At 42.2% G+C, this 71,358-nt stretch overlaps 2 protein-coding genes and 1 long non-coding RNA gene across 4 annotated transcripts; 2 read left to right on the top strand and 1 right to left on the bottom strand.

Moving 5' to 3' along the window:
* Nucleotides 1-13,297: 13,297 nt before the first annotated feature.
* CCSAP (centriole, cilia and spindle associated protein) lies at nucleotides 13,298-27,013 on the top strand. Its single transcript, XM_053938054.1, has 3 exons — nucleotides 13,298-13,606; nucleotides 20,828-21,111; nucleotides 22,961-27,013. Exons 1-3 carry the CDS (start codon nucleotides 13,309-13,311, stop codon nucleotides 23,132-23,134), a joined length of 756 nt encoding a protein of 251 aa, XP_053794029.1. The 5' UTR covers nucleotides 13,298-13,308; the 3' UTR covers nucleotides 23,135-27,013.
* Nucleotides 27,014-28,099: 1,086 nt separating this feature from the next.
* On the bottom strand, nucleotides 28,100-45,636 carry RAB4A (RAB4A, member RAS oncogene family). 2 transcript variants are annotated; one of them, XM_053938055.1, is made up of 8 exons: nucleotides 45,470-45,636; nucleotides 37,733-37,813; nucleotides 36,428-36,542; nucleotides 35,167-35,229; nucleotides 33,901-34,055; nucleotides 32,955-33,050; nucleotides 31,222-31,382; nucleotides 28,100-29,908 (listed from the first exon to the last, which is right to left on the bottom strand). In XM_053938055.1, exons 1-7 carry the CDS (start codon nucleotides 45,498-45,500, stop codon nucleotides 31,267-31,269), a joined length of 657 nt encoding a protein of 218 aa, XP_053794030.1. In that variant the 5' UTR covers nucleotides 45,501-45,636; the 3' UTR covers nucleotides 28,100-29,908; nucleotides 31,222-31,266. The 2 variants fall into 2 exon arrangements, with proteins under 2 accessions (XP_053794030.1, XP_053794031.1); XM_053938056.1 differs by lacking the exon at nucleotides 32,955-33,050.
* Nucleotides 45,637-66,534: 20,898 nt separating this feature from the next.
* Nucleotides 66,535-67,844, top strand: LOC128786006 (uncharacterized). Its single transcript, XR_008430141.1, has 2 exons — nucleotides 66,535-67,343; nucleotides 67,514-67,844. It is a non-coding gene; the product is annotated as an uncharacterized LOC128786006 (long non-coding RNA).
* Nucleotides 67,845-71,358: the final 3,514 nt, after the last annotated feature.

Here is a 71,358-nt window from a genome sequence, read left to right as displayed (position 1 = left end):
TGTGCTGAGGGAGCGGACAATGGCAGAACAGTCCTGCTCTTCCCAAACCTCCCTGTGGCTGCCTGCAGAGGAAAGGGAGGAGATCTGAAGCTGATAAACCCAAAAGAAGCCCACAAGGTTTCCCAGGGCAACTGTATCTGCTTCTATAAGGCTTTTTAATTCCCTTTAGCAACAATAATCACAAAAATTAGTTACAATAACAGAGGCATAAGAGTCTAAACCGGTTTGAGTTTGCTAGCATTGAACAATGCTGTCACTGGGCTACCTGCCTGCAGAGCACAACCAAAGGGCACCGTGGGGAGCCCTTCCTGTCCTGCACTACATTCTGTGCTGAAGATTAGGAGGTCCAGGTGCTAAAGCTGCCCACTTTCTTGCCACAAATTTTTCGGAGTGGTGTGGGGGGACTGAGGCACTTTTCCAAAGGCAGGGTATTTTCTCTATAGGGATTTCTTGTCCTGGAAGCCCTTATCCTCAACACTAGAAAAATTTTTAAACAAAAAAAAAAAAATCTACTAAGAGCTACCAGAAATTCCTTATCCCAATAATTTTGAAGTAGTGATGGTGTTATTCCTACTTAATCCCAGCAGCACTGCAGCAGGTGACAGGCCATGTTTCTGTGACTGCAGGAACCAAGCAGTTCACCTTGAAAAGCTGATTTTCTTTCTCTTTCTCCTTTCCCATACCAAGCCTCCATCACAGTTTTCCTCTGTGACCATGAGCAAGTCAACATTCATAGCTCTGTTTGTTGCCAGCGAAGTGGCCTTCCTATTTTCCATCTCAAAGGAAGATAAAGAAGAATAGCAAATGCCCATAAGGGGTTTTGAGATGTTGTCATAGAAGGTGTTTGGGGAATGTGAAATACCTGTGATCCTAAATTTAGCTCTGAAAGTCATGCAGCCTAGCTTCCTGGCACAAATACCAGAGAAAGTCTTGAAATCTGAACATTTTCCAATTGCAGCCACAAGCTGGAGGCTGCAGTAGCCACAGGTGGTTCTGGGAATCTCTGGCTGTGCCTCCTGCAAGTCCCTTGCCTTGCTGAGAGCCCAGACCTCCCACTTCTTCCCAAGCTGTTCCCACCAGCAACCCAAAACACCAGTAGTTTCTGTCCTTGTTCTGGGTGTGATGCCTTTATATTGGGCCTCCAAGAGCTCTTTGTAATAAGATTGCTTTTCAAATCTAATAGAAGTGACAAATTTAGGAGAATTACAGTGTTCAATCCAGTCTATTCAGGGAGAGTATGCAAAATCTTTCTTGGGATAAATCTTTTAGAAGAAACATGGTGATTGATTTTAGACCTTCTACTTTTAGATATATTCCTTCTTTCCTTAATTTTTGTTAGTCCACTGAAGACAGACCATCCTGGCCAAGACTGCATGCTCAAGCTATTACGATTCCTCTGTTCACACTTGATGGGTTAAATACCAGACCGGTTAATAAAGAAGATTGGTTCTGCTTAGACAGCAAAATATGGTATTAAGTGGAACTTGGAGCTAAATTCCAAAATGGGTGTAATTTAATCCTTGAAGTACTTAGCTTCTGCTGACATGTTGCTTTATCTTTTTTGAGTGTATGCTGCACAAGTGCCTGAGCAGAGAAGAAATTGTTTGACAGAAAGTTGATGTAACTCCTGTCACAAAATCTTGATCATAATCCAGAAACCAGGTGTGGCTCTGCCCAAACTGGAGGTGCTTGGTTTCTTCACCAGTTGCAGCTTCCCATGGCAAAGGCTGCAGCAGGACTGCGGGCAGCCCAGGGACTGCACCTGCTGAATGTGCATCACCGTTTAAAAATAAAAAGGGGAGAAAAAAGAATAATACAGAAAATACTGCAAGGTCAGCAGATGGCAGGGAAAGGATTCATGCCTGGGCAGGGGGGGTTGGGCAAAGACAGGACAAATACTGGGATGGAGGCATAGCCACGTAAAGAGAAGGTGAATGGGATGTTCTGCAACACAGCAGAATTTGAGAAGTCTCTGGGTGTTGTAGTGGCATTACACTGAGTATTAATTTCTACTATTTGTGCATGTTGTATTGGCTCCATTTCAGCATTGCAGCAAAGTTTCAGCCCGTGTACCTAGTCTCAGACACCCTCTGCTGCAATGCAAACCTGCTGGAGTTGATTCAGCCCCACTGAAGCTGAGGGGGACCAGCAGATTTGATGAATGTTTAAGCGCTTGACTGATCAGGTCCCAGATCAAGTTAAAAAGCCATAGCAATAAGAGCAATCAGAAGAGGAAGCAGAAAGGAGAAAGAAGGAATAATTAATTTTGCTACTGTATGTTCAAAACCTGGCATGGCTTGAGGCATGGAATATATAAGATGTATGTGTTGAATCACTTGCCTGTTCTGTAGAGATTTTATTGCTTATTTCATAATTCCCATCTATTTTTATCCATTTTCTGTGGAAGAATGTCTGAATTAAGGATCAGTTGAGCAAATGAGGGTATAGAAGAAAACTGAAGAGCAGTAAGATCCAAGTCTGGACCACAGGTATTCTGCAGGAATTGTAGTTTTGACGAATAAGTTACATGGGTGGAAAAAAAAAAAGCATTAAAAGAGAAAATGTTTTATGACATAATTGTTATGCCATTGACTTTGTGCTGGGGAAGAGTGCTGAGCTGCACTGGTGGAAGCAATGGCAGGCTCAAGCTCAAGGAGGTGTTTTCCTTTCTGACTCTGGTTTATCTCTGACCAGCACAAGAGTAAGTGGCTTTGGAATAGTTTTGGGAAAAGTAGCATAAATACACTGATTGCACATGGGAAGGGTGTTTTTATATGGGAGGTGTAACTGTAAGGAGGGTTTGGTATTGCTAAGTGAATATTTAAAACAAGCGTCTGATAAGTTCTTCACTGGCAGTTTGACTTGTGAGTCATGTTGCACAGCCCCCAGCCATGCTCCTCTCTATTTATAAAGTCATGCCTGGCTATATCTGACTCACCAAATAAGCCTTTCAAGCTGTGGAGGGGATTCTAGTGGCATAGTGTGGGAACCAGGGAATAATTCGGAGGAGTAAGCGAGGTTAGAAAAGACACAACAAATCATTGCATGCTGACTGCCCTCTGAAGACCAGATCAAATGTGCTGCTGGGCTTCTTCGCCATGAAAAAGTCCAGGATGCAAGGATGTATGGCTTCAGTCTGCTGGGCACAAGGTAGAGAAAGAAGAGTAGAGTGAAGGTTTGTCTGAGCCGAGCCCCTGCAGGTGTTCCAGGATGTGTGGAGGAGCAGGGGGAGGTTACCCCAGGGAAGCATGCCAACAAACCCAACAGCCAGTGGATTTCTCCCTGTGCCCAGTGCCTCCTATGGAGTGGAGTGGAGCCTCAGTGGGGGTCCCTGCCAGCATCTGCCCTGGCTCCTGCCATACATGGGAGCCCTTTCCGGGTCACTGCCCCTTGGCTGGCTGTGGCCGTGGGGTGCCTTGGTGCTGACAGGGCTTAGATGTGCACGACAGGAGGGACACAACTCCAGTGTTGCATCCCGGACCGACAGCAGAACGCTGCACTCCAGAGCTGCATCCTCCTGCCCTCCTGCCTCTCCTCCAGCTGGAGCTGCAATAAAGTATGTTTCCAAATGCTGATAACATAGTAGTTATCAAGTAGGTGCCGGACAGGGGAGATGAGGCAAAAGGACATGGGGAAATGCAGTGGAAATTGTACTGGGAAGGACAGCAGGGGTGTCAATAAAGGTGGAAGGAAGAGTCCTGGCCTGCTTTGTCCATCTTCTCTTCACAGACAACAGACAAGGTGGGACAAACACATGCAAATTACTTTTAAAGAGTGGTTTGGTTGAATGTTATTTCCCTGCCAGTTCTTTTTCCATAGTGGTCATCTGCAAATGACCGGTAAATGAGAGATGAGGCCTGAATGTGGGACACACGTACATCCTGAGCCTGCCTTTGCAGAAGCGGGGCCCCATCAAATGTAATGGTTACCTGGGGAGACAAATGCCATCACTCCAAATGTCCCCCCCTTCCTCCTTCTTCCTCCCACTTTCTATACTGACATGATATCATATGGTCTGGAGTATCACTTTGGTCAGCTGGGGCCACCTGTCCTGGCTGTGTCCCCTCCCAGACTCCCATTCTCCCCCAGCTTCCTCACCAGTGTGGCAGTACCAAAAGCAGAAAAGCCCTTGGGTCTGTGTAAGCCCTGCTCAGCAATAACAAAAGAATCTTGATATTATCAACCCCGTCCTCAGCACAAATCCAAAACATACCAGCCACTGTGAAGAAAATTAACTCAGCCAAATCCAGCACCTTGGAATGCAGATCGGTGGGGTTACAGCATCCCCTGTTTTCTGAGACTTTAGTGACTGAAGAAACTGGTTTTATTCCTGCTCACCTCTTTCTGTGTGCAGGAGCTAACTGCTTTCTGCTGGACATGGTTTTGCTCTGAAGGACTTCACAGGAAGCCAGTTTCTTTCCTATCCAGCTCAGCAAGGCAGCAGTGCCATAGTGTTCATTCACCTACCCTGAGTGCCTTTCTCTGAAGAGGTTTTGGAGCAGACATTGGGTCTGAGCACCCTGGGGACAGCATTTGGAAGCAGTCACATAGGGCTCTACACCTACAAATGAAGGAGTGTTTCATTCATTTGAGCCAGAGGAATATGTTTCTCTGGTCTTGGAGGTCATAGGGACCAGGATTATGGGGTTGACAAGGGTGCCCACACAGCTGCAGGAGTGTCAGGAGCACAGGCCAGAGCCCCAAACTCCCAGTCTCCTCTCTCAGGAGTAAAGCCAGCTGCCTCAGCAGCCACTGCTAGCAAAATGCCCTGCTCAGTAAGCTTCTCCTGTGAGCTTGGCTCAGTGAAGCTTTGTTAGTTCTGTATCCCCCATGTTTCTCACAGTGTCCATCATCTCTGACCCAGGGCAAGTGGGACAGCAGGTGAATGTTGGTGCTGGGGCAGGATCTGACAAGCTCCACAACCAGCTCCTTTTCTGCTCCAGAAACAGCCCTCTACACCACCCTTGCCCCCCTTTGGTGGCAAAATCGGAACGTAATTTTCCAGAAGCAGACTGGCTGATGCTTACAATGATGTTCCTGGTGATGGATGGCTCACTTTGTGTGAGGTGGCAGGGACAAAGGGGGTCAGGGCACCAGGGTGGATTTTGCAGGGAGAAGTCTGGTTCACAGGAGGCTCAGGATTCCCATCAGCAGGCTGGGGAGATGAAAGCCAGCCTAACGCTGGTCTCCAGAGCCAACAGGTTCCCCGTGCTGAGCAGATAATTCATGATAAACAATACATGCAGATGTCAGCACTCTCTGGGGGAGCAGTTCACAATTGGTGCACAGGTTCTTTTCAAGAGCATCCATTTGTCAAACCATTCTCAAGATAATTTCTGGTGCTTCAGAGGGATGCTGTGTTTCAAGCTGGGGCTTTTCCCACTGGGCACAGGTTTTGCTTGCTCCCCATCCTCTGACAACCGAAATCTGAGTGCTAAACCATGTGACAGCAGAACTGAGGTACCCTTCTTGTAGGGATGCTGCAGGATCCACAGCTGCTTTTTGATTGCAGCTGGCCTTTTTGGTGACTGTCCTTGTGAGGAGGCTGCTTTGCTGGAGTGGGTTTGGATGGAGAGCACTAGAGGGGAAAACCAGGTGCCTGGAGATAAATGTATTTAAGGTTTTATCTGAAGAGACCTTGGGGAAACGGTGGTAATGTTTGCTTTTCTGTATTTTAAATCAGTACTGAGTTTGCTGAACAGCTGGATTTCCTCCCAGGAAGTGATGAGGAAACCCTTAAGACACAATGGACGATTTTACAAAACGCTATGCCATGTGAGAGGTTGCAGATACACACCCTGCTCCCTGCCAAGGTAGGCTGGTGGTTCAACTACACAACTGGAGGAGGCTTGGGCTGGCGGGTGTGTCGCCTGCTGGCCATGCAGCAGGGGCCAGGGGGTGCAGGACAATGCCAGACCACAGGCTAGGATGGCTGACATGCAGATCTGACGGCTTCACAGTGGCGCTGACAGAAGGGCTGAGCCCCTGGCGCAGGGCTGTCCTGCCGCCGGCAGCCACCAGCGGGTCACCCTCCCCGGAGTGTCTTGCTTTTCCTTGCCTCAGGCAGAGCTGGGAGGATGCCGAGGTCATTTATCCACACCCAGAAAGTCCTTTTCCAAAAAGAAAACTGCAAAGCTGGTGAGCGGTTCGCAGTGCTTAGCACGTATGGAAGTGCTCAGGCTGCTGGCCGGGGTTGCTACCAAGGCAAAGGAAGGAAGGGGCACGATAAGACTTTAATCTCCCTCCTCACTGGGGGATAAACGAACCCTGACTGCGGTGGCCTTTCCCAGCCCGGTAGCCAAAAGGCTGATCACACGCCTCTCCCTAGCTGCCGAGAGCTGCTCTCAGGGGGTTTGCACATCTGCAGGCGCTAAGGGGTTAAAAATAGATCCCACCCCGCTGATGGCACATTTTATGTCCATTTAAACGTGTGCCATGCATTTCCATCCTCCGTGAGACCTGAGCAAATGCCTTCATGGTGCTTTCTCTTTCCTACGCCCACGGCTGCCCGGGCTGGCTCCCCACTCTGAGCGCTATTTTGGGGGGCTGCGTTTGCCCCCGGCTGCCCTGTTCTGAACGAGCAACTGCAGTGTGATCGCTGCCATGTCTGTGGCGCTCCTGCCGCAGTCCTGCCCCGACACACAGCCAGCAGATAATGGGTTTGTATTTCTGAGCAAGTCAGGGAGCTGCTCTCTAAACGAGTAAAATGTCTGGGGTGTTTTTTTTCTTTTTATTTTTTTTTTGTTTGTTTGTTTGTTTGTTTGTTTGGTACCAGCCTCTTGGGTGTCATCCCAAAAGAAGGAGAGAAAGATGTGCTGGGATTGAAAAAGGAACATGAGCAGAAACAACAGCAAAAGCAATCCTGTCCAGCGGCCAGATGGCTGCCTCAGAGCTCCAGAGGGAAGGGAGTATGAGCCAAGAGCAGCTTTGGGTGGCCATATGAGCTTGAGATAAGACTGAAGAAAAGTGTGTGGGTACAGATGCTTCTCCATTGCCTGTCTCTCCCTGAGTGGGTGCACTCGGGCTGCCTTCTGCCCTGACTCGTGGAGGTGGCACCATGCAGGTGTAACTGAGAACATGAACTCTGGAATGTCTTGCACACTGCAAGTGACTGTGTTGGAGTCTGACACTTGGAGCATGATGCAGGTCTGCCTTCATGACTTTTTTGGGAGCAAGATCCCACCACAGGGTGAACTGCCTCAATCCCTGTTTATCCTTTCTTTCAGGGTAATTTCATAAATGACACAAGTTATTCCTGACAGAATTCAAAACCCAGGCATTTTCAGATTGGGTTTCTTTGTTTTGAACCATCCCCTTTAAGCATGGTGAAAGAGAGGTGAATGCAGGTGCCCACTGTGGGCCCAAGACTTTAGCAGAGCCTTTAGTTTTGGAGGGAATATATGTGGATTTTTAGAGAGCAGCCAACTCTAGATTTACTCCCCATTCACTAGCCTCTTGGGAAAAAGAGATGTGGTGAGCAGTCCCCTCCACATGTGCCCACACCCCACTGCTTGTAAGAAGCTGTGGGAAACCCACATCCATCATGAGAAACACTCAGGCTGTAGCTGAGAGTTGGGTGTCCTGCACTGCCTGTGGAGCTGCACATATGGAAGCCAGCTCTTTGCCTTGGCCATGGGACAGGCAGCTGCTGAGCAGAGACCCAGGGGTCACCAGTGAGCCTGCTGCTCACTGGGGCTGCTCAAGCAGGAGATAAAAAGGGACAGGTGGGAAATGTCTCCCAATTCTCCTGCCTCTTACTCAGCTGGAATGTAAACTTGGACTTTTCTCAGACTGAGTAGGCAGCCTGCAAATATGTTGCTGGGGGCAGTGCCTTGACAAGCACCCTGTTAGTGCTGGCTGTAAGATCTGTTCCCTTACTAGGAACTGTTCAACTGACCAGTCAACAGTGGTGTGCAACCTTGCAACCTTAAGGGGCCAGAAAAAAAAAAAAAAAAAAAAAGGGAAAAAAGAGCTAATACCACTATGGACTTTATTCTTTGCACTGTGACAATTTAAAACTGGGAGCTGAGCTGTGTGAACAGCCAGCCTCACTGGGTGCCCAGTCCAAGACTCAGGACTGCAGAAGCCAGAAGGTACTCAGGGGTGGGAAATGCCTTTCCTGCTCCTGGCCACATTCCTAGCACACAACCCAAGGAGCTGCACCTCTCTTTTCATCTTTTAGCAAGGTGGATGGAAAGCATGGACCTTTGACAAGACTCAGAGGAGTTGCTAAGGTTGCTGTGAACTCTGCTGCTGCGGGTGCTTGGAGGCACAACCACTAAGGTGTTACAGCAACAATATTCAAGATGCTCCAAGAAAAAAAGTGAGACTTGCACAAATAACAGGACTTGTGATCAGAGCTGCCAGAGAGGGGTTGCTGGGCTTCCCTAGCAGGTTGCAACTCACAGCAGCTGTGGTCAAGTTTCCCAGAACTCTGGATACCAGGATCAGGCAGTTCTGGGAGACTTCTGCAGCCATGTGCACTACTGCTGACTAACCTGCCCCTAAGACCATTTGCACCAACTCTTCTGATCCTTCTATGACAGCATTACCCTGTGGGCAGCTGGTGTAGGCCTAAAAAGGATAATAACCCATGAAACCAAAGAACCTGCATCTGTAGGATTAACCAGGCTACTATGAGCAGCATGATGGCTTGTTCTGTGAAGTAATTGGGACAGCTACCCCCAGTATTTGGCAAAGATACACTGATCTAAATGAAAGCAGAGTTTACATGTCTAAAAGGATCATGTTTTTCCCTATCTGGCAAAATTTTCTTTCTGATTTGGAGTTTATGGTGTTAAATACTTTAAAAATGCATTTCTCTTTAAGAAACAACCTTATTTCTTTTCCCTGGTTTCTTTCTCCTCCAGACTTTACCCAAGCAAACTCAGCAGCCCAGTTTCAGACTCTGACAGCTCCTGATTTGGCTGGAAGCCAGTCTGTGGATCTGAAAGATATGTTGACATGTAATTTTCCCACTCCTACTGCATATAAACTGTCCACTATTCCCCTTATTGACTGGAGCTAGGGAGAGGTGCAACGGCAAAAGACTGCAAGTCAAAACCATGTGTAAACGACCCATGTGATTTCCCAGTGTTTTTCTGGATCATACTCTGCAAAATAACATCTATGCTCATTTTTCATTACCTGCTACTTTTTGCATAAAACTCAGGCTATCTCTGCTCTTGACTTCACTGTGGTTATTTCAGACAGAAATAAGGCTGTTTCCCAGCCCTGGCTGATATCCTCCCTGGTGGGAATGGTGCTCCCATTCAAAAGGGGGTAGTGGAGGAAACTGGAACTCCTGGGGTTTGGCATCAATCAGTCATGTGTCATGGATCTGGTCAGAAACTCTTGACTTACCTGGCCACCTGGTTTGCTGCGTGTAGAAGAGCAATAATAGGGATTAAGAGGCATAAATAAGATCCTCAGGGAAAAGTGCTTTAAAAGGAAAAAAAACATGTTTAGAATTTCAGTGTTATGATTCAAATGGTGTTTTTAATTCATTTTTTAATCTTGCAAAGTATGCAAGAGAGAAAATTCTAATGTTAGTATCAGCCTCATAAATGATGTACTTCCTCATTTAGGAATCATTTAATAATTGGCTATTCTCAGTACATGGAAGTCCCTGCCATGAGGTATTGGAGCCAAAACTCATTAGGATTAAATTAATAATAATGTTTATACAGCTACACTGAGAATATCCAGAGCTGCTCTGTCGAGGACAGGAAATGATTCTTGTCTTGTTCTTCAGCATATGGAGCTGCTTGGCTGTAGCTGGAAGGGTGAGGGAGGAGTTGCTCTTTACCCGCGGCAGTCTCAGCACCCTGCCCTTGAGCTGCCCAGTGTCTCTGGAGCTGGTTTGGGTTGCTGGGTCCTGTTGCCTGGCAGTTGCTGCACTGTACATGTCAAGATTAGATTGTGGCATGAGGAAGGTGCCTGGCAGCCACATCCAGGCTTTTGCTTACATCAGCCTCAGGTAATGTGTGAAGTACAATATCAGCTCTGCTGGGGGTCTCTGCACACTTCTGTCACAAGTCTTCTTACACAAGTTGTCCCCAGTTGGTTTCCAAGCTGCCCCTTCCCCAGGCACTGGGGGATGCACACACAAACTGTTGGACTGGGAGGGTTGCACTGTGAAGGAGAAACTTGAGCAGGAATGTGAAGGTGCAGCTTACCCCATACCACACGGGAGCTGGGTGCTCATTGTTTTGTCAGCAAGAGTGCTAACATTGTACTCTGTGCAGTACAAGGGAGAGAGATCAGGGCAACAGGGAAAACAAGTCCTTTGGGAAATGAAAGTTTGATACTGTAAAATATGTGGAAAGAACAGCAGCATTTTCATAACCACAAGTGACCAGCTAAAACTGTGCAGGTTGGTTCAAAATGACATTTTGTACAAAATGACATTTTATAAAAGGAAAGGAAAATCTGCATCCCCCAGACCTTGCTGTTTATCTGAAATCCACTTATGTCATCTGCTTGTGTAGATTGAGCACAGTATCAGAGTAAGAAACCAGAGTCCAGGTTAACTGGGAATCTGCTTTCCTCTCCAGACAGCACTGCTACAGCTGCTTTCTCCAGTTCTGTCTTCAGTTACACGTGTTTATAAACCTATTGTTCCTTGTTATTTTCCAAGAAATACCCTCTGTAACAGCAGATGGTGCTGAACACATGGCTGGACCCCAGTGCGACCACTAAGGCCAAAAGGAGAAGGCACCAGGGACAACCCAGATGCCACTGGGGCCCTCAGTGGAGAAAATAAATGAGTGAGGCAGCTCCCAAATATAATCCTCAGGACAGCACTGGATGGCGGGAGAAAACTTCCCTGGTTTTATTCCAGGGAAGTATGCAGGCAAGGCTCCTGCATGTCTGCCTTGGGCAGGACACCGTGAGTGTCACACCATGGTGAGAAGGAGCTCCCCAAAGGAGCTCCTCTCTCATTTTTGAGGCTATTGAGCAGGGGTAGGTGCCCTGCTATTTCTGTGCCTCTCTTCCCAGTAAATACACTGCCCAGACTCTCCTTCCTGGCAGCCCTATCACCACCCACCCCTGGGAGCAGCAGGCAGAGCTGAAGGGAGCTGGGGAAGTTAGGATGGGTTTTAAAATGGAACTGAACAGGTTTATGGATGCAGATCTGCAATGTGTGCCTGCAGCACCGGGCACTAGGTGTCACTGCATTTGGCCTCTCCTGACTGCATCTTTCTGAATTGTAGTTGGACACGCTGGATTTCTCCAACATCCTGCTGTCACGGGGCTGTTGACATAACTGCAGGGGCTGGGGGGCTGTGAGGGCTGGAAGGAGATACCCAAGTGCTTCTGTAAAGGTCAGGCAACATCTCTGTCCCCCTCACTCATGCCTGGGCACCACGGGGTTGGAAAGCCTGAGCCAGGAGGTGCAAAAACAGGGCTAAATACTCCTTGATCTGAGCATCGATTAAAGTAAGTCAATTTGGTTATGCTAGCTGTATCGATGATTGCATCACTCTGCCGTGCAGACAGAGGTGCTGTGTGTAACACCCGCCCCCTCACCTTAAAGCCACCAACAATTTTATTTCACTGGAGGAGTCTGGGCCATCGCTTATCATCCTGGGAATCCGTGCCAGCTTGTGGGTTTTTTCATTTATATCAGTCAAGGGACGCACAGGGCAAGGCAAGGAAAAATACTGTTTGCTTCCTTATTAGTTAAAACAAAAAAAAAAAAAAAGACAAAAAAAAGGAAAGGAAGGGAAAGGAAGAGAAAGGAAAGGAAGGGAAAGGAAAGGAAAGGAAAGGAAGGAAAGGAAAGGAAAGGAAAGGAAAGGAAAGGAAAGGAAAGGAAAGGAAAGGAAAGGAAAGGAAAGGAAAGGAAAGGAAAGGAAAGGAAAGGAAAGGAAAGGAAAGGAAAGGAAAGGAAAGGAAAGAAAGGAAAGGAAAGGAAAGGAAAGGAAAGGAAAGGAAAGGAAAGAAAGGAAAGGAAAGGGAAAGGAAAGGAAAGGAAAGGAAAGGAAAGGAAAGGAAAGAAAGGAAAGGAAAGGAAAGGAAGGAAAGGAAAGGAAAGGAAAGGAAAGGAAAGGAAAGGAAAGGAAAGGAAAGGAAAGGAAAGGAAAGGAAAAAGGAAAGGAAAGGAAAGATAAGAAAAGATAAGATAAGATAAGAAAAGAAAAGAAAAAAAGAAAAGAAAAGAAAAGAAAAAGAAAAGAAAGAAAAGAAAAGAAAAGAAAAGAAAAGAAAAGAAAAAGTCTCCTAGAACTGTTTCCTGTTTTCTGTTTCTGAAAATCCATCAGTGCCCCCATGTGTCGGAGCGGGGGCTGGCGAGGAGGCCGAAGAGGCTCTGTGCAGAGCCTGTGCATGGCAAGGGCAGTCAGGTTTGCAGGTGTCCAAAATAGGGCGCTCGCAGCCCGTCGGGCAGCGGGTGGGGCTGGTCGGGGGGAACACACTGTCCCTCCCAGAGGGGGCTGAGAAGTGAGCGAGGCGTGGCAAAGGCTCTGCAACAAACCATTTTCAAGGACAATCGTGTCTCACAGGGGCACGATTCGCTGCGATGCCCTAAATACGGTGTGTGAGAAAAGGAAATATCCAGAAATCGCTGAAGAGCCGAGAGTGCGTGTCCGTGTGCGGGCAGGCAGGAGGGCGGAGGGTGGCTGTAGAGGCCGGCCGCCCCGGTTTCTGCATTTGTTTCTAAAGCGTTTCGTATCCCCAGAGACGGCGGCCACCCAGCGCAGGGCTGGATTAGGCGAATCCTGTTCTGGCGACGTGTTTTTAAAGCAGATTAGTGCAAAATGGGGAGAGGTCCCTGTTGCTGCAGAGGCTTTCGCCTCCCTCCGGCCGGCCCCAGCTGCTGCGCATCCTTTGCTCTTACAGAAGCAGCATGGGAGGCTGCAGCTCCCCCGCGGTTACCCCGCGGCCCGGGGTGCTGCACGCAGAAGATGCTGCTGCTGCATCAGTTCTGACGCACTGCACGGACTCGCTGGGTTTCGGTGTGTCCCGACAGGCGGCAAGCAGCGCCAGGCTGGCCGCTCAGCCGGGCGGCGGGGAGACTTTCCCGGGGCCTTATTTGGTGCAGAGATCATCCGGGCCCCAGCACGCCTACTGCTGGACCCAGGGCTACGGTGCTTTGGTGTATTTATGATTTATTTTATATTTGATTTAATTTTCATTCTATCTCATCCCGTTCGCTGTGCCTCATGCCCCCGTCCCCCCCCCGCCATGCATCCCTCCCCGCTCGGGGCGGGGCCGGACGCCGCTGTTTGGATTTAAACGTAGCAGCGGGAGGGGGTGGGCTCTGCCGGCGGCTCCCGACTCCCGGCTGCGGATCCCGGCTCCGCCATGGTGGTGCCGGCGCGGCGCGTGAAGACGGAGTACATGAAGCGCTTCAAGGAGCCCAAGTGGGAATCGTGCGGCGCTTGCTACCTGGAGCTGCTGCACTACCGCCTCAGCCGCCGGCTCCTGGAGCAGGCGCACCGGCCCTGGCTCTGGGACGGCTGGGAGCAGGACAGCGGCAGCGGCGGCGGCAGCACTGCCGGGTCCCCTTCGCCGCCGGGCGCCGGCAGCCCCGCGGCCGCGCGGGAGGAGAAGGAGGCGGCGGGAGCGGTAGCGCCGAGTGAGGCGGGACGGGCGAGCCCCGGTAGGGAGCACGGCTGTGGCGGGGGGGACACGTGTGTCCGGCGCGGCCCGAGCCCCCTCCCCGCGGCGGGGCCGTGCTGCCTTGCCCTTCTCCGCGGGGCTCGGCACAGACGGCTCTGCCTGAATTGCCCTGCCGCGGCCTGGGGGCCGATCCCCGATCCCGGGGGCGCCCGGGCCCAGCGAGGGGACCGTGCGGGGGCACCCGGCCGCCGCCTGGCCCGTCTTACCCGCCCTCAGGACATGGCCCGAGGGTGGCAGGGCCCATCAGCCGGGCCCCGCTGCCTCCAGCCGGATCCTGGCTCGGCCTGAGGAGAAGCCATGGCTGCGGCATCGGGGGTGTCTCTTTAAAGAGCAAGTGGTGGCAACTCTCATCCTGAGTCACAGCCACTTATGTAAACTGTTGCCATGGGATCCAAGCATCTCTGCAATTATATAAGTGAGTTCTCTGGCAAAAGCAGCGGCAAGTTGGACTATATGCCAGTGGCTGGCTCTTAATGCAATTGCTTTCCTGGACCTGCACATGTAATGTGTCTCGGCTGAACACTTGGTACTTAATGCCACCTGAGGTTTGATCTTGGGTATGCAGCTGAGTGTGGTCAACTTTGTAGTCTGAACAGGTGCTGACCTGGTAACTGTTCTCTTCTGGCACAGAGTAATTCCCTTCTGCTGTCTCACGAGCTAAGAGAGTGGTTAGACAGATAATAACACGGTGAAGCTTCTCAAGCTGGTATTTTTTATCCCATAAGATATGGTTTCTTATCTGTAGTGAAAGAATACTGTATCTGACAGCCATTGATTGGTGTTTAGAAAGATGCCTTTTGAATCAGCTGTCTCTGTTGTACAGCAGCAGGGAAAATCCTTGAGAACTGTTCAGTTAAGCCTCATGCTGTGCGTTTGTTGTTGTTTTTTTTTTTTTTTTTTTTTTTTTTTTTTTTTTTTTTTTTTTTTTTTGTTTTGTTTTGTTTTGGTTTTTTTTGTTTTGTTTTTATTCCCCCTCCCCAGAGTTAGATGTGCTTGTCTGGAGTGGGGGAAACTAATCTGATCCTATGCCCTTTGGGACCTGAGCTTTCCAGAATGATCTGTATTCTGATATTCAAGACTAAACTGCATTCATTGACCTTAAGAACACCACATTACACAAAAGCTTTAGCTATGCTGTCATCTGTTTCAGAGCATATTAGTGATGTGGGGTTCTGCAGTCAGCTGGGTGGGCCTGTGGTACCCAGGTCTCACATGGGGTGCACACAGCTGCTGGGTAATACACTGCACCTCCCCAAAGCTGTTGTCTGATTTCAGCTGAGATAATTTTATGCCTGGTGGCTGGTACAGTCCTGTGTGTTGGATTCAGTATGAGGATGATGTTGATAACACATTGATGTTTTTAGTAGTTGCTCAGCAGTACTTACCGTAAATAAAGGATTTTTCAGTTTCCTATGCTCTGTCAGGGAGCAGGTGCACCAGAAGATGTGAGGAAGCACAGCCAGGACAGCTGACCCAAAGGGCCAAAGGGACATTCCATGGCCAGGAAGTCCTACTCAGTGTATAAACTGGGCAGAGTTGCCCAGGAGCCACCGACTGTGCATCACTGGTTTCTCTTGGGTTTTATTCTTCCCTTTTCATTACTATTATTATATTTTACTTCATTTCAATTACTGAGCTGTTTTTATCTCAACCCAGGAATTTTTCTGATTCTTGTTCCCATCCCACTGCAGAAGGAGAAGTGTGTGGCTGCGTGATACTTCATTGCTGGCTGAGGTTAAACCACAACAGCTCACCAGTATGTAAGAGGCCTAGTATGTAACTATGTAAGGCCTAGTTTTGCTTTCCTCAATCAGGCCTTGAGAAGTTAGACTGGGAGCATGTGTGGAAGAACTCCATAGAATCTCAGTGAGAAGAACTAAGGAATTGCAAAAGATCAGGGAGTGGTTGCATGGGAAAAGGCAATGCTCTATAAAGGGTTGGCTTTTAGTGAGAGGAGGGGGAAGCTGTTGAAGCTGTACTCAGAATCTGGCATTCCCAGCTTTTCTGATGCACTTTGAATATGTACAAGCCTGGGGCAGTTGTTGTAGGGACCTGAATTTATCTTCGTTCTTGTTGAGCCTATGGGTAGAGCACATAAACCTGCTACAATCTAATGGCACCAGCAGTTGCCAAGGCTAGAGACTGCTGGCCAGGGTGCTCAGCTCACTCATTAGCCTGCTCCCTGATTCCTTCCCTGACTCCTCTCTAGGGAAACATCCAGCTGGAGTTACTTGGTAGTCTGATTCTAGTTGAGATTCTGCAGGGAATAACAGCTGGCTAGTTGTGCAGGCCCTGTCTGTGGTCAGTGATGGTGCGTGTGACTATCCAGTACATCCAGTTGTGTCCTCAGTCCTGCAGCTGTGGCAAAGGGACTGTGCAGCTCCAGTGGCCTGCCAGGCTGCAGGGTTTGGGCAACTGTGCTTCTGTAACTGATATACCTTAGCCATGGATGCTGTAAGGGAATGCCTAAGGTTTTGCTAGGTCCTTGCTATTTTTTACTTATAGTGGGAGTACTTCACATTCACTTCTTTGCCAAATGGCTTAGAATAAACATTTTTTAACTTCTGCGAGTATTTAAGAGCTTTGCTAAGTCTTTAGCAGAAGGACTGAAAACAACTCTGCTTAGGCAGCTGGATTTAGTGGATATTTATTGTATCTTAATGCACATATAATATATAAGGAGGTGACCCATTTAGTATTGGACAATCATAAGGATACATTTTTCTTCTGCTTAGTGGCTGGCTAATTAAGGCATGTGGAAGAGATAACATAGAAACTACCACTCTGAAGCTTTTGCTATTAAACTGCCTTTTTTTTTTTTTTCACTCTGAAATAACTTAATTACACTGAAGTGCTGTGGGGGTAGCTGAGTGTGCTCATGTTGATGACATCTTTTGTCTTTTGAATCTGACATCCACCCACATGCTGGAACATCCTAGCTGTTACCTGGCTACTGCTGCTTTCTGCTGTTTTGTGGGGAATCTGATTTCTGCCTGAGTGGTATTGACAGTGCTTGTTGCCAAGATGACAACAAACTGGTCAGCACTAATGTTGTTTAATATCTGGGCATGTGAACCCCTGGGGCAGCACATGGGATAAATGTGCTTTGTTGCTGTGTCTTGCACTGAAGCTATGGTTGAGTGATACCAAGGTGTGTTCGGAGGCAACTTTGGGTTAATTCCTTCTGGCCCTCCACTTGTGGCAGCTGTTTGTGGGATTGTTCTGTGGAACATGCCCAGGCACAAATATGCTTTAAACATAATCCCACAAAATCTTGACCTAAATGAACTGGTGTAGTTGTGGTGTAGACACATCCTCAAAGCTGTCAACAACCCAGTGGGCTGGTAAGTAGAAGACAGAAGCTCTTGGCAGCAGTGCTGCTGTCAGACCTGTTGCTTGTGAAATGACACTGCTGCACACACATACAGGGTGAAGGCATCTTCCAATCTTTACTGCCATTTTATCTTCAGCATTTTTGTGCAGTGGTCTTAAGTGACAGCAGTGATAAGCTGCCATCGAAGGAGTTGTCTCAAAAGTATCTGGAAAGTGACTGATCTGGATTAGTGGAACTAAACAGAAGATCTGATTTCAAACTTGTTCCCTGATCTTGTCTGTCATCGTGTTGCAGGTGCATTTGCTGGCCCATGTATGTGGGAAGGAGCAGTTTGTGATGGGGCTAGAAGGGAAGGGTATCAATTCAGGGGTTTAGAGGATTGTTATTTAAAGTTGCTCCCATTTTTTTTCCTTTGCTATCAAGCTAATCCAGTAATTACTTTCCAAACTCTGCCGCAGATGAAACTTGTGTGAATCTAATCACCTCTGAGCTGCTGTGCCTCTGCTAGCTCCAGTATTGACTCATGCAAGATCTGCCTTGAAGAAATGATGTTGCAATCTGGTTCATCTGTAGTAATTTACTTTCTACCCAGCTGTAGTTTGTTGATACCCGCAACTGGTTATATAGCCCCTTCAAGAGGGGTAGCAGACCTGTCCCACTTGGAGAAGTGTGGGTACTAAAGCCACTGCCTGCAGCAGTGCAAGCACAAAGTGCTTCTCCTGATGCTGAGGTAGTGCTGTAAGGAGCCAGCATCTCTATATAGAGATAATACTGCTGACCCCTGTGACCTGGCCCGTGGGTCTAATAAGAAGGCTGTTGATATCTGTAGTAAGTCATCAGGGCCTTTGAAATGGGGGTCCTGTCTGCCCCCTGGGGGCGTGCAGTGTTGTGGGAGAGAGCAGCTCCCCTGGAGTGCTTCCTGCCTAAGTGGGGGATGCAGCAGGGTTTAAGTGACCTCTTCTGGGCAGGAGCTTTCAGCAGCCGTGTTGGGTGGGCCTGACAGACTTGTTCTGCCTGTTAAGCACTTAATCCTCTCCTGTCTATCCAGTGTGCTCTGCTTAGCATCCATGATGCAGTTTTAAACGTTTCTAGCTTTTCCCCTCTCCTGTCTAATCCCTGTAGTGCTGCAAACCAGTCAGTTTTGAGTTTCCTGTGTCTGCTGGAGCTGGTGCTCTGCATGGGAAGGAGAAGATGGGTAGGAATTGCTGGTGCCTGGACTTCCTCCTGAGCAGCTGTGTCTAAGTCCTGCTGTCAATTGCTGCTATTCTGACTTCACATGAAAAGTGTTGCCTAAGAAAATGGCTTGGATATAAACCGTGGCTTTAAATAAAAGGCTTAAATAACTGTTAGAGATCTTGTGCCTTCATCAGCTGAGTTCTGTGTAAATGGCACTGTGGCAGTGGGTTCATGGAAACCCCTGCTCTAATAGCAGGTGCTCGTAAGTGCTACAGTATACTCTGGCATACAGCTTTTACTGAAAGGTTGTGCACAGGACTCTGAGTGCCATTTACCCATATGCTTTTATTGCTATTTTGGGACAAGCTGGGTCAATCCTTTCTGGACCAGCTGGAGCTATATCCTGGTGAGCAGCATCCCCAGGCATGGCTGTTACCTTGTTTTTTAAAGCTGAACTATCCATGTAATTGCAGAGCCCCCACTTTCCTGTATTTTTAAGTCTCTAAATGCCACTTCTGCTGTTTATGAAGTCAGTGTTGCTGTCCCCTTTGCAGAGAAGCAAGATGACATTTTCCCTTGATTGTAGGATGGAACAGCTTTCCAAAAGGAAAAGCACTCTTGTTGCAGAATTGACAGCAATATGTTCCCTTTCAGAGTTTAATTTTCTCAAAACAGTTCTGATAATGGACCTAGGCAGTCCCTCCTTTGGAGTGGCTGTGTAGGGAGATGCTCAGATAATATTTTGTAAGGAGATAACTCTGTGCTGCCCGTTTGCAGCTATGATGAATGAGCTGCCTTGTTTCAGAGTGAAGCTGTGTGTCCCAGAGCACAGGGAAAACAAGCAAAACAAGTCTAATACCACACTGAGCTCACTGCTGCTGTCTTTTACTAGCCTTGTCTATAATAACTGAAACTACATTCAGCCAATATTTAGGTATGTAAAATTAATCTAGCCATTTTTACTCTCAACATGCCACTACTTGACTAATTTTTTTGTTTTGTGATGTCATTCAACTGAACTCTCAACAAATACAGCTCTAAATACTTTAACATTGCTGGCCACCCTTTACCAAATACTCAGCTGCACTGCAGTATCACCTGTAGATGAATGATACACCTGCACATTTTGGAAGATGGTTATAGGCAAGCCTGAACAGGGCCCAGCACCAGGGCCTCTTCGCTGCTTGGCAGCATGTAGAAACCGTGCGGGCCAGGCTAACAGCTAGCAAGAGAGCATAAGGCTTGCCTTAGGGGAATTCTGGGGCATGGAACAAGCCTTGGTATTTTTACCCTGCAAATGTGAAGTGAGTGCTAGAGTAAATGGATTCATAATCAGTGTGCCAGGCAGGTAACTTCTATTTCATCAGAACTGGATGGATACAGAACTGAGATTAAAGCAGCGTCGGATTGGGCATGCATATGCTTGAAATCACAGCAATTATCAGGAATGGTTGCTATTGTCACAGGATTGGCAAGCCCTTCTGCTTTTAATGATGAAAACACTTGAGTAAAAACTGCACTACTTGTCCTTGGTCAACCTGTCAATATGTAAGCAAGCTCTAAACCAGAAGAATTCCCTATGACAGTGAAGAAATTCCTTCTGTCCTTCCTCGTGTATGCCGGTGGTGGCTGAATGTGCTGAGACTTGGAACAGAGGTGGTGTGAAGCTGGTCCCAGAAGCAGATATAGATGGTGTGGTAAAAAACTTGCAAGTTTGGTGTGTTTATGTCAGCAGAGTTTGAGTGATCACTGTGTGAGTCTAGCAGAAGACAGAATCTAATGATCAGACTTGAAAGGAACTGGTTACTAGTGGACTCTTATACTCTTAGGTGAATAAAAGACATGTGTCTTGTAGGTGATCACACACTGTAAGGCAAGAAGATTGGCTCTTATGGAACAGTTGTTTCTCTGTGTTTTTATTAATTAATATTTTATATAATGCTGGTTCAGTCTTCAGTGATGATCTAAAACAGTAGCGATTCAGCCTTCAAATTCTCTCTCACAAACCCTACTCTCCATACCCAGTGCCTGGAGGACTATTGCTGGCCCCTTGCTATGGAAGGCTTAAATGTGTGGGATAAATGAGTCTTGGAGAGTAATGCCTGCAGAGTGTGGTACTTGAAACATACAACATAATTCACTGATCAGGTAGCAAAGTGATGTCTACTACTTTGTGGGTTTTTGCTTCACGCTCTCCTTCATAAGCAGAAAACTGTAGCGATATGAGATATATGTATAAACAGGGAGTTTGAAAATGAATCACCTTTTTCAGCGGAAGCTGATAATATGAGGGATTTAATATTGCACATAGTCTTATCAAACTTCATCTCTGACTGGCTAGCAGCACCTGTGTGGCATTCAGCACTCCATCTGTTTGCTGTCTGAGACATGCAGGGATGAAACAGTGAAGACAGAAGATCACTGGAAACAGTCTTTAAGTTCTGTCTGGGGCTGTTGGTTATCTGTAACCTCATCAATGAAAGGCATTTTTAATTATGTGAAAGCTGTATTGTAGTCACTAAAGAAAGAATGAAGACATTTACGCAAGGTATATGTCTGTTGCTAAGGGAGCAATGACTTGAATTTCTAAAAAAAGCACAGCTTCAATGATGTATTGAGAGGCTGTGCAAATCAGACATTAATATGTTGTCATTGGGAGCTTAAAGCATAACTTTTTTTTTTTTTTCTCAGAGAAAGAAAAAGAAGATCAAGAAAAGCAGGAGAAGGAAGAGCAAGAGAAAACTGTAGAACATACTTCTGTAAAGGAAACAGACAAAACCAGCCGTACAGGACGATGTCCAAGTCGAAGTGCCTTGTCCAGTCGTAATGATCGAAAATCAGCCAAAAGTCCCCAAAGGACAGATGCACCAAAGGAGAATAAACATCCATTTGCTCTGTACGGGTGGGGAGAAAGACAGATGGATACTGGGAGCCAGAAAACTCACAACGTTTGTGCTTCTGCTTCAGTGAATGAAGTAAGAGCTTCTGTTTCATTTAAAGCCAGTGACTACTTAGTGCCTACAGATGTCTTAATAGCTAGGTAAAACTTCTCAGGGGTCCCTTTATTTGAATGTATGGCGATTCCAGCAGTAGATTCTAGCAATAAACCTGAAGAGTCTTGAGACGTCCAAATAAGAGCTCTTTACTGTTGGGTTGGAAGCTTCCCAGGTTTGACAAATACTTTCAAGTTCTAATTAAAAGTGCCTGTTGTGTTTGTGGCTGTTACAGTGTTACCAGCAAAATTGGCTGTAATAAAAGTATTTCTGTATTCTGAACTTTATGAGAACAAGAGAAGAGCAGGCAGTTAGCACCAGGCACCCCATAGCAGGAAGGCATATAAACACTGGGGAAGTGCTTGTGCTGTGAAAGAGTGACTTTTGCTGGAGCACTTCCTAGACTAGGAGCCTCACTGAGATGGTACAAGTACTTTTCTGCTAAGATGTCTTGTCTAGCAGCCTATTTTGGTGGCTTGCCAGTAGGAGATGTTGCTCGCAGCAGAATAGTCTATCAGATGGCTGATGGATTATAGGGCTGGTATAAATATTACCAAAATAACACAAATTAAATTAATGTGGCCATGGACAGGATTCTGCTGTACTGGGGTTCTTTTTCCTAGCTTAGAAACAGCAAGGAAGTGTTTTAACAGATCTATTTCTTTCGTCTCTGTAACTCTCCTAGGTTGGTAAAACACAATCGTTAATGCATCCCTGCCAATGTCTCGTCCTTATCTTACTGCTAATGTAGAGTCTGAGTCTGTGACACAAGATACCTGAGGATTGAGGTGGGAGTGGTCATGCTGTGCAAGATGGAGCTGGCCTTTGATGAGCTGTTTTGGAAGGGATTCGAAGCCCAGGCTTTTCCTTCCTGGACAGCTTAAACCTTTGACCAAAAGGAGGAATGTGGGCCTTACAGCTTTGGAAAGAAGCTGCCTTTCCCGATAATGGACACTAATGCTAAATTGATAAACTTTGGTCAGTGTGCAAAATAGTTGATTGGTGCTTTATGTTGAAGCCTAGAAGAGACTGAAGCCTGACATAAGCAGAATTATTTATATTTTATCTTAGATATCTAATATTTCTTACACTAGGAAACAGTAATGGAACACCTCAGCTCTGGTCTTGAGTTTGGACTGAACAGGCAGAACATTTCTGAAACACTCCCAATTATGTAGTGTTTTGTCACTGAGGATGTTTCTTTATGTAGAAAATGACTACTTACTGTCTGCTGCGGTTACTATTTCTTGCATGTTTGAAAGGTGTTACTTACCCCCTTATTGAGATGGGAGATAGGGTTTTCAATCTGGAGACAGATTGCACAAGCAAATGAACATAGAAACTAGCTCTTCACATTAGATGTTGGTGGAAATACAATAACTTATTAAAATAAAAATGTACGTAATAGTGTGCTCAGCACATTGTTCAAAATTAAGATCTTTAGTCTCTGAGGGATCTCTGGGGTTTGGTCTTACCAATATGGCTTAAGTTTTAAGGGATGCTTAGGCATATTGAGGGTGTTTAAGATTATCAGTGATAGAGAATTGAAGTTTTTAGAATACATCTGAGGAAGACTGAAACATTCAAGATTTTTGCAATCATTTAAAAGTTGGAAGTGTGAAATATAATGCAGAACAGAATTTGAAATGCTTTTCATGAAAAAAAAAAACCTGTGTTCAGTTAGTGGTACAAATTAGAGAAGAAAATATAATCTTGCTCACAATCCCTGTTCTTTCAGGATGGGGACTGGGACAAATAAAAAGTGATCCTCATAATTCCTGAGGGGTTCCTAGGCTGTTCTATTTCCATAATACTAACTCTGGTCTTTTAGATTCACGAATCTGCCCTACGAGCAAAGAACAGGAGACAAGTGGAGAAAAGGAAGCTCTCTCAGAGGCGAGTGCGATCAGCAGAGGCCGAAAACACTTGGCGAACAAAGCCCTCCCCTCCAGACAACCCCTGGATGACAGAGTACATGAGATGCTACTCAGCAAGAGCTCTCTGAACCTGGATTCCCTTAGGCATCCTCAGAAGAAGTTACGCATATCAGGACACTGGTGCAAGGAACCAAACCACTTATGCAAGGTTTTTATAGGGAGTTTCCAGCTGTTAAAATATTTGTTACAATGTTTTTATCTTGGCTACCTACCTCACAGTGGGGTGTATCCTTGGAGCCATAACATTTTAAGAGGCTTTTAGATATAACTACCCAAACTCTTAAACAATTCCCCTTTTGGGAATTTTTCTAATGCTTCGGTTAGTTTGTTTTGAGGGTGGGAGGGGGAACCTTAGCATACAGGGAGTCAAAGTAAACACTTTTTTGATCAGGGTTACAAATAATCTGTTTTCCCTTACTTAAAGTACAAGTCATGGGGAGATGGTACTGAGGAAAGTCTTTAAAGGAGTGATAGAGGTGCCTTTGTATTTATAAAACTATTTAACACTTCCATGAAAATAAGCCTATGAAGACAGGCAACAGCAAGCCAGTGTGTCTGGTAACTAGCACTAATAAATGTAGATGCTTTAGGCAGGCAAATGCCAAGTATTGTCTGTACATAGAAACTTTAAAAACAACAACAAAAAAACCCCAACAAAATCAACCTTGTTTGATTAGTGAATCTGCTGATACTAACTTTTATCACTGTTTCTAAGGTCATTAGAATAAACTGCTCATTTTCAGGGCAAGAAACAGCTACAGGATCATTTTGCTGTAACTGTTCCTGTTGTACCAAATAACTAATGTAGACAATCATTATCTGATAGCTGCTGCTCACTAAGGAGTTACTTGTTCTACAAATATAGAGCTGTACCACTGTACTAACCTCGTGGTCACACTTAGTCTGTACTTAATAATGTAAATGCATTTATTGAAGGAGAGGGCTGGCTCCTTTCTGGTGAGGTCTATTTTTAACACTTCAGAGTATCTATTCTCAGTGGGGGTCAGAGTGCAATATGCATTCTGCTTGGAGGTATTGTACAGGTATATTGTTAAAGGGTTTAAACTTGAAAATTGTGTTGATAAAACTTGTAGATGACGTCCTGAGAAACTTGCTGCCTCTCGAAATTGATGCAGAACCCCTCACTTATGGGGGGATGGGGAAGGGGGTAAGGGCTAGGGAAAGGAGGGATGTATCCTTTAGTAAACAAGAACATATAATGAAGCTTGAAAAATTTTGTTTTGTAGGTCCTACTTCTACACAGTAAGATAGTCATTGTGATAACCTTGGTGGTTTTGTTTCCTTCAGGTGGCTGTAAATTATCTTTTTTTTTTTCAGTTTGCTAACTATGCTTTAGGCAGATGATTGCTGTAGTTGTGAGCTTCAAAGTTTTGTTCAGATGTGTTGTATGTTAGTTACATATGTTGGTTACCTCAGTTTAATTGTTTAGAAGCTTGTGTTTTACAGGCTGGACACGTTCCCACAGGAAGCATACTTGCACTTCTAGAGCAGAAATCTGCACTAGTTGTAGCGTCATTCCACAATCTCAGTGAGTAAGGAGGACTCTAGAATTACTATTCCAACAGAGTACGCATGCTTAGTGAAAAGTCTGATTGCGTTCTTGAAGGAAGTAATTGTGCAAAGGGTCCAAGCACTGCTGCCTCCTAGTGTCTATTACATCACTAAAGGTTTAATTACTCATAATTTTAATTTTGTTAAAATGTCCTAGAATCCATGAAATTATAATCTGTTTTTTATTTAACCTGCCTTTTAAGCATAAAGACCACACTTCTTGAAGGCTACCTATTTAAGATCTTACAGCTTTTAAGTCCGGGAAAGCACAGCATGATTAAGAATGTTTTATATGCAGCAAAATCCCTGTAGGGGATTTTTGACTGCTAAGTAAACCATAGGCTAGAACTTCCTGAAACTTTAGAACAGCACCCAAAACTGGAGAAAACTACTCCAGAGAATGCTTTTATTCCATATAAGATTCTTTTGATTTCCTTTTATGCTGTGTTTTCCTCTTTAAATAACTGCTGTAAATATGCTTAGCTTGCTTCTGATGCTGTTGCAGTCCCAGAAGCCGCCCAAGCTTTGCACAACAGTGTCAAAGCACCAACTCAGTAGTGTTTAACAGCCTTATTCAATAAAATCTTGCCTGTTCCTGTTGCCCACATGCTTTGTAGGCTTTATGTAACCACAGCAGATGGATTGTGCCCTCAATGCATTTTGTCATATTCAACAGTTTCCTTGACTGTGTAGGGCATGACTCATCTTGCCATGCTTTTGAAGACAGCTTCTACAGTTCTCTCTTCCAACAGGGAATGGAGGAGCCAGGATGACTATGTGCCTGCCTTAAGTACCTGTGTTTGGATAATATGTATCTCCCATTAGGTGTTTATGTTTTCAATAATTATAGGAGGCCTAAGTGTCTTCTGCCTTGGATACTGAGAACTAAAGTTAAAACATGGTCTCCAAATGAGAATTTTCAACAGCATCAAGACTGCTGTATACTGAGGAAATTGTCTAGTCCTAATCCTTATCTGGTCAAGAGCTGTTCCCCACAAAGACCACTTACTAAAAGACAAGAGATACACTAATAAGTCTTTGTTGTGCTTCTTTGTTGTGCTTTTTCAAATGCTCTGTAGCCAAAACAATTCTGGGTGCTATGTTGGTACTATCTGGGTTTAAGTATTACAATACCTGATATGACGGGTAAATTATTCTGCAAATCAGGTAGCCTTCCAGCATTTGGGTATTAATTGACTATAAAGCTACTATTTTGCTTAGACTATATGAAATAGTATAGTTCTGATCACTGCAAGCTCTATGTGTGAAGTAATTGGTCTGGAAAATGGCTGGTGCTTTGATGTTAACAAATGAAAAGCTAATTGCATTGTAAAGCAGAACTTTCCAGATGTAAAAGCTTTAAGTGTATTCCACAGATTCCTACAGGAGGTGGCCATTTGCTTCAAATTGGACTCACTGAAAAGTAGAAAACCTAGTGAATGTCTCCCTATCAATTAAGGAATTTCTAAACTTTGTCTTGCATGGACTCTTGAATTTAGCAAAGTGGTGAACACTTCTCACTCCTGCTTTAGAAGTAAAACACTCTGGTAAGAACACAGTAAATACTCAATTGTCCAAAGTCTTAATTAAAATGACTGTTTATTCCTTTGTTTATGGAAGTACTTAGATAAGTGAAGCAAAAGTTTTACAATGTGTAATGCTGCAGTTTAACTATAGTGTTGTGAAGACTAGTGTTTACAGTGTAAAATGTTACCATGAAAACTGCATAAGAATGTCCTGTAAAATACAGTAGCATGCCTGTTCAGTCACTGCTGTCACATCTTTGCAACTATGAAATACAGACTTTTTCACAGGAAGCTGAGATAGTAGTCAAGGTGATAGCTGAACTTAGAGCCAACCTTAACAAAACTGAGGAACAGTTTCTGGTAAGAATTTTATCCAGGTAGCACATGCAAATTTAAAGGGAATTTTTAACACATAGGGAAGTGTGTCTGTTCTCATTTTTTATGGCATAATGTAGTACCACTGAACTATAAGGGCCTCCCGGACTTTTTTTTTACTGTGATAGGGACCAAATACTAGCAGTCTGAGGGCCTAATGTATGGTAACCTGGATGTTTCAGTTTCTTTTTCAGCTCAGTTAGTGCACTCAGCAGCAAAGCCATAAATAGAGCCTGACTCAACAACTTGACAAGTAGCCCCATGAAATTAGGGGTACAAGTGAATGGGAAGCTGCCTCAGCTATTATTAGCACTGAATTCACTTTAAATATAATAAGGAAATACCATCTAAGCTTGAAGCAATATGTGTTTTTTGAAGTTTTTAAACAGTATTTGTTTTTAATGCCTCTGTATTGTCTATTTTAATAGTGTAGTGTCAACTTGTACATGTGAATAAAATAAGTGACACAAAGTGCCTGGACTGCTTGTACTGTGCTTTTTGGGATCTCAGATTTTTTTTCCCCCCCTTACAGGATACTTTAGTCCCTGCATGCAAACTGTGGCTTCTGCTTGTCCCAGATAATCTCTCCTGGAATGTAAGTGACAGGCTTCTGTAATGACTAAGATTGGGTATCAAGTTAGATTACAGTTACCATTCCAGCCTTTTATGTTCCTCCTGTAACTCTCCTAGAGATTCTTAACATCCTTTCCCAACCTGAATCACTGTTTTTGCCCTACTATGATAAGAAAAAACCCCAGCTGTACTAGCTATCTTAAATGCTATGCCTTTGAGAATATAAATGTTAATGCTTTGGAGGAAAAAGGATAACAGAGAAAACAGCAAGCTGTATCACTATGAACAGGCATACTCATGCAAACAGGAAAAAACAAGCTTTTAAAAGCTGGCTACACTGAAGTTCTCTATGCCATGGGTTCTTCAGTAAATGAATGAGACTATTTTTACTGAGGATTTACAATATATTTCTTGAGATTTTTATAGTGTTAATTCTTCCAGCATATAAAATATAATGGAAATGAGGTGTACAGACTAATCAGGTTTTTCTATGGCATTCACTTTTTACAGGTCTTAAGGGAACACTTGAGCCATACTGCAATACCCATTTGAATACAAAGAAAGGATAAGATGAGGCAACTGTGAATTCTATGTGAGTTGCCAGTCAGTCATGTTATTGACTTCACTTAACAGATAATGCTTGTAGAAGTACACAGGATTTGCTGGAAGAAAATCAAGGAAGATTCTTCATTTGGTGCTAGATACAAGCATTAAATGAAGTAGTGTAGGCCAACAGACTCATTAAAAGACAAGACACAGGCTTTAATAAGACATTTAAATCTCTTAATGGGCTGAACAGCTAAAGCTTTGCATCCAATGAAACCTCAGATGTAGGTACCTGATGGTATTTCATGTAAAACTCCCACCTCTCTTGCTTTGGTAAAGTAAGAATTTTACCCTGAAAACATACATAACCTATTTATGACTTACTGTTCAGGTGAGCTAGGTGTCAACTATAATGCCAAAGCTTGAAATATACTCCAGGGCTGATATTGGCATGATGTTTATTTTTAGAAATAAAACTCTCAGAGGAGCAATAGTAAACAATAGAGTTTGCACTGCTGAGAGCTATTGCTCCCAACAGTATTTCTCTAAGGAGTTACAATTTTAGAAAATTTCTTTTTAGAATGTCAGCAAGATATGCAGCATAAAAGGTTGAGATACTCCAAAACATGCACATTAACCAGCTTAATGTGTATACAGTGAGGAGTATACATTAAAAAATGGTAAAAACATGTCCAAACTCATTATAATGACAGTAGTCTTTCCTTCCAGGGAGGAAAGGGACAGCTTTAAGACAGTTACTGAAAGAATAAAACTGCTTACTGCTTTTTAAACCAGAGACACTTGACCAAAATGATCATAAGAACCAAGTATAAAAGAGGCCTTGTGTGTAAAAGGGACAGAAAGAAGTAGAAGAAAATCCCTGTGAAACCCCTGAAATTTGTATTTATAAACAATGGTCCTCTGCTCCTTTCAACTGCTACTCTAATAAGGGAAAGAGGTTTTGATCAATAGCCAACACCCCTTCCATCACTCTAACAGTGACAGGAGAGCAGCCTTCAGCTCTGCTTGTGCCATGTCAGTGCTCAGCTCTAGTCAGTGTGCCAAGAAACCTGATTGGGTTGTGGAATAGACCACCCAGTACCTCATCTTTTCCCAGCATTCCAGAACTGTTTGGGGTTTTGGCACCAACACCCTCCTCAGCTCTGGTGGAAAAGGCATCCCAATTAATAACTGGCTATTTGGACTGGTGGAGGAGACAGCTCCATCCAACTTCCTGCTCCCGAGGACTTGCAGTTCTGAAAGCCAAACTGAGTGAGGATAAGACAGGTAAGTTTCTTTGGAGTTCTCTGATATTCTTGAAAATGCTGCTTCAAAAAATACTTCACACTCTTATGAGGAAGATAATACCATTGGGAATAATTATTGGTTCTGTAACAAATCCAATCCTAAATACAATCAGAGAAGTGACACAACATGTAAGTTTTTGGACCCCAACAGCCTTTTTAAACCTAAACCCAGGCTTTTCAAGTACAAAGCATGCTTAATTCCATTTAATTCAGAAACAAACTGAGGTGCATACTTTTCAGGTAAGCATCTGTTTGAACCAAAAATGTCAGGACAAAAGGAATAAACAGAACTCTAATTTCATGAAAGATGGTATAGCTCAGTGTAGCATTCTTGCTCTGCTCTTGTGCTTTAACTTGCCTTTTCCAACTTGATGTATCAGGATACAGAAGTATGGGTCATAACCACACATTAAGAATTGATCCTGTCAACAACTTTTTAGAAGGTGGCAAACAGTAGGAAAAAATAAACCAACAACCTCTCACTGACAGTTGCCAGTGGTTTTGTAATTCAGGTTGTAAATACAAACTATTGTGCAACAAACAAATGTGACAAAGCCTATCTCAGTTAAATTTGTTTATATGATAAAAAATTAAAATATTAAACTGCTTATAGTGCAACATTCTAGTAGCATACATAAGTATACCATGCTTTATTTTAATTTACTGTTACATTATTTACAGTATATTGCAATGCTTTAAACTAGAGGTGAAAAAACAAAAATAGGTAATGGAAAACATTTACATACAGGTATGAGCCTTAATATTGTCCATCAAACCATCCAGTTCATTTTGCAGACTTGTGTGTTGTTCACATACCTGCCCCCTACCACAGGATACCTTTCTATCAGTGGTCTGCTCTGCTTGTAGATAATGGAAAGATGCTTTTAAAAACTGCATAACCTCCAAGCTTTTCTGTTTCTTCAAACACGATTTGCAAGTACAGCTATAAAATACATAAGAACTCTATTAATTACCCATATCTGATCAATCTGAAAACTGACTCTTGAAATAAGATCAGTGAATTTTCATTTCTGTAGAGTCATACCAAAGCTGAACGAAATTAGAGCCCTTTTCTAGCAATCTCTTAGTTGAAGAATGAAATTTTGTAAGAGGAAAGCAGTTCAAGGATTCATTATTTAAAATTCTGGGTTTTAATTGGGAGCTAAGCTCCTAGAACACAGGAAAAAATATGAGAATGTAGAATTATGTGCTGCCTTATTTAATGTTCCATAAAGCTTCTGCTGTGTGCACTGCTCAAGCTGATGAATGAATACAGTAAAAGTGATGCAGGAACTATGCCTGCAGTATTTATTTGATATCACTGTCCTAGTACTAGTGAAATAATGATTAATTATAGCAGAATAATTAACTACACAGGGAGAAAGGACTGTACTAAGAGCCACTGAATACTGCAAGGAGTTATGTAAAATCCAGTGACTATTAAGAAGTGTCTTAAGGACAACTGTCTTCTAAACATAAGAAAGACTAACCACAGAGCTGTTCTTAGGAGTTTATGTGATTTATGCCTCTTCTCCTAAGAGACTTATGTCTCTTCTCCTAAAGGGAAAAATTCTTTTCTCACTTTCTCTGAACATCTTTGGAAGAACTTTAGAACACTGCACACCTGTTTCCTAGGATGCAATAGCCCCAGATGAACTACTTTAGATGACAACACTGCTTAAGCAGCAAATAACTACTATTCTCTTGTTTACATTTCTGCTCACAGCAGACAGGAATCAGAATAACTTCAGGCTGCTTTTAGGTAGGGACAAAAGTCAGTGGAAGTTTGAAATTCAGTGTTGTCTTTAATTTTTGAGTCTCAGTGTTTAAGCCTCATTTTCAGAAAAGATTTTATAATATCTTAGGACAAGATACTGTACCATATATTCTGTGAATGCTTACTTCTACTAATGTTTGTTCCCAATGCAACAGAACTGATTCACTTTCTCTGCAGTGCATTAGGCAGCTATTAGGCCTATAATGCATTTCAGGAATAGAGCGTTTTAAAATGTTTTCCCCAGCATTACTCAGATTAAGCTAAGATTTAGAAATACTTCAGTAAGAGCTCTAGTCTTCCCAGAAGATGAGAGTAAAAAAAAAAACAAAGTATAAAAACATCAATCCATTCCACTTTGCATTGTTTCAACAGACTCTCTGTAACTTTACAGGCCAACTGTGAAAAAGCCAAGCACCCAATACAGCACATTTATGAAGTATGCTAGTTTGCCCACCACCCCAAGAGTTTTGTAGCCTTACCTTCTGTATCTAAATTAAGTATTTGGGATTTTGTGTTTTGTTTCTCTAACACCCACATTCTTGAGCACTTTGTGCTTGTGCTCTGCGTGGTGATCTCAGCTGTCTCAAGGCAGCATCTCCATACTGAATACCTGAGCCCATTCTCTCTGGATCCAATTCTCCTGATGAGAAACAAAATGGTCACAAGAACATATATCATGTGCAAATAATACATTCTAAATTAAACATTAACATTAGATTAAAGAAAAAGCATAATCATATTCTAATCTATTTATGGAGAGATTATCTCAATTCTGTCTGCTTTTAGGCAATTTCAAACCTGAATAATTTTCTCCTCTAATTTAACCATATGCCCTTGACCATGATGACAAAGCAATCTGTCTCAGGCTGCAAACAAGAAATGCATTTGCACTACCTTGAGCAAAAGAAAGGTCTAAAATGTCTTCTGTGAATACAGTTAAAAACTTTCAGCTTTCAGAGGCTCATAGCAAAGAAAATAGTATTGCAGATACCAAGCCAAACAAAAATGGATCAATCTGATAGAAGGATTCTGAAAAGAACTGCTCCCCAGGGAAAATGATCAACCTTTCCAACTTCTTATATCCACTTCTGCCTACTTCATACCCTGTGTCTTCATAACTGTTCTTATGGCTGTGTGGTGGTCTGGCCAAGAGAGACCGCCATAAGATCCTTACAGTGTCCATTTTTGCATGATTCAGTGGATGTGTGCTGACAGAAAAACGCCAGGAGCAGTTCACAGAAAATAAGACATAATTCTGTGGTGGCAGTGCCTCTTTAAAGCAGTCATCAAACTACAGTATTGTGAAAAACTAGCTATACTTTCCTTTTTCATTTAAGTTTTGGGTTTGTTTAGGTTCTTTTTGTTTGCTTAAAAATGAAAGCTGCTGTTTGGCATTGATTTGATGCAGTAATCAGAAAATTCCTCTGAACATATCATATTATTTTAATCTAAAAATATGTGTTTGGCATTGGAAATGTGTAATTAGAATCCCGAGACAGACTTTTCAATATGGCCAATACTTAAAACTTTAAAGATATCAAGCAGCTAGAAAAAAAGAAAAACTGGAATGCAAAATAGCTGTAATGATATCTAACACACAGGAGCCTGTCTCCAGCAGAAACCTGCCCCTTGTGTTGAGAAGGTTCTGGTATATTTCTAGATCTGCAAAAGTAAAAATGATTTCAACTGAGAGGCAGAGGTCACTTCAGAGAAATAGTTGCTAGAAACATTCCTGATATTTTTAGTATTACTGTTCATACTATCTTGACTGTATTTCCTGTTACATATGAGAAGCAGAATTTAAGTTATGACTGCCCTGATATTAGGTTTTTATTCTGGACTATAAAAACTCTGAAATCAGGCTTGGTATTTGTAGGGATGCAGCAACCCACAGAACCTACACTCAGACCTGACTTAAGATAAAGAGGTCTAACCTACACTCAGACCTGATGTTAAGGTAAACATCACCCACAATTGATACCACCACCCCTTTTTGGAATACAGATCTCACTTAGACATCCATTCCTTTTAAAGCATAAGAGAAGCACCTAGAAAACAAATAGGTTATTTTAAACAAATAGGCTATTTTACCAAAATGAAATTTTGGGTTTTTTTGCTTTAATTCTATTAGAGGACTTTGAATGGTGATATTTCCATGTGCACTTTTATTCATTTTCAGATAAAATAAAAGATTTTATAAAGCTTAATTTACCTGATTCAATTTTATTGAGTATTTTCCTTGCACACTGTACAAAGGCCTCTTCAACATTTTCCCCCGTTAGAGCACTTGTTTCCAAGAACATCAGCTCTACATTTGACACCAAAAAAAAAAATCCTCAAAACAAGTCTGGAATAGCAGGTATAGTAATTCAAAACATTAAAGCCAGGAGCAATAAAAATATTTGTACAGAGATCTACAGTCAAAAAGCATGGTCCAGAAAAACTTTTGATGGCAAAACCACAAAAAACATCCTCTAAAATTTACTCAGGCACCCTAGAGAGCTGGAGCACAAAAATAACCTGGGCTGTGCATGCAAACCTACGCTTGAAACCAAACTTCATAGTTTCCCATTAATGGAGGTTACATGCAAAAGCAAAGCCAGTAACCAGAGCTGGTAGAAAAAACTAATTGATTTATAAAAGCAAAACCAGATTTTACTTGATGGCAGGACTGCAGCATAGAAGAAGCTCAGACCAAGACTGGCTTTAGCTGATGAAGAATCATGTCGTCAGACTGGAAATTCTGAATACTACAGACCAGGTAATTGTTGTCTGGATTCACGCCCTGCACTGAACTCAGTTTTCAATGAGTAAAACTCATTGCTTCAAACTTCAGCAGACCCCATACAACTTTGTGTGTTATCTACAGCTGTTTGAAGACAAGGCAATACCTGAAGTGGTATTCCATTTCCTACAGAATATACCTCGATACAGAGGGTATTCTTAAAGGAGCAGCTTTGAGTAGAAGAACCACTGGTAATGAGACTGAAGTAGTACCTGTAGTTTTCACTTCAAGCACTGCCTCTCTGGGCCTCAGGTACTGATAGAACTCTTTTCTGTAGACAGGGTACAAAGTACAGCCTAACTGCACAAAAATGTAAATGATCTGAAGGACTACGCATCTTTGAATGCTACATCAAGGTTTTTGTATTACTTACCATTTTCCTGTGCAAACCGGGATGCTTCTAAAAAAGTGACTTCACGATCTGCATCAAGATCCTTTTTGTTTCCACACAGTATTATCACAATATTTTGACTTGCTAACATTCTTGCATCCGTCAACCAATTAGTAAGTGCATTGTAGGTTTCCCGGCTGTGCAGGAAATGAAATCCTTTATTAGGACACACTCATTTCTCATGAATAGATCACCGAAACAAAACTCAGACAGCAAATCTGTGTTTGTGGCAAACAAAATGCTGGTAGTCAGGCAAGGCACCTACACATCTCAGTGTGCCAGTGATGAACTGGGAAGAGTATCAAATTCCTTCATGAAACTATTGAAAAGCTTGAGTTTTTAAAAATCAAAATTGAATTATTCACAATATATAAACACAATTATAAAATACTGTGTTAATGTGAAAAGCTAAAATTTTAAGCTCTTATCTAATTTTAACCTTTTATATGACATTTTGGGACAACAGAATGAGATATTATTCCACTTGGAATTCAATGACACTTAAATTACCAGTGGGATTGTAAGAATATACGAGGCTTGCGTAGATGTGCATGCCTGAACTTTCACACAGGTGTCAGGACCTACACTGCAGGCAGTCACCCTGCACACACCACTTGCCATTGTAGCAGTGGTCAGGAAGAAAGCTTTCAAGCAGTAAGACTGACAGATGACTCCAGCTGACCTTAAGCAGAACACAGATTTCCAAGCTTGCTGAGAGAACCCTTCACTCACAGAACAACAAGCAACAACCTAGTGAACCACCATTACCCAACCCAAAACTTATCTGACAAATATCAGTCAATGGTGGCAGGAAGAATGTGAACACATGTAATGGTGAGGAGTTTTACTGGCTTTTATTGAAAGATGCAGAGATGAACTGCTGATCCATGATCAGCAGTTTCCACAAGAAAGGGTGCACCATCTTGGTTAAGGGTGGCTGAAGTCCACGCTTGTTTCTGTGGCAGGGCTTGCTGAGCCAGTGGCTGCATGTAGTCCACCATTATTAGACCAGTGGAGGGCTAATCCCCACAAATTTGTGTAACTCTTTAGGATTGCTCACATCTGACATTCGCAATATCTCATGTAAGCAAGTTCCAAAGCTTACATACACACTGAAACAGAAGTATTTCTTATACTTTCTTTTCTTTCTGTCCAATCTCGATTATAGCATTAAGTACCTGGGGAGGAATCATTGTGCATTAATTGGATCGGGCAGTCTATGAGGAAAGGAGTTGCTGGCTTTCTTACCTGGTTATATCATAGACAAGCAAAGCACCTGCAGCCCCTCTGTAGTAACTCCTTGTTACAGACCTGAAATAGAATTACAAATGCTCATTTCTGTGGTGCCTTCACTGTTTAAATCTGGGTTAATATAACACAATCTGTATTATGAAACAGAATTCTTATTTACATATTTAAAACAAAATGTGCTTTTTACACAATGTTATCAGCTGTGCAGCAGCAGACGAATTACAATCAGGATTTTGATGAAGCACTTCGATTAAATATAGCTGTACGAGGATTCTCAGAGTCCATTATGACCCACGTGGTGCTGAAGGTACACAAATCACCATAATACATGACCAGATATAGAACTGGAGGCTGATATCTGGTCAACACACTGAAGAGACCTCATTAATGAAGACTATATATCACAGCCCAGCTTTATTTAGTCAGAAGTATATCCAAAGGACTTGTCTGAGTTTTGGGCAGCAATCTAGTTAATGTCTTCTATCAGGCTTCTACCATCACACTCACCTCTGTTAACCAACTCCTCTCCCAAAACAGAGACCTCAGACACACACTCAATCTGCCCCCCTCCTCCAAATATATGAAAAAAAATTCATGTCCTATTTGATGGTGAATGTACCCAGGAATCCATTTGATTTTTACTATGCCTTTTTCTTAGATTTTTATCTATGCCTCAGATGTAGAACACTTAAAATACAGCATTAAAAGGACACTGATTGTTATAAGCTGACAAACTGATTGTTTTTTCTCTAAGAAACTTAAGATATCTCAGTCTTTCCAGAAATGTATTTACCCCAATGAATTTGACTGATTTTTTTCTTCTCTAATAAAATTGTAAATAATTATACTGTGCAATTGCTTTCATGCAGATTTTGAACAGCTTAGAGCTTCCTGACATTTACTTATTCCAACCAATAGAAGGTCTCCTAAACATAGAGTTAAGTGCATACTCTTAGTTAAAACAGTTAATTATGAATTTGGCTGGTGAGCAAGATTTTAGCCACCTACTCCACTCATATACCTTAACAGAAAATACCCAATGAAAGAAAGGGCAGAAACTCAGACCCTGCAAGGCAACACTGCTCTACTGAAATCAATGGATCTGTGTCACTGTTTCCACATTGGAAGTTTAATATGAAAGTAGACAAACAATTCCACTGACCAAAAAGCTTTGCCTGCTTACAAGCAGAGATAAATAACATCCACCACTCACAGCAGCAATTGTAATAACACTTAATAACATGTCTGAAAAGCATACCTGAACCGCTCTTGACCTGCTGTATCCCATATCTGCAATTTTACATATTTACCACCAACATTTATGATCTTTGAACCGAATTCCACTCCTATAGTATGATTTGAGTCATCTTTGACTATGAAAAAATAAAAAAAACAAACATTTTTTGAAGAATATTTAGAGTGAATAGGTTTTACATAAAACAATTTAGATATTATCAAAAACTCCTCAGTGTTCAAATTACAAACTTCCTGAACCATCAAATTCAGTGCAGCTTGTAAGATCACTGCTACCACACAGAAATGAATGTTCTTACAATTTTTGACAGTTTAGTCAATTCAAACTTGCTACTAGAAAGGCCTGCTTTAAATAATTTCCAGTTCACTTTAATAAGTGGCAAAATACTTCTTGTACACTTTTTTCCAACTGTGTTTTCTAATACTTTGATGCCATTTAAAATTAAAATTAATGAGAATGCATACAGTCTTGACCATGAATATGCAAGAGACAATTCTTCTTTAATGCACAAAGTTAAGATACTTGCTCTATGTATGCTCTTGATATCACAGAATCTCAGCAATTTACAGCTGCTCATACTAGAAGCAAGGGCTTGTTTCAAATTCACTCAGAATCAAGCCATGTTCCTAGTGCTTACATATCATTATCCTTAAACATTCCTCAAGAGATAAGGTGAATTACTGTTTGGTTGAGAAAGACACCAGTGACCTTAGATTTACAAAGGTTTCTAAATGCATATTATTTTTGTTTAATCTTGATGCCAAATGTACAATCCAACAGGAATTTTTCTCTTATGCTGTTTATCTCTGAATAACATTCACAATTGAGTCTTTATCAGTATTTATCATAGACCACACAGTCCTTAACAAAGAAAACAGAGTTACTATTTATTTTGAAAGATGCTGCATGCTTTCTAAATCTACTCAAGCAATTCAGCTTTTCTTTCATTATTTTTTCTAAAAGATCCAAGTCTCTACTATATATCCAGGGAATCTTGCAGCTGCCAATTATACCTCTCACAGAAATTAAGTCTGTACTTTCACCAACATCTTGTTATATTTTTTTGAGAATAACAGAGAGTAATGCTCCATATTAGGCTTTAATCTAAAGACAAACAGTGAGCAATAAGAATTTACAGCATGATTCTGAACATAATCTAAATCCTAAATTACTAAAATCCTCACCTACAGAAATAAGAGAATTAGGGAAGCTTCCCTACCAATGATAGGTACCCTACCAATGTAGACAGAGCCTTTACCTCTGATACAAGGCAGTGGAGAACTTTTACTGTCCTTCATATGTACTTACATTTCTTTTCAATAAATTGGTGTAGCAAACAGGATTTTCCAGTTCCAGCATTTCCTATGACCAAGAACTTAAACAGGAAATCTGAAGATTGAAAGAAAAAAAAAAGCTAAATTTTAGTATGGACTCACATTTTTGTGACAAGATCAACTCACAAGCCAGCTATTTTCTTGTAGCTGTTACTTCAAAGAGAAGGGAATAGATGACAAAATTAGCAAAATAGCAATAAATCTGAAGAATTATCCAGTGTCTGCAATAGTGATGTTACACAGCAAGAACTAAGAATTCTTCTTTATGGAGAGGCAAGAAAGACAAAACAAAGTAGAAATAGCTGAATCTGAGTTCAGTTAAAATAGGCTCAACCACACCTAAATGGTTGGCTTGTATTCCAGTAATGTGTTTTAAGACTGTGTAAGCAATTAACTATAGTCAACACAAATATACAGTGATAACACTTCTTAAAATCTACAATTCTAGAGAGGAGTGGTTGTGATTTTTTTTGGGTGGGGTTTTTTTTGGGTGGGGGGGATTAAAATATACATTAATTTGAACTTCTCTATTAACAGTTTAATATTCATAACTTTGTTTTTAATCCTTGTACAGCTGGGACAACCACAGTATTTCTCTGCAAAATTTAGAGGGAAGAAATAATTTTTTTTTTGGGATGCCTAGTTTCACATTTCTTCCACATGTTAAATTAATATACATGTATTTCTGTTACCTATTTATGAGCCATTTATATCAATGTTCTTTGGTAATACACATTTTCAAGATTTATGGCCTTTTTCTATTGTTTCAACAGTTACATAAAACACTTTAATGCTACCACCACAAATCTGATTTCAGTTTTGCTAAAGACCGAAGAAAGCTTCCCTGTCTTACACCTCTCAAAAATGATAAACTGATTAAAAAGCTTACAACTGCTTCCCCTAATATACTGCCACCAAAGCAACATTTACAGCTCATGCAAGATTCCCTATTTATTTTTCTACTAGCAGCAGATTTTTTATTCTTTAGTGCACAGTTTCTCTAAGAAACAGAGCAGGTCTCCAGAAGACATCTGGTAAGCATGCAAGGAAAATTACTTAGTTTGCAATATCAACAAAAATAAAAGCATTAGTTTTGTTAAGAGTGTTCAAAGCTGTCATGTGGGCTACATGGATATTGGCCCAGGGTATGGCAGAATAAAAAGAGGACTAAATTATACTCAGTAAGTCAAAGAACTGATAAAATCCTCTACCAGGACCTCGTTTGAGTACTTAGTTTCAAAAATCAAATTTAAGAGGTATACAAATCTATGTACTCATTCCATTTCATGAAGGAGTTCTTGTTATGGTATATCATAAACAGTCCCTAGCAATGGCAAAAGGAACAAGCAAGTTTCTCAAAGGCTAAGAAGATTCCCACTGTTAAAAAGACAGGGCTGTGAGTCCTGGAAATGAATACCGTTCTTTGTCTTCACCCGTCTTCTGGATTTTATTAATATTTAAAATGAGGTAATGTTTTACTAAGGATTTTTGTTTTTATACATTCTGCCCTTCTTGTTTCAAATGCTGTAACAGGCTCAGAATAGATTCTGAATTTTACTCTTCTCAGAAGACTGCTGTTTCTTGCTCACAAATATGATCATTTACATGCTCAAGACTTTCTATTCCAAAATCCTTTCATTTGTCACACCCCCACCCAGCTGCTCATGCTGTCTGGATTAAAAAAAAAAATTACAAAAAGGATTTTCGTTCAGGTTGTGAAAAATTTGTTAACTCCTGTAAAGAAAGGCCCTTTATGTCATCTCAACTGCAAAGTACGCTGAAGCTGAGAACCCTTCACTCTATCAAGTCTTCACTGTTAGCATGAAATGCAGATATCATAAATAGCCCAAAGTGTGAGGATAAGATAAAGTCAGGCCTTGAGACAGCCATGTTGCTGCCAGTCACTGATCTGGAGGAGCATCAGAGCAGCAGTGTATTTTTCCCCAAGGTGTTTTAAGTTGAGGTGCTTTATATTTTGCTCTGAAAGCAACAGTGCTATTTGGGGATTTTATATTAATGTCTTTAAATTGATAATATATTTTAGCAGCACTTCATCATAGACTCCTAATTTCTATCCAGATTCTACTGTGCCTGACAAATTTAAAAGAGACTCTCTCCTACAAATAAATCACTTAGATGCCAGTTCAATGCCTGCTTACTTAGTAGACAAAAAAAAAAAAAAAATCTGACAAAATAGCAAATAGGCTTTTTAAGATGAAACTTGAAACTAGTCACAATTCAACTTTTTCCACAGTATGAAAATAAGAGAAATGTGTTTTATTCCAACAAACTAAGAGAAATGTGTTTTAGTCCACTTCATAAAATGAAAATGTCAGCCACCTAACGAAAATTTTAAAACCATTTTGCACCAAAGGCAGCAATGTTTCCAAACACATGTAGACTTAAAGACACTGTTACCTTCATAAATATAACCATGCTTCTATCCTTTTAAATTCAAATTTTATGTAAATTACTCAAACTAACAAAATGCTTTTAGACTTATGTTATCAGTTTATCCATGAGCACTGGATAACATGGTTCAGGAAATATGGAATACTCTGCATATTTAATCAACTGCAAAGAAGGACAAGAAAAAGGCTTTGCCAATACCAAATGTTAAAAATACCAAGATTTGTTTTAAGTTCACAGCCTAGCCTATTAACAAATAAGGTAATACCAGGTAAGAACAAAGAGAACATTTTTTGTCGCCCTGATTTTTAAAGATTTTCTAAAGCCTTCTAAGTTTACATTCTTGTAGCAAACTTTCTCACACAACTTTCCGTAAATAACTTATTGTTTTTGCATTCCTTCGTAGAGGAGAAATTTGATGGACTGGTAGTTTGTCCAGTGTTGTTGGAGAAGTGGCACTTTCACCCTCCAATCCACTGGCACCTTTGGAAAACTATAAATGTTGGAGTCAGAAATAAACTTCCTTTTTTACCTTCACAAGAGCAGAGGCCTGCATTGTGTTTTCTAGTGTCCTATAGTGACAATTTTTCATCTTGTTATTTATTCTGCAACTTCTTTCTTATAATGTCATTCTGTATGATAACAAGTACCACATCAACTACATTTTTATTACTTATTTTAGCACATGATTTAGGACATGAAATGTTTTCTCTTTAAGCTGTACAAATGTATGTAAAATTTAGCACAGTTTGGAAGCACTGTGAGATCAAATGAGACAGGGCAAACAGCTTCTTTTAGACCATCACTGTGGACTCGAACTTTATATATTCATTCTTAGCAACTTCAGCAAATGCAACTCATATTCCAGTGTTTGCACTACTGCTTAATTGCTCCAGTTTTTGGTTTTGGTGTCCTCTTCCCAGAGGAGTTAGTTCACTTCATTTCATAGCTTTTTTTTTAATCTCCTTTTTTTTCCAATTGACAAAGCAGCTCAGAGCTCCAGCATTCCAGTCAGTTGCTAATGCTGTCACCCTAGAGAAACTTTTCTTTTGAATGCTCTTGTTCCTTCTTCATAGAAAATCCAAAAAGCAACATCATTCAGATGTTACAAATGCTTGCTGCCATGCTGCCTACTGAAAAGGTCTAGAAAAGTTAAAGCACTTTGCCTTTAAATAAGATCGTCTTTATACAGAAGGGATTTAGGATCAAAACTGAACTCTGTGCTAAAGGGAAAAAAGGTTACAAAATATACACTACAGAAATCATTAGGAGATGAAACGCAGCATAGCATGGCTGTTTAAGGAAATAAGATATTAGAAAGAATCAACTTACTCTCCTCTGAGAGCTACATGCATCACCTGATCCCAAACAGGGTAGGGGGTGCAGGAAATAAAACATTTTCTATCACAGGCAAAAAGGTAAAATTGTGGCTTCACCCTAAAGATGGACCAGCAGAACAAGCTGTTAAACGACATAAATTACATCATGGTTTTTGTGTTTGTTTTTTTCTTTTGGGGGTGGTGGTGCAATATGAGCTGAGGGGAAAGGAGAATAGAGACAATTGTGGGCTTTGACTCAAACACCAGCAAAAACAGATGGCTGATATGGCAACCACCCCCAGACATCCAACCTCCTCCTTTGACTGAGGTCTGCTCCAGCAGAAGAAATAGTCAAACAGCTTCTGAGATGCTGTAGCTTACTCCTTAAAATGCAATGATAATTAAATTGTTTCCTTCACACTGCTAATACAGTAGGGTAGGGAGGAGGCCAAATTATATCCCCAATCTCAGTTTGAAGTCCTCCCAACTCCTTGCTATAGAGTAGAATTTATATTCACTAATGATGACTCTTTGGAAACTCTCTCATTCATGGCACAGGGCAGGAGGAAAGAGTGCTCTGATGCATTCCCACTGGCACATGCTGCCCCTAAATGAAAGGAGGAGCTATTCCCACTGCTTATTCCTTTCTCTAGCAGAAAGTTAACAAGATAAACAGGTAGAACAGATCAACCTGGCTCTATTCCAATCTGCAAAAAGAATGCTTCAGAGAGGGAAGTTCTGCTTTCTCACAAGAAAAAGAGCTATGTTCTCTAAGGAATAAAATCAGATTTGAAACAAACTGAAGACCAGGGTGATTAATGCAAACATCATCAGGTAAATGGTGTGGGACAGCATGGCGAAAAAAGGACAAATCAAATTGTCCAGACCAAAAAGAATTATTTTCAAATGGATGGAAAGACTGTACAGCCTCTGCCAATGACAGAGATTGGTAAACTTATGTGACCAGATTGGGATTTGTAGATGCTGGTGGAAAAAACACAAGGAACTAAGAAGTGAAGAGATTTGACTTGAATTTTACACATTGCATTTATTCAATGCTTGACAACTTCCATCCTTCTACCATTTAAAATCCAAAGGTTGCTTTGCATTTATTTATTAAGAATAAGTGACTTTCTGTCAGGCTGTCTTTACTACAAAAACATGTATATTTTGCACTGGGAAGCAAGCTAAAACATGCATGCTTTGTTATATGGCAATTATCCATAGAAAGGCCATTGCATCTCAGAAAACCTGAGTTAAAAGAGTTTCCTATGAATAAGAGATCTGTTTCCAATGTTAAATGTCTTTCTTCTAAAAGAAAGACTCTTTTCTCTCCAAAGCAGCAGGAAAATGTTCTTTCTAAACCCAGTCTCAAAATTCATGGAGTTATCTTGTATTCATGTTTGGTTTGGTTTTGGCCCTTTGTATGGGAAATAAATTGAACACGTAAGAATTAAATAGATATTGAACTGAACACATAAATAATTGAACAGATAAGAAAGCTAAGAACAGAAGATACACAACTGATGTAATAGGTTTGCAGGAGTAAAAATATTAATTGTAAGCAAAATTTAGTGTCAATACTGAGAAGCTGCAGAACTTTGTTTGAAAAGAGGGAAGAAACAAGAATCTCAATAATGGACAGAACGAGTTGTGAAAAGTGAATGAACAGAAAACCTTCAAAGAAGACAGAATTTGACATGGAGGAAGAAACTAAGGAGGAAAAAAACCCAGGAGACATGAAATTAACAGCAGTGGCCAATGGAAAGGCTCTTTATTCCCTACAGATTGAGAAAAATACTGGAAAAAATAACCCCCCTTTCAACAGAAAGACAAATTGAAGCCTCACAGCACAGTTAAAATCATAGGAAAGACATACAGCAAAATGACATTGTGAAGAAAAACACCAACCCAAACACCAACCAGTTTCCTGAGCCTATCTGTATGGGATAAAAAGCTTGAGGTTACATAATTAGAATGGGTCATAATTCAGGTGGCAAGAAAAATCTAATTCATGATTTAAGGATTTACAAGCTACAGGGATTCCAGGAGCGGGATACAGTGATCCTTAGTCTCAGTCACCAGAAGGAAACTGACCTAATACTTCTCCCATCCTCCATAGCCATTGTAACAGCTGGTCAGCAACAAACCACTCTTTGTTAGGACAGTGAGCACATTAAATCCAGAGTTTATCAAGCACAGAAGATCCATAATTTAATCACATGGTACTGCTAACTTTGATCTGTCAATGGGGCTGCTACATAAGTGGACAGGACACTGCAAAATTAGTTACTGACTACTGTTATGGTCAGAGATTGAAGAGCCATTAGTTAAACCTTATGCTATAACTTAGCTTTTATTCTTCTGTGTTCTCTAGAACTTGACACTCCAGCCTTCTAGCTCGGAATTTTTTGTAGCCTATGTGTGCATAGGACAAACACGGAAACTCCAAAAGGTGATATATCAAACAAGAATTAAACAAATACAGGACCAGCCCACATCTACAAAGCTTCCATTTCAAGGGCTTGTTTTCTTGGATAGCAAAATAATATGAAAGTATCAACAGCTTCAGTGGGCTTACTATCCCTATTCTGCATCACTGGAACAATGCAAAAAATGCTTCAATGTTCTGGTTTAAGATACCAATCATCTATTTGGCTTACCTAGTATTACAGTATGAAAGGAGGACCACCACTGAAATGCTGTCATCTCTGGTTTTCTACCAACTCTTTTGCTCAGAGACCACCACAAGCATAGCCAAAGTGGTCCCAGTTCTAGATCACAGGAGTACAGAGCATGAAGAACTTGTTTAAACTCAAATCTAGGTGGACAAAGCACACCCCTCTGGTTTCTACATGTAACTTTTACATGTTTCTAGAACAGATGGACAAAAGAAGCAAGGTTTGGATATCCTAATGTTGGCACTTCAAGGGCTGCCCCACATTCTTGCCTCTTTTTGCCCCTTAGTTCTGTGCATTTGCTGTACACCAAAGCACTGACTAGGACAGAACATCAAGCACTGATGACTACAGCATTGAAAATAAAATTACTTACACAGCAGAAACAATCAGGTCACTTGGCCTACTCCTAATGGACATCCCAGCTTCCAAAAGTTTCCAGAATTGTTGTGTCCAATTTTGCTTTGATTATTCAATTATTCCCCATTCATTTCTGATCCTACTCTCATGGACTATGAATGTGAACCTACCACATGGCTTCAGAATATGTTCATATGTACAACAGCATCTTTATACTGGAAAATATTACAGAACAGTATGGTACGGAAAGGGTAGAAAAGAAATCTATTCAAAGCAGAGATTCAAGTAAAATTATAAAGAAAAGAAATGAATACTATTCAGTTGCTTCTTATCTCCTCCACCTAGCCAGCAATACCAGCTCTGCTTGCCTCTTTGACTCCTCACTTCTCTTTGATGTTTCCCAGCGACGCACTGGACACACCCTGTCAGTGCCTGCACTCCGACTTACTCCGTCGCATAATTTCCTAACAGCAGAAGTCAGATACCCATGCCAACACAGGGACACACGAACATACCCATCGATCTTTTTCCCCCCAACTCACTCTCACAGTCAACTCTTTCTGACGCCTGCACGTCTAAGACAACAGGACCGAAACCTCAACTTGACCGCAGAAGCACCCGCCGTCTCCAAGTAAAGGAAGGGGCAGCTTCTCCCAGCGGACACGCACTGCAAGTTTCCTGCTGGACTCCCCGGACCACAGCAAGCAGCGCCCAAGCCGCTCCCTGCTCACCCTGAGGGATAACTCGGAGCGCTCCTGCCGGGCCGGCCGGGAGCCATGGGCGGGGCAGGCGCTGGGGGCTCAGGGGGACCCACCCGAGCCCGGGGAGCCCTCACGTCAGACCGGCTCCTTCTCCGCTCTTCGGGAGGCACTGCCTGGCCCCGGGCCCGCTCCCCCGGAGGGGAGGAGGGAGAGTGGGTCCCCTCACCCCGCCCCCGGATCCTACCGTAGGTTTCGGACATAGCACTCTTCGACATCCCGGGAGGGGTGACCCCGCGGCCGCTGACTCGCTGCTCGCCCCGCCCGGGGTCGGCGCTGACGGCGGAGAGAACCGAACAGGCCCCGCCGCCCGGGCCCGGCTCGGCTCAGCTCAGCTCAGCCCAGCCCAGCCCAGTTCAGCCCCGCCCCGCACCGCCCCGCACCGCCCCGCACCGCCCCGCACCGCCCCGCACCGCCCCGCCCCGTCCGTGCCGCGCCGCTGCCGCGCAGGCGCGCCCCAGCCCCGCGGGCGCCCCGCCTCCCCGCGCGCGCGTGGCAGCTCGCGGCCGCGGCCCCGCCCCCCGGCGGCCCCGCCCCCAAAACAAGGCGCACGTGCGCGGGGTGCTCCCGCCCCGCTGCCTTCCCAGGGCGGAAGGCGTCTGGAATGCGCTCCCCGAGCCAACGCGGGCTGGTTACCCGTGCGCAGCACCAAGGCACACACCGAGGCGCTGTTCCCGCGGTTCTCCGCGTTTTATTCCAGTTCGTGCCAAGCAGGGAGCCGGGCGGTGGCCTACGAAAGGCTGGCTCCCCGGTCACCGAAACGTTACGGTAGTTATACGTTTTAACAAACAAAGACGCCAGCATTCCTTGGTTACAAGTTACATAACTTTTCTTTTAATTAGTTTTCAAACCCCTATTTGCTCGTCATTCCTCTCCTTTCTCATGATAATTATTCCGCAGACGCAGTTCTGCTCTCCTGCCGAGTCTGGGGTTGGTTTTGAGTAGGTGGTCGTGGTCTCCCACTGCCGGAATTACCTTTCCCCCAGGTACTGCTCAGTTCTCCTGACTGCACTCCTGGCAGCTGTCGTCTAGACAGCCCATTCTTCTTGGCATTGTCTTCCCTTTTCCTCATTATGAAAGAGATGCGAACATACAATGTTCACAGTACAATTGCTTAATCATAACTGTGCAGCTATAGCTACTGATAACAAAAAAAAGTTGCAAAGTTTAGTTCAAATCTTCAGGGGATCGAGACCAGCAGTGCCTGGCCTGTATTACTCTTTACTGGATGTCTTAACTCCCCTCGTTAGTCTGGCAGCAAAGAGCACCTCAGCTCCCACCACAGCAGCCTTTCCATCTATGCCATTCCTAAATTATACTTCCTGTGTATCCTCCACGTTTTCCTTTCTTCCAGTCCTTAAAAAATTTCCTCTACTCTTATTTCCTCTTCTGTTATTTCTGGCTTTTTTTTTAATCTTCTTGCTCACAGCTTCCCATCCTTTCCACTTCTCCTTCATCTCCTAAGCTGTAGAAAAAGATGCCTCTGCCTGTCCCAGCCACCTCCTTAGCTGATCAGAGGTCAGCTTTGAAGTTCCCATCTCTAATCAGTGGAACAACATGTCCTGAGCCAGCACCAAGAGCCCCTCAGAGAATCTGCTGATTGTTCTTGTTGTTGTGGGTACAAACAGACAAAGAAACTCACCACAGTTTTCAAAGAACCAACTCCTTAATGAGTTCATACTATTAACAGTAATTGGAGGTTGTATAAACAGGTCCCCAAAGCCAGCACAGCCCTGATGCACAGAGGATATTGAGGCCTAAGATGTCACAGGTGAACGTTTCTTTGGGGCATCTACTCTCCAAAATACTGTGGAAAGCTGAAGAGCCTTCACATGAGCTGCACACACCCCAGTATGTTACAGATGTGAGCTTTGTGTCTGAAAGCTGTTCCCCCAAAATGGTACATTCTGAGGCTCAGATTGGGCTTTAAAGAAGTTTGGTCTAACATCAGCAAATCCCTGATAGATGTTGGTTATTTTTGCTCAACCCCCCTGTCCCCACCCCCAGAAAACAAGCCAAACAAACAAAAAAAAAAACCCACCAAACGCAAAAAGCAAACTGAATGTCTTAACAAAAAAAAAAAAAAAAAAAAAAAAAAAAAAAAAAAATCCCCAAAGATGCTGAAGTAAAGAGATTTTACTAGATTACCAAAAGTGTCATGTTATATCCATGTTATATGCGAGAACAAGGAGATTTAGACCTCATGCACTGTATAAACTTTAGGTTAAGGGATAAATTAGTCTTGTTTTTTTATTCTGTGTATCTTACAAGATGACTTTGTTTTATGGAGTTTATATTTGATAAATGTGTCATTGTGTTAATACCACATACTTTTGCTTCCAATCACTTCTGATAAATTTACATGCACCTATCAATAAAATACATCAAAATTGTAAAGATTTCCATTGAAGCTATTAGATTAATATTGAAGAGGAAGGTAGAGACTGGGAGAATGTTAAAGCAAAGACAGGAGAATGTGAGAGATTAATAGGATTTGATGTTTTAGAAATTTTGCCTTGAAGAATAAATTAGAACAAATAGTAAAATTCAGAAATAATAAAGACTGCATTCGGCTAGAAAATATATAGCTGATACCTCAGTAATTTGAGAATGTCGTGCCTGTATGTTAATAAAATCATTATTTCTGAGTAATAAACGATAAGTAGCAAGTATTGGCCTTGTCAGCATCTATCTTAAGTACAAAGGTGAAAAAAAACCCAATGCCAAATGTTTAATTCACATGATTTCTATTGATTACATCTGCTAGAAAATTTTGGCTTATGTAAAAAGATATGTATTATGTCAAATTGGATCAGTACATCATGCACTTCTCAAATTACTTTCACCACAGTTACTGTGCCTTTAACTGGTTATGGTTGTAAAATCGCTGCACAGGGGGTCATATTAAGGTTTCCCTAAAAGTCCTAATCTCATTTTTTACTAGTTTTTACTGACCAATGTACCATAATAGGAATGGAAGAGGACCCACAAGGTCTCACGGGAGCCAGACTCAGGGTGGGGTATTCTGTGAAGTCTCTGCCAAAATAAAATAATATGACTTAGGGATTTGCAGATTTTGACACAGCTTTTAATGACCTAGCACTGCAAGGGGTCAGATACTTTTGTTTATTTTTGCTTTTCCTTTCCTTTTTTATGCAAGGGAAGAAAGTTCAGTTTGTAACTGAAGCTGGGCTGTGTTTTTGACTCACCGTCACCGTGGGCGGCAGTCCGGGACTCGAGAGCAGCTGCAGATGGGATAGGCTTTTCCTCGAGGGTGTGGCATGGATGCCTCGCTCTTGTCTGAAGGTGGCACCACAAAGCTGTGTGGAAGGCGCTGCAATAGTCGGACGCTGCTGTTGTCTCTGTTAGTTGCGCCTTTGTGGTTCGCAGTCCAACCTGGCGTGCTCAGGTAAAATGGGGATGATGTATTCTGCTGCTCTTCCCTGTTCCTTGCATGCTGAATATGGAAAGGAACCCAGCATATGTGGAAGCTGCTTGATCTGAAGCAGCAATGAATGTAACTCCAGCGACCCAAATGAAATCTGAAGACGAGTGACTGACACTGAGGAGCCTCTGAGATTGCTGTGAACTCCTTGTACGCAGTGCCCTTGGCCAGCTGACTTCATCTGAAAACACCTGGGGTCATCTGGACATTGTCATCTTCAGCTTCCACTGGAGCTGCCCTCAATCTGTGAACACTTTTGTCAATGTGAGCATGTGCAGCTCACACATTAGAACTACTAGCACTGAAATCAGCACTAGGCAGACATTGTTGCATCACTCTCTTTCAAGTACAAAAGTGACATCTATGTATTTCAAATAGCAAGAAATGTAGCAGTCTTTCTCATTAGATTAGAACCTTGCTTTTACAAGGACTCAACCCACTTCACATGGTGTGCAGGTAGTCTTACATCCTGATCCTCTGGGATCCAAGATGAATCTGAGGATCCTCAAGGGACCAAGCACCTAGGAGGTGTAAACTGGTTCAGTCCCGCTTGCTAGTGCTGTCCCACCCACAGCAGTGCTGAGGGTGTTTACACTGGCACCTCACCAGGGAGAAGGTGACCTCCCATTGTACCCAGGCTGTCACCTGCTCATGGCCATGCCGAGGCACAACAAGGGAACGATCAAACCAGTCTGATATCAGGGTTGCTGGGGTTACCAGGGCAGTCTTTAAAGACTTATGTGTACTCTTTGTTATACCACTAGAAATATCACAGCCAGAGAAACACAATATATAATTGTAGTTATGTATGGAAATTTATGGGTTGGATGCTTCTAAAATCATGGGCTCATCCCTCTGCTGCTAGCCCAGAGTGATGACAGCTGATGAAGGAGATTGCAAAGGAGATTGCCAGAGAAACACAATATATAATTGTAGTTATGTATGGAAATTTATGGGTTGGATGCTTCTAAAATCATGGGCTCATCCCTCTGCTGCTAGCCCAGAGTGATGAGAACTGATGAAGGAGATTGCAAAGGTACATTGGTGCTGTAATTGAACTCCTTTATCTTGCCCATGGTGAACTTTTCCAAGAATAAATATGAAGACCACAAGCTATGCTACTGAAAGCTGGTGACAGCTGTAGAATGCCACGATGTGTGCTAAACATCTGCTTTATTCTTTCACTATGCTCTCTCCGCCAGTAGGTATAGGTAGTAGGAGGCACACTGCGCAACCTGATATTGTGAAAAATTACCACAAGATGGCATAAGCTCATTTTAGGATGGCTTTATGCTATAGCTCAGAGATATAAATTTGCCCTGATGTTGGAATGAACACGATGTCTTTTCTTTTCATGAAGAACCCTGCTTTAGGTGTTGTGTCCAGGGAGGCACTTTTACTAACATAAAGCTGTATAGATATGGTATATTTAGAAAAGAAATGCACAGAATAGAAAAAAAAAATTAAAGCAAATCAGACTATAGGCCACAGCTTTTAAAAACAGTTAGTGATTTAATATTTCAGGAATCACGTAAATGGAGTGAAGGGGCCTAAATATCTATTTCAGCATGTCAAGGGGTGCACAGGAAAATGAAGACAACAGAAATCTGGGACATGTTATTAGCGTACTTAAGTTGTTGCCAGTGTCTAGGATACAGGCAGATTAATTTGACACCCATGTTTTATGAAGTTAGCCTCATGGTGTCACCAATTAACTTCTCTGTTGGTGAAATGATGATAGTGGTATGTAATTGGCTGCATATGTTCACTCTTAGGAACAATAGGAGATGGCTGCGGGGTTTGATATTTTTAATACCATACACTTGAACTAGACAATTTGTTAACAGATTTCTCAGGGACACATGAGGTCATGTTAATGTTCTCCCTTTCATGCTCAAATCAGTTCTCCCTGTTCAGAAGAACTCATAGATAAAGAAAAGGTCTCTCATTTGGGTCCTGTTTCTCAAGTGAATATCCTTGAAGACACAATATAGCAGTCTGGATTCAATTCTGACTCTTTAGTTTCATGGGATGTAGCACCAGGAAGCAGTCAAGTCTTTCTGGGCACTGTCTATATCAGTGCAGAATGGGAGGCACCTCTGGAGAGGTCTTCAGCCCATGGATCACCATTGTCTGTCTGAGGATAGAGTGGATCACCTTCTGTCCACTGGCTCTTTTTTAAGTGGGAGCCCAATGCAAGCTTTGAAAAACTAACACAGACACCTAAAAGTAGGAACTATCAAACCCTACCCCAGGGGGTTTGATTTCCTCTTCCTTTCTCCAGGCCTTGCTTGTGCTGACGGAGAAAGCCCAGTAATGGGTCACCAGACTGGTGGGGAAAACCCATGGAATTCCCTGAGTCTGTGTCCTTTGTCTGTCTTTCTGCCTCCCCAGTGGCCCATTGCTGCCAGCATGCTCTCAGCATCTTCTGCTTGCACCTGGTTTTGGAAGCAGTCAGGAAGTGTATTCTTTTGGCTGATGTTACATCATTTTGCAGCTTTTAGGCTTGCTACTGGCAATTCATTGTTCCATTTGAATTTAAATGGGCAACTTTTTGTTCAGGTTTGGTGAGTAAAGCCAAATTTCAATATGCTTGTCTTCCTTTCTTATGTGTTACATTCCATGATACATGCAGCCTGTAGTGGCAACCCTGCCTGTGAAAGCTGTTTTCATTAAATAATCTAAACAGACTGTGAAACTCTTGGAATATGTTTGTTTTGTTTTGTGCACAGATGTGGCTAGAGGGAGACCTGGTGGGACACACAATGGCAGTGCTAAGCTGTGCTCAGTTGAGAGAGCTCTCTGACCAGCAAAAGAGTTTTCTGGTCACAAGTTTCTGTGCTTTTCAGCCTCAATGTTGTTAAAATAAGTTGCAACTGCATGTAATACTTTCTTGATGCTGCTCTCCCTCTGGATATGCAGCCATGAAAGCAGCCATGCAACCTGGCAAAGGCCAGCTCCCATGTAAAAAGGCCAAAGAATGTCACACTGCACATCTGTCATGGGTGTAAGGAGAGCTCAGCTGCTGGAAAAGGGCTGGGAGAAGAGAAGGCAGTCATGTTTGAGGGGATCTCCCTATGGCTAAAATGTTGATGTAGTTTTTCCTGAGCCTGGAGATGTGATCTATACCAAGATGGTTTGAGAAGACTAATCTGCAGTGCAGTGTTAAGGCTTTCATTGCTAAATATGTGATAAATTTCTCCAAAGCCACAGAATGTTTCTGTTCTAAAAGCTGCAAGATCAGAATTTTCCAAGTTGCTATTATATACTTATACAACATTCCACAAAAGAAAATCTCTTAGTAATGGATACATTTTATTGGATCAGACTTTGGGTTATTTCTTTTTTAGGCACACATGAAATTCAGAATACGTGAGGTCTAAAGTGGATTTTTATATGCAACAATTTTTGCATAAAATAAATGTATTCACCTTGCATTTGCTAGGACAAACAAACTCCCTTGTGCTGCAAAAAGGACCACCAGACATGTTCACGAGTGTCTTAAGGAAGAATTTGTGTCTAAATATAATGATATCTGTGTAGGAAGTGAGTCTCAATTCCCAAAATGCAATTCTGTCTCTGGTAATGCATGCCATTTTTCATAACTGTGTTTCTGCCTGGTTCCCTTTCACTTGCAGATAACCTTGTAGCTAGTTTTGCCTTGTAGCTATTCTTTTCCATACTATTTTTTTTAAAAGAAACTTTTGAAAATACTTATGGCTTATGAAGAAACTTCCTTGATTTCTTCTTTTTTTAAAAAAGAAATTCTGACATGTTGATTGAAATGAATGGGCATAGATTTCCACCAGCCTGTGGTGCTAGTGGCTGAATATTGCTATTGATGGCTTATATAAAATGTGTTTCATGATCTTATCTAGCTTCCAGGTTGTCATTGTCACACAAAACCCACACAGATCGGTTATCACCAGTTAGAGGAGAGTTTGAAGACAAATGAGGCAGATCCGTTTTTTCAGCAGATGTTACAGAATTTGTAAGTCTGTCTTGAGACTTGACCCTCACTGTGTTTCTCTTTCAAAGTCAGCTGAATGTTTTTGTTCCCTGTTGTCTTTCAAGTGTGTTTTATCTACAGCAATGCAAATGGGTACATCAGAGGCATAAGCTCTTCACAAATGACTCTTGCTGTTACAAGTGCCCCAGAAGGGCTGTACTAGGTTTTGCTAGGGTAGAGTTAATTTTCTTCACAGTGACTGGTGTGGGGCTGTGTTTTGGATTAGTGCTGAACAAAGGGTTGATAATATTGAGATGTTTTTGTTATTGCTGAGCAGGACTACACAGAGCCAAGTTTTCTATTTTTTGTACTTGCAGTACAAAAACCTCCCACTGTTGAGGGAGTTGGGGATGCCTGAGAGGCTGGGAGGAGACATGTCCAGGGCAGGTGACCCCAAATAACCAAAGTGATATTCCAGACTATATGATATATCTTACTCAGTATATAAAGTGGGGAGAAGAAGAGGTAGGTGGGGGGATGTTTGGATTGATGGTATTTGCCTTCCCACATAACCATTATGTGTGCTGGGGCCCTGCTCTCCTGGGAATGGATGAACACCTGGCTGCCCATGAGAAACAGGGACTTAATTAATTGTTTTGTTTTGCTTGTGTGCTTTTGTGCTTTTTGCTTTCCCTATTGAACTGTCTTTATCTCAACCCATGAGTTTTCCAGCTTTTCCCCTTACTGTTCTCTCCCCAGTCTCACTGGCTGAGGAATGAATGAGTGGCTGTGTGGTGCCTGGTTGGTTGGCTGGGACTAAACCACAACAAGAGCAAATACCTTTCTCAGCCACAGGGGCAGGTATATTCTGCTGTCCCTCCTTCAGCTTAAAATCATGTGTTTAAGCCTGATTCTTTTGTATTAAGGTCCCTTTGGATCACTCTGGAAATCTGATTATCCTAGAAGCAGGTGTAAGTGGAAGACTCAGAGTCCAGACTTGAGCTTGTAGCTTTTCTGCAGCTGTATACCATGTGGGATTAGGGATAGTGCTTTTGTTCAGTCAGGGGCAAAGAAATTCAGAGCAGACTCCCATTAAGGCATCCCAAAACAGATACCTGCCTACATCTACTTGGATACTTGCACATGTGCCCATCTGTCAGGACGGCAGTGAGCCCAGAACAGTTGGATCCTCTTCGTGGGCGCTCTTGCTGTGCCAGACTTGGTGTTTGGTACCTGACCCCAGTAAGCAGGCAAGTGACTCCTCAAAGAGCTACCACACACCTATCTGACCAATGTCTTTTCACTCCTGACCACATTTTCCCCTAATACATGGATTGCCTTGCAGTAAGCAGCTTGAAAACTCTCACAGGCCTTCTCCTTTTAAGGGACAGGTAATATTTGCCAGTAAAGCTCTTTCCAAGGAAGGTCATGCTACTGTCAATCCATAGAAACAGGAAAACAATGACTTTAAAACACAAAAGGAGAAAATCATGTGGAGTTCAAAGCACAAATGGAATTCTTTGATTGCTGTGTGGATGAATTTTTGCCCGAGAATATACATGTTCTTGTCTATAAGCAGAACAGAAGAGGTTTTCTGTGCTGGAAAGTAAAGTGAAAAAGAAATGGAATGGAACAAAATTTTAGTCACACCTGAAAATACCAATTGCAATTGATTGTCTACAGGAACACCATCATCCTTTAAAGCTATACAAATATGTATTTGCAGGCTTCTGTCTATTAGGCCATGAAAGCTCTGTGTGTTGATTTCAACAGTGTCTAGATGGACAAAGTCAATTAAAACAGTTCAGTGTAACAGAAGCAAGGTAGGTCAGCTTCTTCTGGGAGACCAAAGAGGATAATTTTCTGACATCGTGTTGCTGATGGGGGGATGCCATGCTCTACATATCACTGACTTTGCGTAATGTTTTGTCTCAAGATTAAATTTTACTGCTGCTGAGACTTACAATCTCTCTCTCAGTTTCAGGAATCAGATTTAGGTCTGCATAAAGTCCTTAAATATAAAGCTAATATAAACAGTGTAGGACTTAATGGAAATCCTATAATTGTACCAGTGGATTTATTTCCTGAAGCAGTAACAAGGGTTAGTTGTGCAAAAGCTAAAATTGATCCAGCATACCTGACTCTGTATTTTGTAATGTGTATTTTACAGCAGTGTTTAATAATCAGGAGATTCACTGATTAAGATAGAAGACTGATTTCAATCCCTCCTTTAGAGACCAATGCAAAGTTGTTTTGGATGATCTCCTAGGTGGTTTCTGCTGCATACATATAAGAAGATAGTCTGCGTGATGGGATAAGGGTACATACTACAAGCCTGCTCTTGTTTCTCGTTGGGGAAAACACCACAGCTGGGATGCTTTATACTGTGTTCTTTCATTTTCTGCATCTTGTGCATGATTGAGTACCTTTCCTCTGCAGAAGGGCTCAGAATATTTTCATTAGTAATAGTTAAAATGTCAGTCCATTTGATACTGTAAAAGGAGATTTTCGGAGATTTGCCTATAGCCTATCAATGCTAAAATTATATTGAAAGGCTTCTAACAAGATTTAAGCTCTTAGTCTGGACTTCCAGTTGTGATCTAATAGGATAACTCAAAAGATGCTCATGGTTCATAGTGATAGGAAAAGGTCCTGCATCTGAATAAACAATTTGTAGATACTTTAGAAATTCCAGACACAAATCAGGCAGAAGTCCAGAGCCAGGATACTGAAGCATTCTCTGTTGGAGATATTAGCAAAAATTGAACTGGATCATCCTCAGATTAAAAACCCAACCAATTAACACATCTTGCTTTTGCCAGCTTCATTTCTGATTCATCATTGAAAAATTATTAGAGAAACCTCGAGGATTTAGTAAAATGTAAGTATAGACTTCTTTATATTCTTTATTGCTATCAGCAAAGTGGTTGTTTGCCTGGGCTGTTCCAACACAGCCAGGCATTGCTGAGCAGCTCAGCAGTGTCATCATTTAGGAGGGTTTACTGCTTCTAAATATGCTGTTTAGGCCCTGCTTTCTAGATTTTACACTGCCCCTTTCAAATTAACATCAGTCAAGGTGATGAATGTCTTGTCGCTCTACAAATGGTTTCCACAAAATATAAATCATGACCATATTTTCATATTATCTTGTCTTTGTGACTAACCAAAAGGAAATCTAGTAAACTTGCAAGACCAGCACATATTTATTTTCCTTCTTAGCCAGGAAAATAGTTTATTTTGACTTTTCTGAGTAACATACTTGCACACTTTGCGTTAAAATTCACTGAGATTAGGTGAATGTCTCAACTCTAAATATTACCAACCTGTATTTCTGAAAAATTAGAATATTCCTTCAGGGTTGGGAGAGTCCTGGCTGGGCTAATACTAAGATTACACACTGATAGGCAGCCTTTCTTTGGAATTAAATTTTAGTACATCTTCAGTGTTTGATACTGTTGGTAACAACTTTGGTCCTGTAATAGTAATAAGATTTTCTAGTGGCATGTCACTATTAATTTCTGTTATGAAAGTATTTCTATTCAACCTGTTGTTAATATTCCAGTTTAAATCATAAATTCTGCAGCCATAATACACTTAGGAGTTACTAAAAATTTTTATAAAAACTTATAGTACTTGCTGAACCTTTCTTTTGGGCTTTGTTGTATTTTAAACAAGTATGCCAATGGTACCTTTACTTTGCCAGCTTTTTTGGGGGGGTATATCACACAACGTTGGCCAGAACTTTTCTCATTAAATTTTCTTATTATTGGTTTGCACAGCTTGTCTTTAAGTTTCCCCTCTAAACCCAGTACATTTATATAAAATTCAAGCTGGAGAGCAATGCTTGTATCTTCCTGCTATTCACTTAAAAGAGAGGCATTGAATTAATCTTTATTCTTAAATATGCTGGTTTCAAAATGACTGTGAATGGATGATTATGCAAAAATATTAGCATCTCATGAACAGGTAGAAACTCCAGAATGTCACAGATGGAATCTTCTTGTCCCAACATCAAGAATCATGTTTGTATAAAGTAGAAGGGTTGCCAAATTGCAAATAATTCTAAATTATGAGCTGCAACAACATGGCAGATAATAAAACTGTGTAAGTGTAGTTATATTTTAAATTATTTAAATAAGTAATAAAATTAGAAAGTGATCTTTCATTCTTAGGTTGTAAAACTTTATTATATTATCTTAGCTATTATCGACTAAGTAAATGATTTATTTCCCTGTCCATTTATATTTGGCTGAATAATTATTCTAATCCCCTTTCATTATTCAGATAGTGTTTTATAAACTGAATCCATTACAAGTTTGTCTTTTCTGACTGATTACTTTACACATAAAACTTTGCAGAATAATTTTCAGGAAAGGTTCTTCTTAAACAGAAATTTATGCAACAGGTTTTCCTAGTTAAAAATATTTAATATAAGTGGATTATATAACTCAAGACCAATCTAAAATGAGAGTTCTGTCCAAAGAGCACCTACTGGATGTCTTGGTGGTTTTGCCTCAAACCTTTTGTAGGGTTGAAAGAAAACCTGTCCCTCAGGTTTTCCGATAATGAGGATCTTTTTCCTGTTTCAGGCTCTTTCAAGTATTTCACAATGTGTAGGCTCTTAATACATGTTCTTTGTATTTGGCAAAATGTAGGAAGCCCCTCCCTTGCCCCAGCTCATGCTGAACATGTACATTCCAAAGTCTAGATTCTTTTTTTTTCCCTCTTGGTGACTTTGATCTTCCCAGCAACCATTGAACAAGGCAGTTGGACTAGAAGATATTCAAAAATCCCTTCCAACCCAAGCTATTCTATGATTCAATGAAATTAAATAAACTTAGGCTGCCCACTGATTGCTTCAAGTAATTATCACAGAAATCCTTCGGGTTTCAACTTGCAAGTCCTTACAACATTCTAAACCAACATCATTATTAAAAGAAAATTATTTCTTTATTTAATTCCTAACAAATTGTATGGAATTATAGTCTAATTTCACTGCTTAAGAATAGGTTTGCAGCAGTAATTCACTCTTCAAAATTTCCACACCTCCAGGCCAAGTGGCTATAAATCATAGTGTGTAGGAGCTGGGCTGGCTGAGGCAGCTTCTGAGAGGGGCATTCTCCAAATGATACTATTTCAATTAATTAACCCTGGGAACTGCATTCATAATGCTTGCTTTTAATAGCCCTAATTGGATACATGGACGTCTCACATATTAACAACTCAGTGAAATTCAATCATTTGTGGACATTTCATACTTCAAACTATATAAACTGGTAATGTTACAAATCCTTAGCTTTCCAAGCATTCTTCCACAAAAATAAATATTGCTTTGGCTTCTTGGGTTTAGCAGGTGTGCTCAAGTCAGTTTATAGCAAGTGCAATTAATTATCTCACTCTCCCTGGACCAATACCCTGTGCTTGCAGTCATTGGTTTCCTTGCTGCTGTTTGAATAATATGATTAATTTGATCCATCCTTCTGAAAAATAGGGTTCATAGAAAACAAGTAATTTACACTGATCTTCCAGTAGTTTCAGACATCTGGCCCCTATAGTTGGAATCAGGAATCATTATTGTTATTGTTATTACCCCTGAAGAAAAGTTCCTCAAATAATTCTAAAAACGCTCCCAAGCTTTTGTTCCAACAATGCCTCAGCTATGGCCAGAAGCTGCTTTTAAAGGACAGGCTTGCCTTGTCTGTGTACAAACCATACAGAACTCCCTGTGTGGATGCATATAATTGTATATCTCTTCTAACTGCACTTTATTTTCAAGTAGAAAAATTGTACGTATATTATCAATTTAGTAATCCCTCATTAGCATCCTAATGAACTGAAAAATTTCATTTAGTAATGACAAAAAGGCTGCTACCTCAATCTCTTGTTAAATTTAAGTGACCTAAACATAACGACCTTCACAAATCTGCCTGGTCTTGCTTTCTGAACGGTTTATGGGAACTTAGGAATGTAAAGGTAATTTTTGATTGTACCTAATAAATAACTTCTTCATGTGCAAAAAAAGAGAAAAACCCTGAACTACAATCTACCTCTTCTTTCATGCAATTTTACTAATTAAGAGAAAGTTTAAAATTCCTAGTAGTAATTTTTTCTAGCCTTTGTGAAAGCATAAACAGCATATGTACCTGTGAAATCCACATAGTGTTTGTATTTAGTCAATGTTAATAATTCCTCAGAAGTGAGGTTGAGGGAAAGCACATGAAGCCTGCTCCTCTATGGTCTCCCCACTCATTGGCTGGTGACCAGAAATCAGACTCGGACAAAGAAAAGAAGTGGCAGCTGCCACAGTGCAGGACATAAAAAATACCTTCCACAAATAACTCAGCAATTGTCTTGAATCAGCTGTAGTGGGAAGTGTTAATTGGTAAAACAAAAGGCTGTTATTTTCTAGTGGGTTATTTTCTACTCTGCTGTATGAGAGATGTGTTCTTGACAGCCCAGGAGTACAGCCTTCCTCTTTGGGAACTGAGTGATGACTTGCTCTCACATGAGCCTGCAAGAGATATTGTAGGGGGCCAGCTTTGGGATACTGGGCACTCTTGGGCACTGTGAGGGATCTGAATAATCCAAGCAGATACTTGGGGCAAAGGATGGGTCATTTACAGCAAAGCAGAGGAAGAAGTGCTGTAGCTTTTGACAGATAACTGTTCCAAAGTCAGACAGGCAGAAAAGGCAATATTCTCACTTTACAAAGTTGTTTTCTGGTGGAAGTTGTATTTTCTTGACCACGGCATATGCTGAGGATCCCACCTACTGGAAGAACACAGCACCTTAGTGCATCCACCACACAGACATCACCTGACACCTGCAGATCCTGCTGGCTTGAGGCCACCAGCACACCTCTGGAATGCGGGTGTTTCTGTAGCAGGACCTTTTACAGAAAAAAGTAGCAAGTGATTTCTTAGGAGTGAAGAACGCTGGTTGTTAGAAGGTGTTATTGTAACAATTACAGTATATCTTGCAGATTTTGGTTCTTAGAACAGCTACATCTGTTCAAGCTGGCACCATGTAACTGCTTTACCATTTTTTCACCCTAGCTGAAGTTATTGGCCTGCAATATCTTCTTGCTGTGAGAATTTTTTATGAAGTCTATTTTTTTTCTATTCACTCCTATCTGACATTTCTGTTGTTGTCTGCTTTCTTATTTCTCATGCAAAGAAACAGAAAATATCATAGTATCTTGCAAGGAAAAATAAATTGTCTGAGTAAAGTCCACAACAAATGTAAATGACAGGTATGTGCTGGGGGAGGACGTGAACATGTTAGGAATGCCATAAATTAACCATTTCTTCTATTTCAACCCAGAATCTCATGTGAGGTTTCAGTTATATCAGAGCACAAATGCTTGAAGATTTGAGCCACAGTGTTCAGCTTTGTCTCATTCATTGTAATGAGGGTTGGGATTCTTTCCTGCAGTGATTTTAATTCACTGCACCAGCCTTGTGCCTGAATTATACACCTGAGCATCTGGCTTTCCAAGGCTTGGAGTTCCTAAACATGAGTGGAGGAAGTTTGGAAAACATTACTGTTCCAAATGTCTTTGCACCATATGAAGATAGACTGTCCTTGTATTATCCCACCTTCTAGTGACATAATAAATGGAACGGAGCCAGCTGCAGGAGGAAATTCACTGTATAAAGTCAGAGAGGCAAGAAGCAGCTACTTTTTTTGATGAGGGTCTGGGAAGTCATAGAGGCTGAACAGAGAAGAGGCAAAGCCAGAATATGGGGTCACAAACACATCTCCTGGGGCAGAGCTTGTGCTGGAGTCCTGAGCCTTCCTGAGGACTCTCATCTTGAGCAGGGGGAGCATAAGAGTCTGGGAAGGACCCTTCCTCAGAGGTAGAGAGTGACACCAAAAGCCAGAATGGGTATTTGCTCCATGTGGTGTGATGATTTGCATGGCAGAGCTCCAGTTGCAAGTCAGGCCTCAGGGCACAATGGGACTTGTCAGACAAAAACTAAGAATAATTTTTTCCATGTCCTGTTCAATGTCAAGATTTCCATGAAAAACTTCCCTGTGATGTGAGGAAGAAACAGAACAATGCACTGTGTAGCCCAGGAGGACTCTCTCAAAGAGGTGTGAGTGACACATTGTCATTTGTGTCCAGCCAAATTTGTCCTGGCCCATGCAGAGCCAGTGGACCACATCTACACACACGCTCACAAGTGTGCACCCTACATGTGGATTCGTGCCCAAGGACACAGGGTTTGACCTCTAACTGCTCCAAAGGGATTTCTTCATATTCTCCCATGCCTCTTACTCATGATTTTTGTATTTAGTATGGCCACACACTGGAAAAAAAAGCTCTTTCAGTCACATAAATCTCCTCCCTCAGAGTTCTCTCCCTCCTCCTGGAGTATGCTAGGCCACATATTTGGGTCAACTCTGTGAAGGGGTTTGTTTTCTGACATTGAAGGTTTGTTTTCTGACATTCTCTGAATATAAAGCCATGGATTTGTAAAATATTCTTTTTGAATATGCACACATGCTCTGACACCATTGTTTTGGCCAGCAGCCCTTTTCCCTTGACAATATTAGGGAGCTCTCTCTCTGTGCACCTCCACTTGAACTTTGTTCACTACTCTATGTATCAAAAGCAGGAATGTTCACTTCTGGGATGAAAGGAATGAGCTAAGACACAAGCCAGGGTAAGTACGTTGATCTGCAAGAGGACACACTCTTGTGTAATTTAGGGAGCGGACAAATACTTCATTGACCTTTACTCTGATATCTGCTTATTTATCTGGATTAGATAAAGAGCCAATGGCTATATCTCAGCCTTTGCAAACAGCAAGTTCTGCAAATGCAGATACCATTTGTTGCTTTATTTTATGGGAAGGAAATGAGGAAGGAAGGAAGGAAGGAAGGAAGTGCGGAAGGAAATGTGGAAGGAAGGAAGTGCAGAAGGAAGGAAGCGCGGAAGGCAGGAGGGAAGGAATTGCGGAAGGAAGTGCGGAAGTGCGGAAAAAAGGAAGGAAGGAAGGAAGGAAGGAAGGCAGTTCGGAAGGAAGGCAGTTCGGAAGGAAGGAAGGCAGTTCGGAAGGCAGTTCGGAAGGCAGTTCGGAAGGCAGTTCGGAAGGCAGTTCGGAAGGAAGGAAGGAAGGAAGGAAGGAAGGAAGGAAGGAAGGAAGGAAGGAAGGAAGGAAGGAAGGAAGGAAGGAAGGAAGGAAGGAAGGAAGGAAGGAAGGCAGTTCGGAAGGCAGTTCGGAAGGCAGTTCGGAAGGCAGTTCGGAAGGCAGGCAGTTCGGAAGGCAGGCAGTTCGGAAGGCAGGCAGTTCGGAAGGAAGGCAGTTCGGAAGGAAGGAAGGAAGGCAGTTCGGAAGGAAGGAAGGCAGTTCGGAAGGAAGGAAGGAAGGCAGTTCGGAAGGAAGGAAGGCAGTTCGGAAGGAAGGAAGGCAGTTCGGAAGGCAGTTCGGAAGGCAGTTCGGAAGGCAGTTCGGAAGGCAGGCGGGAAGGCAGGCGGGAAGGCAGGCGGGAAGGAAGGCAGGAAGGAAGGCGGGAAGGAAGGCGGGAAGGAAGGAAGGAAGGAAGGAAGGAAGGAAGGAAGGAAGGAAGGAAGGAAGGAAGGAAGGAAGGAAGGAAGGAAGGAAGGAAGGAAGGAAGGAAGGAAGGAAGGAAGGAAGGAAGGAAGGAAGGAAGGAAGGAAGGAAGGAAGGAAGGAAGGAAGGAAGGAAGGAAGGAAGGAAGGAAGGAAGGAAGGAAGGAAGGAAGGAAGGAAGGAAGGAAGGAAGGAAGGAAGGAAGGAAGGAAGGAAGGAAGGAAGGAAGGAAGGAAGGAAGGAAGGAAGGAAGGAAGGAAGGAAGGAAGGAAGGAAGGAAGGAAGGAAGGAAGGAAGGAAGGAAGGAAGGAAGGAAGGAAGGAAGGAAGGAAGGAAGGAAGGAAGGAAGGAAGGAAGGAAGGAAGGAAGGAAGGAAGGAAGGAAGGAAGGAAGGAAGGAAGGAAGGAAGGAAGGAAGGAAGGAAGGAAGGAAGGAAGGAAGGAAGGAAGGAAGGAAGGAAGGAAGGAAGGAAGGACGATTACCTTTTTATTATTGCTTTTAAGTATTGCCTCTCCACAAAGCTTGCTTTCCTCTGCCCTGGATGTTTGGAGCTCTTATACTCAGATTTTACCCTGTGGCAACATTGTGCCCTGGTCAAGTTCTTGAGCATGTTGCACATTTAATGAGACTGACAGCAGAGAGGTCTAGGCTTAAAGACAGAAATAGGAGATCCTTATCTGAACTCCTATGAACTGGGTGGGCGAAAAGCATTTTGGTCCAGGTCATAGATGGAGCTTCCAACAAGTTCCAGCTTGGTTTCTATAAGACTAACTTAGTCCTAGCACAAAACCAGAAAGACATTCTTCGACTATAGCTTTGGGAATTTAACTTCTGTTTTTATCTCAAATGCTGCTATACCTAGGCCTTTATTCTACTAGTTGCAGAGAGTACAAAGCAACCAGTTTCTCATATAATCAGTACCAGCCTGGGATGAGAAGGGTAACTTCTTTTGAATATCTTGGCTCAGTCAAGGTAGTTTATTTCACATTTTGGAAGACCTGGATGCTAAAACTTAGCATGGGAGAAATTTAATTTCAAGCTTGAACACAAAATGTGGTATGTGGTTCAAATTTGCAGTTTGCTTTAACTTGTGCTCAGCACCACTGACTAGACTACTGAAAGGACTCTTTCTCTCGGTACTCCCCTTACTTCTGCTTAGGATGAATGTGAGACAGAATCCTAAATGCAAATGTCTCGCAGATGTCTCACAAATGTTGAGGTAAGTTGGACCCAGCCCCAAAATTTTCAGTCTTTTTCTCAAAGAATAAAAAACTTCTGTTCAACCTACATTTTGGAGAACTTTGCATGCAATTTAGTTTGATTGACCTATTATCCTGCCCTGGTAGGGTTTCATTTCTCTACTGAGTTCTGCACAGTCTTTTTCCCAATCACTACTTTGTGTGGGTTTTGTGTCCAAGCCAAAGACCACAAACACCTTACAAGGATGTCTTCATGGACTTCAGGGACTGCTTACATTAAGCTATGACGTGTGTTTCCATGTGCCTTCAATCAGGGGTTTTGGCAAAATTGTGAAGAAATTTGGTTCTCTCTTACTAAAAACAAGAAATCCTGGCTGGATTTGAGTCAGTCTTTGCTTCCTTCTTCCTATGCTGAAATGTTTGATAACTTATGGATGTCTTCCCAAGCAGCAATAACATTTCATTCAGAAACCTTTGGTAACCTGCTGATTGATATACAGACACTGGCTAAAAAAAGAGCCACACTTTTCCTGGACTCATTCCAAGAGCTTTGATCTAGAAACATTAGAAATTTGCAAGTGTTTTCTAATAGGAAAGAGAAAGATATTTTACAGAATGTTTAAGAAATGTTGCCCAAAATGAACTCTTACACACTAAGGTGGAGAGGATATATGCAATAGTAGATACACAGCAAAGGTGAGCAGAATTGCAATTAAAGAAGTAAATATACAGCACTTCTGCTTGGCATGCAGTGGCAAGGGCTGGTGGCTGCCAAGTGACTGGTGGGTATAGATTTTCAATACCAGTGTGGGCTGCATGGGTTTATTTCCACAGCTGAGTCTTAATCCCTTGGTTCCTTGAGGTGCTGGATGCAACTCTGAGCATTTTCCCATCACAGGGTGTGCCTATGTATGCTTGTTATGTCCTTGTGTGTGCATGGTGCACATGCATGTGTATGCATAACCTACAGAGCCCCAAAGCTCACCTTGAAGCTGGGATTATCACTTTTCTCCTGTCTTTGAAAATAGGATGGCACCACAATGAGTTAATAGAGAAGTTATGGTCTGATGTGTTCTTTTTCCATCTCAAAACTGGTACATGGACTACTTGAACTCATCTGTATGTGTTGTCTTTCCCCCTCTGCCATGTCTTCTATTTTCTCTTGTTTGTGACAATCCAAATAAACAGTTTCATCCCCTCTCCTCCCAATTCAGTTTGCACAGTAACAGCTCTCTGGGCTTAATTTCTGACTTTACTTCCTTCCTATCCTTGTCTCCTTCCTCTCCTCCCAGCTCAGTTTCTGGCTTAATTAATACACCTACTACCAGATGTTTCCACTGTGCAAAAGGAACTTCTACACACCTGCACAGTAGGCCTGTCTCCTTGCAGCAGGGAAACCTTTTTGTCCAGGCAAGGTATTAACTACACTTAAATATATATGCAGCCACAGGATTTCAAACATGAGTATCTGCAAGCTGCCATTCTGGAAGTTAGGTTTTTGTTCTTGTTCTGCTTTTTCTGACAATCTACTGTCAAAAAGACAGCAGAGAATCACCTTCAACCACACTTACTGTTCCATGCAGGGGTCTCCATCAGCCTGAGAGTGAGGGAGTTCCATCCATGGGCACCCTCTGAAAAGTGTGTGGTGACTGGAAAATGCAGCCTTCCAGGAGATGAGGCTGTCCAAGAGCTGATCTGAGAATTATGTAATCATCTCCCTAATTTAAGGCAGATTTTAAACACCTCTCTATTCAGCATTAAGATGCTGCTTTCTCCTTAATGGCCACCTTCAGGCTGTTGACAAGACTTCTGAGGCTGTTTATGTACACTTTTATTCTGGATTTGTTGCCTAGCTGGGGATGTTAGGTCTGGGACAGAGCCTAAGGTTTTTTTTTTTTTTTTTTTTTGATTACATCCTAATCTGATTATTTTTCTGTGTGCTGTTCAGTTCCCCAGAGCCGTCTCATGGCTTCTGCAGGTTTTATTTACCTACACTTAGCCCATTTCTCCTTGGATGGATTTCTCTGTTCCTGTATCCTAGAAGCCACTTACTGGTTACGTACAACTGGCTGGCACTCGGGCATGGCTGCAGTCCCCAGGGCAGGGAATGAGCCAGCCAGCCAAAGGAGTTGTCCCCACTGACTACTCACAGGAGCCACAGGAGTACTTCAAGGCTCACTGCCCTCCTTGCACGTGACATCTGTAGGATCACAGGTGCCAGGCTATCTCAGAGAGCCTGAAGAGTGGACCAAGCAGGTGACTACACAAGGTGAGGAGAGACTCATACCTCCTAAAGTGAGCATAAACTGACGTTGCCCCAAGTATTAAGAACATAAAGTTAATTTTCAATTAAAAAATAACAGCAGTAATGTGGACAACAGTGCCCCTGGGAGTGAGGCTGCTCTGCTGTATGCTGCCAGGCAAACAGCAGGGGGAAAAGCACTGGGAAGCTGGCCTAGGCTTTACCTTCTTGCTAAACTGACAAGAGGTGGCAGTATTTCAAAATTCAACTGCAGCACCAGCACTGTTCAAGCTCTCCACTTGTATCCTCGGTAGAGATACCCGGTAGAGATCATCAGTAACAATCTTCTGTAAAGGGTCATCTGCCTTCTGGTTTTCCTTATAGTTTATTTAATAAGCCTCTTTGTGGGAATAGTCTCTAAAAATATCTGATTTTGGTTTGGTTTTTTTAATATAAATATATTTACTATAATTTCAGATGTAAGTTTATGGCAATCCAGTAATGTAAGCTATTTTAATATGAGAAGGCCCATGCCATTTTTTCTCATGTCAAATTTAGAGGAACTTAAGCTAAGACAAATAAAGCCACTCCTACAGCACTAGGATTGCTCAGTAGGAAGGCTCCAGTACAATAAAACATTGATATAATTGGCAACTTGTCTTATGATGACAATTTTCTCATATCTGCACACTAGCACATTCTCAGAGAGATGCTGTAACACATTTGTCTTGAGCATCACCTGTGGCAGCAGCTCTCTGGCCAGGATGTCACAATCACCCTCGGTGCTCTGTGAGATAGCAGTGCATGGGGCAACACAGCGGGAGATACACCAGACAGCTCCGGTTCAAAGGGCCAGTAGCCCTTGGTGGCCCCTTGGGGGCAGGCTGGCTTTTAGGGTGATTTTCAGGATGACTCGTAGGATAATTTATGGGGCAGTCCTTGTAACTGCAAGGCAGCATTTCTGTCGGTCCCTCCCTTTGTGACTGTATAGGAGGGACACCAGGGGCTGGCAGACCACGTCAGCACAGCCTGACAGCAGAGCCCTGTAGCAGGAGACAGGCTGTCACGGGGACGCTGAATGTACAAGCTCTGTTCCCGGCCCCAGGGAGGTGTGAGGCTGGAGTCCACGGCACAGACTTCAGCTGCTGGAACTCAAGCCTGTGTATGGTCAGGGTTCAAAATTTGTCACCACGTGTTACAGGGTCAGGCTAGAGTCCTACTTATGGCATAGTTTACAATGAGAAGGAGCCTTATGTGCTGAAGGATAGGCCCCCACCTTGTGATCCTTAATTTTAAAGACCCCAGCATCAGGGCAATTTTCTTGAGTAACTTATTTTAGAGTAGAAATTATCAGTTTCTCGAGGTCGGGATTGAAGGCACTTGAGATGGTATTTCATGTTCGGACTCAGGTGTTTATTATTTCTTATCCATGTTACAGTCTCACTACCACTTTTTCATTAGCAAAGCACAAAATGGCTAACTAATACTTGTTACAAGGTCTTTTAATACTAAACTATCCAATTAAGAATGGACATCTAGATTATTTTCCTTTTTAACCCAATAACTGATCCCTCGAAGCCTGCAATGCAGACTTTTGTGTCCAATCACAAAACATCACCCAAACCCATGAAGAAGAAGGAAGAAGAAGGTGAAGAAGAAGGAAGAAGGTAAAGAAGAACAACCTGTCTCCACCCTAAAACCTCCATCTTTCTTTGTATTTATTTCTATATTCTAAAACCCCAAACTCTAAGTTTCCCACCCTGTGATATTACACACTTCTAACCAACTACATACCCAGTAATCCCAGTACTATCAATCAATTAATCAAATTTTAAAGTCTTCTCCACAGCCTCAGGTCAAATGCAGTGTTCTCTTGTGGGTCTGTGCCTTTCAGCACAGAAAGTCTAAAATTCTCAGCATCCAGGATTCCAACAGAAATCTCCTGGTGAGAAGGACATACATGCTGACTCTGCAGAAGTTCTTTGCTGGGTAACTTAAGTAAAGGAGGGGCAAAAAGTCATGGTACTGTATGATCTCTTCTAAAATGGTCCAGGGTTGCAAATTTGAATCAAGTCTTGCTGGCTAAGGAGGCTGTTTGACTTGTAAATCAGTTTCTGTTTACAGCTGCTGATGACAGATCCCACACTATTAAAGATGATGTCATTTCATAGTGAAGTGTCTGTTTTTCTCATGGTAAAGATGGATCTGTCATCCCAGATCAGACTTTTGGCTCATCACATCTTGGTTTCTGCCTCCAGGGATGGACAGTGGATAGTGCTGTAAAAAACAGCAGTTCACTTGCTCTTTTTAAATTCATGTATCCTGTGAAACAAGGATATTTGTCTCACCACCTACACATGCTCAATTAATGCCCTAATGCATTAAGCTTCACTGCACTTCTAGTGTCTTGCATCAAGTCAGATCTTGCTGACAGTACAAAACATACAGAATTTGTATTAATTTCCATGGAGCTGCACCACCAAAGATTTAAGTGCCTGGTTCCCTACTGGTCTCCAGTGCATATGCAGGGCTCCCCAGGAAACAGCAGCTAGGAGATTTTTATTAGAAGCCTTTATAAGAATCACTTCTTGAAAGGTCATGAGATTTTTCTCATAAGCATGCTGAAAAACGGGTGAAAAACAAGAATAGCCACACATGATTTAGTCAATGGTTAATGAAACATATTTTGTTGACTCAAAGAAAGCATACTTTTAATGCTCCAATACACCCCCCAAAGATTCAGAGGGAAAAGACTTTTTTTTACTTCTTGTCCTTCAGACTTCAGAGACACTACAGTTACATCCACATCCAACCACTGCACTGAGAATTTGGGCCCTGGGAGTTCTGCTATTGTTAAAGTATTTAAATCTAACCCATGTTTCAATATACATTTAGGCTCACTGTTGCTCCTCTCTGTATTGAAACTAATATTCCAGCAGGTTCTAACCCTGATTAGTTACTATCCCAGTCACAAAATGCTGGGATATACCTAGTGCTGTGCATAAAAGAACACTTTATATAACTTTGAAACAAAGCCCTTAGCCCCAGCAAAAGAGTAGAGAAAACCCAGACCACAACAAATTGTAAAACAGTATGCAAATAAGAGAATAAGCAAATTGAAAAAAGGGAAATGGAAGTGGCACTTCAAGGCAAAATCCTTTCAACAAAACAGCTGATATCAACACTCCATGTCTTGTGGATGTAGCCAGCTGATAAGATTATGCACTGCTGAGAAATATCATTACTCTGGAAAAGAAATAAAGATTAATGCTCAGAAATGAGGAAAAGACTGAAAGTCTCTGGCGACTGAAAAATGAAGAACAGCATCATTTAGGCTTTGCTCGTTGTTGTTGTTAACTCTCCAGGGAGACCCAGGCTGTGCTTTGTAAGCTTTATTGCAACTGAATTGGCATTAATCATATGCCTGAAGGCAGCATGGCATGTTGTTTGGCAAATGATGTTGTGTGATATGATTGAAAAGAAGAATTTTTTTTAATTCTTCCCCCTTTAATAATGTTCACCACGCACAGACTCGATTCTGATCTCACACTGGTTTTATATAGTGATTTCACTGCTTTATGCTGTCGTGTAACAGAAAGCAAGGGCAAGATGTTAGGGTGGATACATATCCAACCAGTCATCACTCATTTGAGAGCATTCTGGGCATTGCATTTTAATAATGCCAATGATTTTTGCTAATTGTGAAATTGAAAAAAGGAGAAGAAATCAAAATGAAATAAAAATCTTTTTCCTGAAGAAGACAAACTTGCTTGTGTCCCAGGAGAACAAGGCTTTATTAATTGTTTCCTGTGTTCATGCTCTATGGTATCAGTTTACACCATTATGAAAGGAGATTTAGATCCAAGAGGTTTGTTAGAAAAAAGGAAGCATAATTAAATGCTGTGTGTCCCAGGTCATTCCCAACAGGAAATTTGGGGCAGGTCTTCTGCTGTCCTAGAAAGAGGAGTTTGGCCATGCAAATGTGGGCTGCATTGGGCCCTTGTCCTCAGTGCCAGAGAGCAGTCCTTGATCTCTTTGTTTACTAATCTGGATATGGACCTGATGACCCTAATTTAGGAACACAGCAAAGTCTGTGTTCCTAAACTGGAGCCACAGAGTTTTCTTTCCTGCCCCACTGTTGATGTCTTTACAAAATAAGCTAGGAAGCCCATGGATAACACAGGACAAGACTGTATTTCAGTTCTGTAGAGGCAGGATGCTGTGGTACAAGCCCAGAGATGGAGACAGCCTAATTAACTTGAAAATTTTGATTATTCAAGGCTCATTAACAACAGCTTAGTAATACACTGCTATGTTTTTTTTTTTCCTGGATGACAATCATTAGCATCAGCCAGCAGTCCAACAGGTAGTGGCTAAATGGTGTTACTACAATTCCTGCTCCCAAACTTTTGAGTCCAACAGCTGGAGTGCACTGCTTTTTGCCATTGCTATCTGTCTACCAGCAGCAGATGATGTGTTTTGGCAAACCTCACTCTGCTGAGGAGACTAAGGCCTCTGGGACCTGAATCATGTGCAGACTCCAGAATTTTTCAGGTATTCAGGTATTGGCTTTAAGACAATTCCTTATTACTTGAATGCAGATACAGTTCTTACTCACAACACAAAATTCTGCTGGTGCTGCAAAGTGACAGAGCACAGTTCTCTGCTCTTAGATGTCTAACTGCCTTAAATAATAGTTTTCCAAGCAGTGGGATATGATGCCACCAGGGAAGAATAATCAAATGTTCTTGATGATTAGCCAGGGAAGCTGTCATGAGCCCCGCCCAAAGGACTAGGAGATAGAGCTGGGCCCAATCTCATGGTCCTTGAGGAAAACATAGCCTCCTTTGACATGAAACACTGAGGCAGAAAATAAGTTTTTTTATGAGACTGTGCAGACCAGTGTGTCAAAATCCCCATTTTTTAGTATATCCAAATTTCCAGAGCACCAAGAGCCATGCTCACAGGGCACCAGAGACTGTTGCTGTACTAAGCCCACTCCCAGCATACAAAACCATCTTTCCAGAATAAGTAGTAGTGCTTTTGTACTTTTTTCAACATATTTATTCTACAAATTTAACAGTGCATGAAAATAAGATAATAAATTTGTGAAGTCTGGAGTCCCTTCAGTCCTACAGTATGATCAAAGAAAACTTTGCTGCTGCACTTAGAAGGATGTTTCTATCATGTTTTAGGGAACCTTGAAGAAGTTAAAAGGCACATGGTGGTGACATCCTTCATGTCCCTCCATCAGATGCTTTGGTTACCAGGAGTTCAATAGTGGAGGTCATTTTTAAAAACACCAATCAGAGCTCTAGGTGCTCTACACCTGAGAGGAGTGAATCTGGGCCCCTTGGCATTTTGTCCTTGTTTGTTGCTCTGCCAGGCTTGGCACTCCTCTTTCAGCTTTTCCTCTCTTGGAGAGGACCGTCCCTGGGCATGGCTGCCAGTAGTACATCCTGCTGGGAGATAGCAGCGGGAGCAGTACCAGAACAGCAAGGGGGAGAACCAGGCTGTCACATGTCAGCACCAGGGAAACAGCAGGTTGGAGAGGAGGTGAAGGAGACAAAACCTCAAATTGCACCTAGATGTTCAATGGCAAAATGGGCTGAAGCAAGACAAAAGTTTGGAGTCATCTTTTCAACAAATTCAGATAGTTTTGCTATTCTGAACCAGAGTGAT

The sequence above is a fragment of the Vidua chalybeata genome, chromosome 3, assembly GCF_026979565.1.
Source record: "Vidua chalybeata isolate OUT-0048 chromosome 3, bVidCha1 merged haplotype, whole genome shotgun sequence".
NCBI lineage: Eukaryota > Metazoa > Chordata > Aves > Passeriformes > Viduidae > Vidua > Vidua chalybeata.
The sequence above is the reverse complement of the archived record's forward strand: the minus strand, read 5'-3'. Positions and strand labels throughout refer to the sequence as shown.

Excerpts from the sequence above, each read along its gene's own strand:
- CCSAP (XM_053938054.1), top strand. The coding sequence starts at position 13,309 with ATGGTGGTGCCGGCGCGGCGCGTGAAGACGGAGTACATGAAGCGCTTC. Across the intron at positions 13,607-20,827 it reads GGCGGGACGGGCGAGCCCCG|AGAAAGAAAAAGAAGATCAA; the intron begins GTAGGGAGCACG and ends TTTTTTTCTCAG. Across the intron at positions 21,112-22,960 it reads CTTCTGCTTCAGTGAATGAA|ATTCACGAATCTGCCCTACG; the intron begins GTAAGAGCTTCT and ends CTGGTCTTTTAG.
- RAB4A (XM_053938055.1), bottom strand. The coding sequence starts at position 45,500 with ATGTCGAAGAGTGCTATGTCCGAAACCTACG. Across the intron at positions 36,543-37,732 it reads CCAATTTATTGAAAAGAAAT|TCAAAGATGACTCAAATCAT; the intron begins GTAAGTACATAT and ends ATTTTTTCATAG. Across the intron at positions 34,056-35,166 it reads CTTGTCTATGATATAACCAG|CCGGGAAACCTACAATGCAC; the intron begins GTAAGAAAGCCA and ends TTTCCTGCACAG.